This window comes from Gossypium hirsutum, chromosome D13 (assembly GCF_007990345.1).
Source record: "Gossypium hirsutum isolate 1008001.06 chromosome D13, Gossypium_hirsutum_v2.1, whole genome shotgun sequence".
Lineage (NCBI taxonomy): Eukaryota > Viridiplantae > Streptophyta > Magnoliopsida > Malvales > Malvaceae > Gossypium > Gossypium hirsutum.
The window spans coordinates 321,506-393,329 of record NC_053449.1 but is presented as its reverse complement, the minus strand read 5'-3'; the positions used below and the strand labels follow the sequence as shown (position 1 = coordinate 393,329).

General features: G+C 34.1%; 5 protein-coding genes and 3 pseudogenes across 12 annotated transcripts; 5 read left to right on the top strand and 3 right to left on the bottom strand.

Annotated features, from left to right (window-relative positions):
• The first annotated feature begins 8,955 nt into the window (after positions 1-8,955).
• LOC107935490 (WAT1-related protein At5g07050) lies at positions 8,956-12,328 on the top strand. Its single transcript, XM_016868111.2, has 7 exons — positions 8,956-9,253; positions 9,351-9,413; positions 9,505-9,621; positions 10,310-10,562; positions 10,674-10,835; positions 11,224-11,375; positions 11,802-12,328. The coding sequence occupies exons 1-7, from the start codon at positions 9,051-9,053 to the stop codon at positions 12,034-12,036; spliced, it is 1,185 nt and encodes a 394-aa protein (XP_016723600.1). The 5' UTR covers positions 8,956-9,050; the 3' UTR covers positions 12,037-12,328.
• Positions 12,329-18,785: 6,457 nt separating this feature from the next.
• On the bottom strand, positions 18,786-25,679 carry LOC107935504 (polygalacturonase-like; annotated as a pseudogene).
• A 3,580-nt stretch (positions 25,680-29,259) lies between these two features.
• LOC107935524 (polygalacturonase-like) lies at positions 29,260-40,151 on the bottom strand (annotated as a pseudogene).
• A 2,077-nt stretch (positions 40,152-42,228) lies between these two features.
• LOC107935505 (polygalacturonase-like) lies at positions 42,229-43,083 on the bottom strand. The gene is made up of 2 exons (XM_016868122.2): positions 42,607-43,083; positions 42,229-42,447 (listed from the first exon to the last, which is right to left on the bottom strand). Exons 1-2 carry the CDS (start codon positions 43,081-43,083, stop codon positions 42,229-42,231), a joined length of 696 nt encoding a protein of 231 aa, XP_016723611.2.
• A 3,158-nt stretch (positions 43,084-46,241) lies between these two features.
• LOC107935506 (ABC transporter B family member 15-like) lies at positions 46,242-49,949 on the top strand (annotated as a pseudogene).
• Positions 49,950-51,159: 1,210 nt separating this feature from the next.
• On the top strand, positions 51,160-53,253 carry LOC107935483 (nascent polypeptide-associated complex subunit alpha-like protein 1). Its single transcript, XM_016868097.2, has 4 exons — positions 51,160-51,327; positions 51,419-51,503; positions 52,444-52,577; positions 52,652-53,253. The coding sequence occupies exons 1-4, from the start codon at positions 51,259-51,261 to the stop codon at positions 52,988-52,990; spliced, it is 627 nt and encodes a 208-aa protein (XP_016723586.1). The 5' UTR covers positions 51,160-51,258; the 3' UTR covers positions 52,991-53,253.
• A 1,918-nt stretch (positions 53,254-55,171) lies between these two features.
• On the top strand, positions 55,172-57,939 carry LOC107935536 (histone-lysine N-methyltransferase, H3 lysine-9 specific SUVH1). Of its 2 annotated transcripts, none has more exons than XM_016868150.2 (2): positions 55,172-55,312; positions 55,490-57,939. In XM_016868150.2, the coding sequence occupies exon 2, from the start codon at positions 55,683-55,685 to the stop codon at positions 57,684-57,686; it is 2,004 nt and encodes a 667-aa protein (XP_016723639.2). In that variant the 5' UTR covers positions 55,172-55,312; positions 55,490-55,682; the 3' UTR covers positions 57,687-57,939. The 2 variants fall into 2 exon arrangements, with proteins under 2 accessions (XP_016723639.2, XP_040965752.1); XM_041109818.1 differs by having other exon boundaries at positions 55,211-55,312; positions 55,690-57,939.
• On the top strand, positions 55,227-68,526 carry LOC107935537 (membrane-bound O-acyltransferase gup1). Of its 7 annotated transcripts, XR_005923375.1 has the most exons (22): positions 58,237-58,541; positions 60,247-60,461; positions 60,563-60,624; positions 60,719-60,900; positions 60,996-61,044; positions 61,138-61,241; positions 61,358-61,425; positions 62,089-62,159; positions 62,826-62,885; positions 62,976-63,089; positions 63,891-64,015; positions 64,093-64,144; positions 64,728-64,790; positions 64,980-65,089; positions 65,179-65,271; positions 65,358-65,439; positions 65,862-65,939; positions 66,830-66,904; positions 67,033-67,108; positions 67,190-67,239; positions 67,752-67,842; positions 67,987-68,526. XR_005923375.1 is itself a non-coding variant. In XM_041109820.1 (21 exons), the coding sequence occupies exons 2-20, from the start codon at positions 60,329-60,331 to the stop codon at positions 67,791-67,793; spliced, it is 1,611 nt and encodes a 536-aa protein (XP_040965754.1). In that variant the 5' UTR covers positions 55,227-55,312; positions 60,247-60,328; the 3' UTR covers positions 67,794-67,842; positions 67,987-68,526. The 7 variants fall into 7 exon arrangements, 6 of the variants coding, with proteins under 6 accessions (XP_040965754.1, XP_040965753.1, XP_016723643.1 ...); XM_041109820.1 differs by lacking the exons at positions 58,237-58,541; positions 66,830-66,904 and adding an exon at positions 55,227-55,312 and having other exon boundaries at positions 61,361-61,425; XM_041109819.1 differs by lacking the exon at positions 66,830-66,904 and having other exon boundaries at positions 58,239-58,541; positions 61,361-61,425; positions 68,045-68,526.
• Positions 68,527-71,824: the final 3,298 nt, after the last annotated feature.

The following is a 71,824-nucleotide window of genomic DNA, read 5'->3' as shown; positions in this document are numbered from 1 at the left end:
CATATACATATTTTTATTGGTTTTTTAGAGTGGAAAGACTAAAATACCCACGATTAATATTACTCATTTTAATTACGAAAGGGTATTCCCATAATTTTTTAACTGAGTTGGCACTCGGTTAACCCGTGACACAAACTCAGTCGAGGATTTTATTAACTGTATAGATATACATCTAATGGAGATAAAGTGGGCATAATAAAATATATTAAAATATTAAAATAAAGCAATAGTTGAGTGACAAAGTAAATGTTTTATTAATGTCATTCATGTGGATTCGAATATTATCATATGCATCTAATTAATATTATTTATTTTAATTATAGAAGGGTATTCTCGTAATTTTCTAATCGAATTGACATCCGGTTAACTCGTGACACCAACTCAATCCAAAATTTTATTATTAGTATAAATATCAAAATATACATAAAAATAATTAATTTATAAAAATTTAACACGGGAAATAAACATCACTTTTTCCCTTCATTTTCCTTCTATTTATTCTCTTTATCTTTAGTTATTTCCCCTAATTCCCTCTCTTCCACTTGGTGTCCCCACGTCCCAAGTGAAGAACCCACCTGTCACAAATTAGAAACTCAAACAGTAGCCTAATCTTTACTACTTTAATATATAGTTATAGATAAACATCTACATGTCTACTACTTTAATATATAATTATAGATGTTGCATGAAAATGATATGTATTATAAAGAATTAATTTTTGGACTCACTTTAATAAATATTTTGGGAAGAGAGATATATATTATTGGATTTAGTTTAAGTGGATGGGTACTTATATTTAAATGGCATACACGTCATTAGACATACAAATTAAATTGATTTTTTTATTATTTCCGATTGTGACTATCAAATTATATATATGGCTGAGGGCTCAAATTAAATTTATAGAATCTTAGTGGACATATTATCTGAATTTTTATGTAAATGCACATTATTCGATTTTGTTTTATAAAAGGGTGATATTTTTTTTTGAATTACAAGAGGAGCTCTAACCGCAACGCGATTAGCTTGACTTGAACTTAGGTCACACCTCGAGTGATGAACACTCTAATCATCAGGCTAACACATGGGGTTCATTAATATCCAAAGAAGACATAAAATATACTTGGTTGTTTGTTTATCTGAATTCATAAAAGTAAATTTAGTATTTCGAGCATTTATGTACTATTTTGCAGTTATCTATTACCTTATTTAATGAGTTAAAATTCTATAAATGGAGTGAACAAATAAAATTTCATTTAAGCGTTTTGGATTTTGGCTACAAACCTACTACCATTGCTAAGTTAAGCAATGAGGAAGAGAAGTTCTACCATAAAGCAATGAGAATGGATAAAGAAATTGAGCCTTTATTTTTTTGCGATTGACTATCACTAGCAAAATTAAGATCACAATTTTAAAAATTGAAATGGGTTGAGGGAAAAAGCAATAACATATAATCAAGATGGCTAATATTGTAACAAGGTCTTAAGGAGGAAGCGAGATTAAAGAGTGAAAGAAGTACACCCAACATCTATGTTGTAAAATGTGCAGTACACTCATTTATATACCCAAAGATCTCCCATTTTCCTTTCTGATGTGGGATTAATACAGTCTACCTACTTTAAAGTGCTTGGCTTGATATTCTCTCCATCCAAATTTGTGACACCTTCGCCGTGGCTCCTCCATCACGGTTGGTTTATCTTGCCTACCCCATCCATTGAGGCGCTTGGCTAGAAGTTAGATAGTCAAGGGTGGCTTTGATATCACTTGTCATGGGATTATTACTTTTTTCCCCAATAAACTTGTCTAATAGGTTGTGTAGCGCACTCACTTATTTACTCGAAAATCTTCTCTCTTCTTTCCGATGTAAAATTAATACACCGAATTAAACAATTAAAAAATGTTTATTATTGTATTTTCAAAATGATTAAAATATTAAAAATGTGTTTAACAATTAGAATATTGATTCAAGGAATTTAAATTACGTTCACCGAATTCAACAAATGGCTCAATCGTTGAAATGCATTAAGGCCACTAAACTTTCACGTGAGGCAACGAAAATGGCATCTTCACAACCTTGTATAGTGATAGCATACTTTTCTAGTGATAGCAAATTATTGTGTTAGGTGCCTTGGTAGTGGGACAACAAAAACTGAATGTACATGTGGGTCGAGACAAACAAAATATTGAACCTACAATTTCATTTATATACTCATTTCAGCCTTAATGTCCCAACATTTTATTTCTTTTATAATTATATTTTTAAAATTAAGAGAACAAAATTTTATTGAATTGGTGGTTCACATTTTTCTACCCGACCCGTAACGATATCTGACTGACTTGTAACATCAATTCAGTCAAGAGCTTGATATATACTAAATTATGACATACCCACAATGGGTAAAAAAATGTAACAAATATATTTATAAAAAAACATAATAAATAAGGTTTTAGATAAAATGCTAAAGTTAAATATATTAAATACTATAGTGTTGTAGGTTTAAATATTATTATATGCATTTATCTAGATTTTATGTCCAATACAAAACGACAAAAATACCTTCATAGTAATACTTATTATTTAATAAAAGAAATGAGTTTACAGTAATTTCATAACCGAATTGGGACCCAATTGATGGGCGACAACAACTCGATTAACTCTTTTTTAAAGTTTTATAAATACACTACAATATAAATACATTTCAGAGTAACCAATTCGTATCAAACTATTTCAACCCAAACCCATGCTTAGAACTACCCATAGTCCTTCCCCAACCCATTAAGTGCATTGAACCTACATACTTCTACATTGACAATAATATCCATATCAATCGAGTTAAGACTCAATCCGCTCATATAAATATAAAACATGATTGAACCCAAGATATAAATGATGTAGGGCCGAGGAGTAGGATATGGCAGCCTCTTCACTTGTCCAACCCAACGTTGTTGTTGTCCACTCAGTTTCAACTATAGAAATATGGAATTTGAAAATATGCAAACTCTACTGTGTTTATTTTATCCTTTCTTTGGCCCCCTTTTTGTTCTTTTGTCTTTTTCCTTGCCCCTAACTCTTTCTCCCTCAATCTTCCTTTGCATTAAATCCCATAATTCAAAGGAAATAAATGCAATGGTTTTGCTTCATTATCACTCAATCTTCTTCGTTTTCTTAATCTATAGAATTTAGGTTTCGAGTCTAAGACAAAAACAATGGCATCTGACAAAACCAACAAAGAAGCTGTAGCCATAGTCTTATCGGACCAAGAACTTACATGCCTTGGCCAATCATGTGCCAATCTCGAATTTTCATCACTTCCTTTTTATTAACTTAAATGTTGAACAATTTCGAAAAAACACAAATTCCGATACTCCCATTTTGTTGTTAACATTTTTTTATTGTCATCTAAACATATTTCACATAAAAAAATTTGAAGAAAGCCATGCATTGCTTTTAAAATATATATATAGGCAGACAAATCTTAAAATTCCATACCATTTACGACATATCATGTTGGATGAAAAATCAACTATCTAGTCAATAGTGAAGGTTAGATACGAAACTGATGTGTTTTTGCCTAATTTCAAGATCGTGATTCTTCCCTTTTCTTAATTTTGATTTTTCATAATTATAATGTTTTTTAATTAAAAAAAGTAAGATGTTTATATATTAATAATCTATATATATAATAATAGCAGTAATTCAACTTTAGTTTATGCTTGCATCACCAACACTAAACCATGTAAAAATTAAAGTCCACTATTTGCCACGTATATCTCCACTCTCTTTTTCTTTTCAAAGAAAAAGAAAAGAAAAAACTTAACGTCTTTAAATTGCAAAAACCTTTATTTCACGTACATTAAAAAGTAGCTCGATTTGTATTGAAATTATTGTCGATGAAGGAGGACGTGAGTTCTAATGCGCTGAAGCGTATTTTTTTTCTATTTAAGAGTTGGAGAGAGACTTTGGGTAGTTTTAGGCATTATATTAAAAAGAGCTGGTATGATAATAACTTATAACGAAGTTAATGTTAAAAAAGCATAAGGTTAAAATCTGCTATAAGTGCCTATACTCTTTGTAAATTTGGAATTTAATCCTTATACAACTATTTCTATAAATTTTAGCCCCTCTACTATTCAAATTTCAAAATTCAGTTTTAATTCTTAACACTGTAAAAATTATTTTATTAGATTTAGATTCATTACAACATCATTTTTTAATTACATCTTTCCTCTAAATTTAATGATCTATTTATACGATGAAATACAACAATTGATTAGAAGGATTCTAAACTTCAAATTTTTGCCAGAAAAATCGATTTGTTAAAATATCCATTATATGCCTAACCCTCCGCATTTAGCAATTCAAGACAGAAAGTTCTTTAGTTATTGTTTATAATTTCTTAAAAGTATTTTAATATTTTATTCAATTTTTTTTTGTTTCAAGGTTTTTTACTTGATTATTGTAATTTTTCTATTATTTATTATAAAAATCTTTTTGTAAAAATTATTTCTCATAATTTTTTTAGAAGTGTGCCATGAACGAATAGTAAAAGTCATTGTTATCAGGCAACCTGAAATAGTAGAATATGTAAATTCTAAAAGTTATTTTTCGTCGAATAATAGAGGCCAAAATAAATAAGCATGGGAAATTGATATCGAAATGTGAAAATTAAAAAGAAAGTTGGAAGAATGAAATGATTAGTTAGACTAGTTAATACTAATGTAATTGATACTTGTTATATATGCATATATTTTCTTTAGTTTATTTTTAATGAAATGAATTTGAATTATATTAGTACCATCAGATATTCAATACTTAGCATATGGTTTTGTTTACTTCCGTGCGTAGGTTTAGGATGAGGGTTTTTGTAGATTAAAAGTGTTGAAGCATTCATTCTCAACAACTCAACTCGGGAATCATTTTGCTACCTCTTTTGTATGTATGTATATGTGTGTGTGTGTGTGTGTGTGTGTGTGTGTTGTTTGTTTGAGTTGGAACGACGTGTACCTAGATTATTTTGGCATGTTGTTTAAGTGGTCATTTTTCTATATTTGGTATTTGGCCTATAGGGTTTTATAAGATGAACTTTAACCTTTAAGTAATAGATACTTATCCTAGTTTATATAAGTTTGATTATGAAAAATAGTTCGTTAAATGATGATAAATTGATGGTCATGATTTGATGACGTTTGATTGTGTTTATATGTGTTAGATTGATGATATTACGGTGCAAAGTTTAGGTACACTTAAGGTGTCATTTGGTATAGTTTGGACACTTGAAAAATGTGCATTTAGGGCCATTTTACCATTGAGTCTCGAGACAACAAGATCATGTCTCAAGACCATAAGAAAAAAATTGCCTTATATTTTGATCTACTTGCTTAGTGTTTCGAGACTTGGCAAGCTAGTCTCGAGACAATTCTATTTAAGCATCAAGACAAGTGGCCTTCGTCTCGAGACAAGTAAACTTTGAAGCTGAATTAGTTTTGCCATGTTCTAGGTCTCGAGATAAGAACCCCTTGTCTTGAGACATTCAAACATTGAAGCTAAGTAAGAAAACATGAGAGGATGGTCTCAACATTTAGTCTTGAGACATGAAGAACCTTGCCTCGAGACACCACTTCTAGTGTTTCGAGACATGTTGACATCAAAACAAAAATACCTAAAATAAAATGAGATCTATCTCGAGACAAGAAGTCATCTGTCTTGAGACACAACATTGAAATTTGATAGTTAAGTATGTCATAGCTAAAGGCGATGTTGGGTTGTCGAGAGGGAAAGGAAAGGCAAGAGCCAACGAGTGACGCGAGATATCGATTTGTATTTCTATGATTTGGGATCAATTTAATTATTGCATATTCATAATATTTTGCATAATATGGTATCGAGGTGAGTTGACAATGGTTGTTTGAATTGAATTGTTATGATTGAGATTGATTATTAAGATAGAGGACTAAATTGAATAGAATAGAAAGTATCATGACTTAATTGATATATGATATTTGATATGGAATTGAAATGAAACATGTTATTTGATGTGTTAGAATAGTGAAATGGTGATGATTTGAGAATGATAGAATATGAATTGAACTATATGATGAAATTGGAAAATAGGTTACCCTATTAATTGTTCAGGCAGAATCGAATATAGTTAGCATGCCATAGGATAGATTGAGTATGAGTTACTTCGACTGTACGTCGATAAGCGCTGGGCGCATTTTCCTTTGTACGTTCTGATGAGTGTTGGGCACAACTTTTACTTTGGTTATACCGATGAGCGCTGGGTGCAACCTATATACTTTAGACATTCCGATGAGACATTAAATGTCAAATTGGTATGTTGGTTGGGATCCTTGTATTCGTTCGAGTTCGAGTCAGGTTAATAGGGGATATAAATTGTGAATTGGATGTTCGAAATGAATTAATGTTATGAAATTGTATTATAGGTACATATATGCAATATATGATTATCGATAATATGTGAAGGACAATGCGAACTTGTTAAACAAGTCTAAGGGCCAATATGGAAAGATAACAAATGAATTGATTTGATTCTGAAATGAAATGTGGATATGATCAAATGTTGAGAATTGAATAGAAATTCAAACGCTATTTGTATTGATATGTTAGTATAATATGTTCATTTAGCTTGGTTAATCGAGGCATTGTATGGTTAATTCATATGACAAGTTTGGTACACTTGTGGCATATAAATGTTGGTATGTTGATTGAAATTTGGTATGAATTGTATATGAGTTGATTGACATTAGAATGTGAATTGAATTTATACAATTGACTGAAACTTGTATTATATTGACTTGAATTATGGAAATACCACTAAGCTTTATTGTTCAGCATACGATTTATTTTCTCTGTGCGCATGTATAAGTATATCTCAAAGTTTCAGGCGTGATCTAGCATCCAGACAGTGATCCTCGACTCAACAATATTTGTATAACCCCATTTTTGTTTAATATATGACATTTACCTAGGTCGAGTCAGTTTTTGCATATTACATGATCATATCATAATTGAACTGAGATTGATGGATTATAAATGGTCAAATGGTCAAATGGTTGGATTGTGTAAATGAATTTGAGACTTAAATGGTTTATATAAGAAGATGAAGTACTTGTGATCATATATGAATGCTTATGCCTATTTGGAAATGTTTAGATGATGCCATAAGCGTTTAATATGGAATGTAAGGTTATGTAACATAAATGTATATGTAAATGATGTGATATGTTAAAATTGAACAATTGGGAATGACATTTTGACTAAATTAGTGGTTATTGTCAATGAAAATTGCTTTTAGGTTATACAAGTTAATGCCATTTTGGACCTTTTGCAAAACAGACGGTCATGTCGCGATGAGACCTAGTCAGTGAGTTGTGTTGAAATGAGGAACCTCCGAAGTTGCGACATCAACCCGATATTTTGCAAACTATACATTTTTTTCCTAACTCAACCTTAGGTTAGCCAAGGAACTATTGTAAACTCATATAAGACCCGAAAACGCTATAAAACCTATACTAACATAACTCTGAATATGAAAATTATCATACTACTAAAAATTCTAATAGATTATCAATTAAAGTTACAAATAGTTTTGACCAAAAAATACCAATCAAATAAGATAAGTTACAATAACCTGTCATATATGTTTCTTAAGTTGCAATTGAAGCTGCTTCTAGCAATTATAACTAGCACTAACATAGTCAAATTGCTTTTTTTAGATGGAAAAGTTGACCTAACTGTTAAAATTTTAATGACATTAATGTAGCAATCCACATGTACTTTATTGTTAATGTAGACAATTCTTTTTAAAAAAATTATGAATTTTTTTGAACTCTATGGAATTTTTATTAACAACGCATGGACGACCACTAGAATTGCCATGTCATTTTCATCAAAATTTTAATGGTTTGGTTAACTTTTCTATCTAAAAGAAAGTAATTTGATTAAATTTTAAAAGTTGAGAGCTAAAATAATAATTAAAAAAAAGAATTGGGCTAAAATGAAAAGAGGGGATAAATGTTAGGGATTGAATATGCCATTATACCTAAAATTTTTCATGTTTGAATTTTTTTATAATTCAAAGCTTCAATTTTTTTCTTACAAATTAACTCACAACACATCATATTCAGTCGTAATTATAATTTATAAGATAAAAAAAATACATATCCAAATACCAATAACTATAATAAATTATTACAAAGCACGCTAAGAAATGGGGTTAGTCACTATATTATGGTTAATTTTTTTTTGATCATTTAACTAAAAAATTATAATTTGGTCATTGAACTATTCAAAAGTTTTCATTTAAGTCATTGGGTCATTAAAATCCATGCTATATGGCTTTCTCTGTTCGCATTATTTGTACCAATCAAAAGTTTTCTTTCCCCTTCTCTTCTAAATTTTTTTTTCATGAAACAATTTTGGACGTCACAAATCTGCGAATCAAAATTCAAATAGCTTTTTACTTTAATCTACCATACCGATCGTCAGATCGTCGATGGAGCTCGTTGGCGGACCTTTTAAAAAAAAATTTAACAACCTAATGACAAATAAAATCTTTTGAATAATTTAGTGACTCAAATAAAATTTTCAAATAGTTCCGTGGTCAAATTGTAACTTTTTTTAATTAAGGGACCAAAACAAAAACTTACCATTAAATCTAATGGTATAGTTCAACCCAAAAAAAAAAAAACTATTACAAAACACAATCAAATTAAAACTAAAATATATCCGAATTCAAAACTTATGATGTTAAAATTATATTTGAGCATAAAAGGTGGTAATATTTGGCATTACCAAGCTTTACCATATAAAATTTCCTTACTGTAAAATAACATATTGACACCCCCACCCACATATGCTTGAGACATGGGAGTTTCCCCTAAATATACCATTATAAATATGAGTCCAATCCCCCCAACTTCTCCTTTAGGGAGAAACACAAACACTTCCTCAAGCTCTTTCTTTTTCATCTCTCTTCCTTTTACAAACTCTCCCCTATTTACCAATTTCTTTCTTTTTTTCATCAAAAATGGAGAAGCTGAGATGTTGTGGCAACTTGCTTGAGAGCTCCAAGCCTTATTTTGCAATGATTTCATTGCAATTTGGTTATGCAGGCATGAACATCATCACCAAGGTTTCACTTAACAAAGGCATGAGCCACTATGTCTTGGTTGTTTACCGTCATGCTTTTGCAACTGCTGTCATAGCTCCCTTTGCTTTGATTTTCGAAAGGTTTATAAACGCCATTCAAATTCAACATATATGGCAGCTGAGATCAATTCATACAAATATATACTGAATTTTGCTATGTTTTTTCAACATATTTCAGGAGAGGGCAACCAAAGATAACATTCTCAGTGTTTATGCAAATATTTATCTTGGCTCTTTTGGGGTTAGTTTTTATTAGGACTCTTTTTCTTTTTTATTCATAAATTTTGCTTTGTTATCTTAAATTTAAGCAAAGTTTTGTTGTTGCTTTTTAGGCCTGTGATTGACCAGAATTTCTACTATGCTGGGCTGAAATATACATCTCCAACTTTCTCTTGTGCTTTGAGCAATGTGCTTCCTGCAATGACGTTTATCATGGCTGTCATCTTCCGGTAGATATTTACATATGCTCATTAATAATGATAGTGTCTGACGCTCAACAAGTCTGGTATTGTTTCATGTTGGGAGGTTGTCTCCGGACTCTGATATAAATGAACCATAAATGTTTATATGACATAGGTTGGTAAAAATATCATAGAAGCCCCTGTATTAGGAGTCAAATTGCATTTTGCCCCTCTACTCAAAAGTTCTGTAAATTAGTCATTGTACATTAAATTAAAGAGCAAATCAGTCCATTCTATTAACAATTTCATCCATTTGTATTGTTAAAAACTGGCATCGTTGGTGGAATAACATGACAATGACACATAGCATGTCATGTGCACCTCATGCTGATATATAGGAACCGGTTTTAAACAGTAGAAATGGATGAAATTTTTAACAAAATGATCAATTTACTCTTTGATCCAACATGCAGGAACTAATTTACCCATTTTTTGAGTAAAAAGGATAAAATGTGACTCGTAGTATAGGAACCTTCATGATATTTTTACCTCCATAGGTTATGGAATCAAGTCCAATCATTTAGACATTCCTAGATACTTTCACTCTGTAAACCTGTCAAACTTCTCAGCAGAATCATGAGACAAAACTGAAATCATATCCGACGTGTTGATGTCCCTCGCGTTTGTAAGAAAAGTTTTGATTAATGTCTAAGTACATTGAATTTTTTGTATATAGGATGGAGAAGATAGATGTAAAGAAAGTGAGATGCCAAGCAAAGATATTAGGGACGATGGTGACAGTAGCTGGGGCAATGCTTATGACATTGTACAAAGGACCCATTGTTGATCTGTTTTGGAGTAAGAAATATATCCACACTAACCAATCTTATTCTCCTCATACTACTGAAACTACTGACAAAGATTGGTTCAAAGGCTCCATTCTCCTTCTCATTGCCACCTTTGCTTGGGCTTCCCTCTTTGTTTTGCAGGTAATTTTAAACACCAAAATAATTTACCTTTTTAAAACATACCAACAAATTGATTTTCACTTTCATTGTTTTATTTATTTTTGGTGATTTCATCGTATAATTTTTCACTAGGCCAAAGCATTGAAGACATACAAGGATCATCAACTTTCATTAACATCACTAGTGTGCTTTGTGGGCACTCTACAAGCAATTGCAGTGACATTTGTGATGGAACATAAAGCCTCAGTTTGGCAAATTGGTTGGGACATGAACCTCCTTGCTGCTGCCTATGCTGTAATAGATCCCTCCCTTCTTTTCTAATTATTATATATTTATATTTTGATCGAGATAATATCACAAATTAATTTATTACCAATTTAATTGAGAAAAGATAAAAACATACACATAATAAAATTTAAACCCATGTTATTTTAATTTTTCACATTTAACCGAAGCCTATTTTTGTTGTGATGCTTTGTAGTGGTAATGATTTTATATATCCACTAGATATAGTGGAAATTTCTTATTTATCGATATTTTACGTGTTAGCTTAGCAAAAACTGAAGCATTTATTATTTATATAAACTTTTTGCAAATATATATGTATATATAATTTTTTACCCATGTCGTAGGTGGTGTGCATAATCTTTTAAAGTTTAATTTTAATGTGTTTTTCTTGCAGGGGATTGTGACATCAAGCATATCATACTATGTTCAAGGACTGGTGATAAAGAAAAGGGGCCCAGTATTCGCCACTGCTTTCAGCCCTTTGATGATGATCATAGTTGCAATCATGGGGTCTTTCATCCTGGCTGAGAAGATTTTTCTTGGAGGGTAGCTTTCTTTTTTAATTTCTCTTTCACACTCATTTTTTACCATTCACTTCTTTCTGTGCACAATATAAGCATCATGAAAACCTCTGTACAAAAATCGGATTACATTTTGCTCTTTTAACTTAAAAAATAAACAAATTAATCCTTATATGTTAAATCATAGAACAAATCGCTTTTTTCTGTGATTGACGAAAAAACCAGACAGTAACATGTATCATGTCACTTGTATCTCCTGGTATACAATGACTAGTTTTAAATGGTAGAAATGGATAAATTTTTATCAGAAACACTAGTTTGCTCTTGGACTAATTTGTCTCATTTTTAGTAAAAAATACAAAATGTAATCCAACTTATAGTATGAAGACCTCCATGATACTTTCACGACTCTATAATTATCTTTTTGACATAAATTTGTACTTTATTTCAGGGTGATAGGTGCCATATTGATAGTAATAGGACTTTATTCAGTCCTATGGGGAAAGCACAAAGAAAACAAGGAGGCAGAAGAGGAGATTCCAGAGCCAGTTAAAAGTATCCAACCAAATGGCAGCACCATCTTAGTAATCGGAGATATTGAAGCCAATCAAGATGCAAAAGAAAAGCTCTCAATAGTGGCCATCACTATGCCAAAGCAAATGCCAGAATCCCCCATCCAAAAATAATTCAAGTTTAATTCTCACTTTGGGAAAATAAAAGGGATGGGTTTTTTTTTGTCTTTACATCCCCCATTTTGTTTCTATAATTTAATAAAAAACTCAGATACATATGTCACATATGTACCCCTGTCCCCCAACCCTATAGTAGTATTCTAAGCTATGAAGGATCTTGTATGAGATGAAAATACGAGAGAGCACATTTTTAAGAAAAGTTTAGCCTTCAAATATATGTATATAATATTGAGAAATTCAACGGTTGAATTATTAACATATTAATGAATAAGTATCATTGATCAAATATACAATTTTATGTACATCAATTTTAATTTTGTACAATTTTATATATGAATTTTTTATTTGATTTTATTCATTTTTCATAAACCAGTAACGGCATTGTCAATGTAGCACCATTTGACGTTTATACGCTAACAATTATATTAATCCAATATGAAAATAAATGAATGCATTTATTTAAATGTGTAGAATTGAATCGAAATCAATGTTTCATGTGTCCTTATGAAGCATAATATAAGTTTCATATGTATAATTATGCCACATCAAAATTCATGTATCAAATTGCACATAAAGTTCACGTGTAAATTTGATATTTATCTCAAATATTAATTATACAAAAAATTATGAAAATGTGTAAATTAATGTAAGTGGACACTCCTATTATAAGATAATAGAAAGACAAAATAAAATTAATTATATTTTTTTTAATTTTGTAAACCATTAATAATTTAAAAAATTAATTATTGAATTTAGTAATATGAGTGCACATACATTTTTAATTGAATCTTATATCTCTATAATATTAATTCCAATCCCAGAAAATATCATTTTTGTAAATTTTTAGCAACTTTTTTTTATACAATTTTTTAGCATACATGATTCATATAATATGTTAGATTAAATAAATGTTAATCATAGTTATTGGTTGTAATGGTATTTACATCACCTTCCCTACTGAACTAATTGGCTTGCTTGACATGACACCACCGGCATTGAGGATGTCATAATGTCCCAATAATTTTTTGCCTTCTATTTAATATATTTATATCGTGGAAGTATTATTTATGTTATAATTATGTTGAAAATAATTGATTAAGTCTTAATTCGATTAGTATGGACATGATTGTTAATGTAGGAGGACGTAGGTTGGAGCGCGCCAAAATGTATTACCCTTTTATTCATGAGTTGATGAGGGACTTATCCATGATAAACTGTGTGAGGCTATTATCTAAAGTTTTGATTTCTGGGACTTAAATGTTTATTCCAAAATGCATTGAAACCTCATCCATCAATCAATTTAGGTCTATTAGCTCGTCTCATCTCCAAACAAGCTTCGTTCTGGAACGATAGGCCTCTAATAATGTTGTCATTGTTCAAAAAATGATTCACTCATTATGATCTAAAAAGGGTAAACAAGGCTTCATGGCCATGAAGCTTGATCTAGAAAAAAATTTTGACCGACTTGAATGGGACTTCGTCAAGAAAATTCTTGCTTTCTTTAAATTCCCTGATAATTAAATCAAACTCATCTTAAGTTATATTTGTTCAACTTCCATGTTTGTGCTTGATAATGGAGGCAAACTCGCAAGTTTCCAATCATCCCGTGGACTCTGACAAGACAATTTGCTCTCCCATACATCTTTATATTATGCATGGAATACCTCAGTCATTAATTGATCCAACAAGCATGCGCTCAAAAGAAATGATTGCCTTTAAAATGATTTAGATCGGGCCCTTACGTTTTCTTTACGAATGACATTATTCTTTTTGCTCGAGCTGACAAACAACCTACTTCTTCCATTCATCATGTTCTTGATTCCTTTCTATTATGAATCTGTAATTTTTTGGGTGAAAAAATGTAGAAGAAAAGTAAATGGGTAGGTTCATTACACAGCTAAATTTGGCAGAATGTTCTTCCCCATTGTAGGGCAAAATGTTCTCTTTGCCTATCTAGAATTCATAATTCAAAGTACCCAAACGAGTGCTTCGTTCACTTATTGCATCTCAAATGTTATAACTTTTGTACAAACGCCACTTGCAAATATTTCACTGTTTATATTCTACAAATGATTCACACTTAGAAATGCCATAATCTCTCTCTCAATAATATTCTTTTAATGAATTACATGGTACACTATCAATAAGTGGTTGAAAAAAGTGGATGTTAATTTTTTCTTCAAATATTTAGACCAAATTTCGATTTAGAATCAACATTATCTGGAGGGTTTTATCTGAATACCATCTCGTTCATAAAATAGATGACACGTGTGTCAAATATTTGGAGGGTTTAGAGTCAACATTATTTGGAAAAATATTTGTTTTTCAATTTATGGTGTAAGAGTCCATACTGTTCCAATTAATGGAAACACTGAAGCAAACCTTAATCATGTTATAGAATATTAATTATTCAATCAATCTTCTATTAGTTAATTATTTTTATTGTTAATGGATTTGTAAGGATTACTATTACAGATGCTTTATGTTTCCTTTGCCTTTACAAGGTTACTTAAATATGATGCAAATAAAACTAAGAGATAATGAATTATCTAACCCTTTTAATTTTATAAAAAATTCATTTTAGCCCTCCATTTATTTTTTCGTCTTTTTTAGCCCTTATACTTGTATTGTTTATCAAATCACCCTAAAATAGATGAAAACATTAACATTTGTAACTTTGTTGACGTGGCATCAACACGATAGTTCATCCTATGTATTTGCATGTGTGGAAATATCTGGTAGCATTGCTTATGGAGTACTATTGCTGATTTACTCTTATTGATTCGTAGTTCATCCCATGTATTTGCATGTGTGGGGTGTGGGTCACCATTCAATTAAAGATCGCCTTAAGTTCTTGATTATAAAGAATTAATTAGGTTTTCTTGACTATAAATTGGTCCCTAGTTGTCTTTTTGTAATTTTCGAGAATCCCTCTTGCAAAACTGAACGTTGATAATGATAATATAGAATGATCGCAAAGCAATAAGAAAGAAAAATAGAACACACAGATTTTATGTGGAAATCCTTTCAGGAGAAGACTATAGGCAGAGAAGAAGAAGATTCACTAGTGTTGAAAATTGAATGATACAAAAGGAGTTCGACTACATCTATTTAAAGGCTGAAAAACCTTATTCTAATCAAAATTAAATAGAGGAAGTGTAGTTCTATACGGATTCTGTTTGTGCAGCATAGTCCATATTATTTCTTTAACAAAGATTCGGGTTACACAACTCTAACATCTCCATAATTTTATTTTTCGTGAATCCTCTGCCCCCGAATCGGTGAGAAGACCATCAATGAATCTAACCACCCCCTAGCCTTTTGCTAGATGTTCAATCCAAAAGCATCAAATGGAAAATATCTGTTGGTATCATATAGAGGCTTAAGGTCTTTAGAGTTATAGTTGATTGTACCAGGGGCCTAATTTACTTGCACACAATCTGTTACGAAAATATCTGGTTGCATTGCTTACGAAGTTCTATTGTTAATTTACTCTAATTAATTCGTAGTTTATCTTATATATGTGCATGTGTGGTGTGTGAGTCACCAATATTCAATATACTTACTCTACATATGTTCTTGATTATAAATTACAGGCTTCAGTATCAGATGCTGATTGTTACTTTGAATTTACTTGTAGGGATCGCAAGGCTTATACAAGACCGTATCTGAAGGTAATCTAGATGACGCATGGTGATTGATTTCTATTTCCATACCAAGTGCCAGGTTAAACAATATATATATCAACCTGTTAATTTCCATAAATTTTCGGGTTTTTATATAGAATTCCGCACGGACACTATTTACCAATGCTGTAAATAGACTCATTCTCATAAGAGGGAAGACCTAAACGGAAGAGACTACGACTGGGACTAGAAGAAATTAGTTGATCCGCGTACAACTCCACAATAATTGTTTTCGCTATCACGGGTGTCAGCACCAACTGTAGCCCCGGTATCATCAAGTGCAGCACCACAAGCACCAATTTGGGAATTAGCAACTGCAAGCTTCATCATCACTTGTAGGATCACAATGGGGCGAATAGAAGAAGAGAACAACCTCTTGGATGCTATAGAAGAGGTTTGAACTGACTGGAATGCAATCATATGCTCGCCCCAATTTCGAAATTCCCAATGCTCAACCGATTCCCTTCGACAAAAATGGGACAGAATGTGTGAGGCAGCTCAAAAGGATGGTGGCAAGTTTACAAGGGAGAAGAAAGCCGGAATCCTAAAACTCCTTCGCCACTAAACACATTCTGCTAGTGTATAGATTCTGCTACTGCTAGTATTACATTTAGCCAGGGTATACATCTCTAAGTACATTTACGGTGCGTTTATTTGAGGTAAAAATATTTTACCCATTTAGGTTACATTTCTAAATACATTTACACTTTTTTTCAATTTGGTGCCTAAATTTTCTTGTAGAAAAATCTATTGTATTGTTACATTAAAGGCACTTATCTAAATTTAGTACTTAATTTTCCAGTACTTAACTTTTCAATTTATCAAACAACACATTAATTTTAAAATTTCATATGCATGGGTTTTATTTTAAATTTATGTTAATTTTTATATAAATATTAATTGAATTTAAACCAACAATGATGTTTGTGGTATCTAATTTGTTGCTAAAATATATAAGTTTTGGGGGAAGTGATGAATCTCTATTTTTCTTCAAGTGGAGAGTGGAGACTTATCTAAAACTAATGCTCCATAATCAACTTTTACCATCAATCTTATTAGAGAGTTTATACTTTAATTTAATTTTTCTAATTTAAAATAATAAGTTTCAAAAACATATTATTTTTTAGTAAGTTAAAATTTTGAAATTTAGTCCCTATACTTAAAAAGTTAAAAATTAAATCCTTTTACTTTTCTGATTTAAAAATCTCAAGCCAATCATTAACGTTGTTAGCATTTTTTGTCAAAATTTACCAACTTCACATGTTAATTAAACTACCCTCATATGACATTGCATATAATTGAAAAAAAATAAATGTGCGAAATTACAAATAACGATAATGATGAGAATATAGGAGGATTGAATTTTTAACTTTTAAAAGGACTAAATCTCAAATTTTGGATAAGTACAAGGACTGATATCGTATTTTAACCTTTTGCATTGAAAATGAAAATGGTAACATAAAATATCAACTGCAGGTTTCCCATATAGATAGAAGGACGTCATATTGTTTATTTTTTAATTAATTTCTACGGAAATTGTATAAAAAAATTTGATGATTATAGATAGGTGTGATATACATGTTGGATTAGCAATATCAATTATACCTTTTATCCTTTGGCATCTAATGATTACAAAGTTAATGCAAGTGGTGAGCAATTACTTGAGATAATGGATCTGACGCTTACCACAATAAATCAAGTGAGTTTTTTTATTGAAAAAAAAATATCCTTTCCCCTCTTTTTAAATTAATACCAAAGTTTCCGGAATCGGATTAATGATCAAATCGGTCAGATTAGTAGCGAGGCTAAGAGAGTTGATAAAAAAATGATTTAATCCTTTAAAAATTATAAAGATATAGACAATAAAAATGGTGAAATTAAATTTTTACTATCATAAAGATATACAATTTAATCCTCCAAAAAAATTGGCTTTGTCCCTGAGTCAAATCATTAGTTCGTTAATTCGATCAATCTGATCAGTTTAATCAGTCCGTTCTATTATATTAAATAGCTCATAAAAAATCATAAATATTAAAAATATGGTTCAACAACCCTGTTCAATCAATCTTTTTCTTGGTTCAATCGATCAATATCGGTTCCTAAATCAACTGGTTCAATGCCCTTCTCCAAACCGATACTCCGACCAATTTCAGGTCCAGTCCAATCCAATTCAAACAACCTTGATTAAAACTCAAAAGTGTTGGGCAATAGACCCACTTTGAGATCCATCAAACAAAAACTCATAAAGTTTGGTAAAATATATGTCAATCAATATAACGCAAGTTTTACCCTGCTGCGAGCTATGCCACTCGTTGCAATCGACGTTGTAGCAAAGAGATAAAATTGGCACTAACATACTCCATACTGCAATGTAGCAAAACAACTATAATATAGTAAATTCCTTACACCATTATTGGCACTTGAATTCAGTGACGTTTAAAGGATATACACAATTTAACTTGTTCAAGAGTTAAGCTAACCATTCAATATCAACGACCTTACATTTTACTATAGAGATAGTATGAATCATAACTCAAGTATTGAAGAGAGATGGTGTGTCAAGACTACGATATTTGATATTTCTAACTTTATCAATTGAATGAAACAACAAACAAAGTGAAATACATTCTTGAAAATTTTCCTTTCTTCAATTCTGTGTGGATTGTAATAGCACTATTGAATTGTTATCCGGTGATGTGAAGCAAAAATGCTTGAATGATGATTCCACAAAATGACCAACTCAATGAATCAAACGCTCGAGTCAGTGTGGCGTGTTGCATGGGGATGGAAGGGCTTTGCCATTCTCCTGAATCAAACATGGCATTGTTGTTTTTAACCTTGTGCGTTTATGTTTCGTTTGTAATGGGTAACATTTTTATTTTCTAGTAAAATTTTGATGGCTGGGAAACTAAAAGATTTTTCTTTAAAACCAATCAAAGAATTTTTACAACATTTATTTATTATTTATCTAGAAAGAATAAATAATTCATACTCGAGAAATACATGAATTAAAAAGAGAAGGGAAAATTTTGTTTTCCACCAATTGATCTCCAAGATTTATAAGCAATTTTCTGGTCGAACTAAATTCAATGCTTTCCCACGAACATTAGAACAAGATAATTGAGCAGGTTTATTCAAATATGACAAATTAACATTCTGCAATCTTATTCCAGTGCATGGATTCTTTGAACTACAATCAAATTTTATAGCTACTTGTGTGTATGACGTTCCTCGAATACCTTCATATATGATATCTTTAATTTTAATTCCAGATGCCTATAACCATTGAAATATAAACAAGATTAATTTAATCACTTCAAGTGGCATAGACCCAAAATAAATAAACATCAATGACCTTAATTGGTTCAACCATTTTTAACCTAAAAATATTTGGAGTTAATACTATAATTGCAATATATTATACCTGGTTGGGACAATTTAGATTGTGTGGGCAATAGTTCTGGTCAATTACAATAGGATTTTGCACATTTACCATTAAAGAATCCATAAACCGAACCCCTTGAACAAATCCAGTGCTAGGCCTGGCCCATGACTTAATCCTCAACCCATTTTGAGTGCCTAAAAAGATTGTCTTTTTCATTGTAATATTTTGGACTCCTTCCTCTTTCAAATCTTTTGCTAAACTTCCAATACTGCAAAGTGCAAATAAATCGAAATAAACCAATTATATCAATAATAATAATACATAATAAAAAAGATTAATTTTATATCCAAGTACCTAATGCCATGGCCAGGACCGCAAGTGACTTGTTCGACCCATAAATTCTTGGTACCGGGACCAACTGAGATGCAGTCGTCTCCAGTTTTGATTGAGCATTTTATGATATTCACATTCTTGGATAATTGGACATGGATGCCATCGGTGTTAGGGCTATTAGCTGCGGCGATGATCCTAACCCCTTGGACATTCACATTTTCACATCCATTGATCACGATGTGAAACATTTGGCTATTTAAGGACAATAAACTACGGATCCTAATGTTCTTGGAGTTGGTAAAGCTTAACGTCTGCTCTCACAAACAAATCGAAAATAGCAAGTCAATTACATGGATGATAAATGTTGATAAGTCAAATTAAAAAGGGGTTGAAAAGTCAAAAATGGGAGGTGCAAGTGGCACCGAAAGAAAAAAGTGATAGGCAAGTTGTTTAAAGTTGAATGGGATAATTGCAATTTTGGTCCCTAATTTTTTAGGCCATTTGCAAGTTAGTCCCTGAACCTCAACTATAAATAGGCCTAACCATTTCTCATTTCAACCATCCCAACCAATCTTTCTCTCTTAGTTTTCTCTCTTCTCCCATTTGAGAATTCTTAAGGAATTCTATTTGTTTGTAATATTTTGGAGATAGTAAAGTTATCATCTGGTGTTAGTGCCCGAGGACGTAGGTATAATTTACCGAACCTCGTTAAATCTCTTGTGTTCTTTCTTGTCCTATTTTTCTTTCAATATTTGAGGGTATAATAGTAGTATTTAATTGTGCTATTAAATTACTATAGAAGGGATATTCTGTCTAAGGAAAGACTTGGTATTTAAGAGATCCATGTGATCCACCTCTCTTCCCTGGGAATTGAACTTTGTGTGATTTTTTAGTACAATAATTTACACGCTTCCGACCCTATTGGAACAACAAGTGGTATCAAGAGCCGAAGGTTAATCGTAGTATGCTCTGTGGTTGCAGTTTAAACTGATCTTCCACATCAGAAAAGATTTCCTTAGGTATATTGAAAGATTATGGAGAAAATGGTCGGTGTAGGAGCTTCAACATCGTCCATGTGGACAAGACCGACAATTGCAAATGCAAGATTGGCCGTGGAGATCTTTGATGGCACGGGCCATTTTGGTATGTGGCAAAGTGAGGTTCTAGATGCCCTTTTTCAGCAGGGTCTAGACATTACCATTGATGAAGAGAAACCAGATGATGTACAGGAGAAAGATTGGAAGGCGATCAATCGGTTGGCATGTGGCACAATTCGATCATGCCTTTCTCGAGAGCAGAGGTATGCTTTTTCAAAGGAGACTTCTGCAAATAAGTTGTGGGTGGCACTTGAAGAAAAATTTTTGAAGAAAAACAGTCAAAATAAGCTCCACTTGAAGAAAAGACTGTTTCGCTTCACATACGTCCCAAGTACCACAATGAATGATCACATCACCAAATTTAATCAGTTAGTCACTGATTTGCTGAATATGGATGAGACATTCAAAGATGAAGATTTGGCTTTGATGCTGTTGGGATCACTTCCTGAGGAGTTTGAGTTCCTAGAAACTACTCTACTTCATGGCAGGAGTGATATATCTCTGAGCGAAGTCTGTGCGGCCTTATACAGTTATGAACAGAGAAAGAAGGACAAACAGAAAAACTCAATCAGAGATACAGAAGCTTTAGTAGTCCGAGGTCGTTCATACACTCGGAAGAAAACTCAAAAGGGGAGATCAAAGTCAAAGTCCAGACTCGGGAAAGATGAATGTGCTTTTTGTCATGAGAAAGGCCACTGGAAGAAAAATTGTCCAAAGCTGAAGAATAAAGGAAAAGCTGCTGTAGATGCTTGTGTTGCAAAGCATGATACTAGTGACTCTGAACTATCACTGGTTGCATCATCATCGTCGTTCCATTCAGATGAGTGGATATTGGATTCGGGTTGTACCTATCATATGTCCCCTAACCGGGAGTGGTTCTCTGATTTAGTAGAACTAAATGGAGGAGTTGTTTATATGGGCAATGACAATGCCTGTAAAACTGTTGGGATAGGTTCAATCCAATTAAAGAATCAAGATGGATCAACCAGAGTTCTGACTGATGTTCGGTACGTGCCCAGTTTGAAGAAAAATCTCATCTCATTGGGAGCCTTGGAATCCAATGGTTCAGTTGTTACTATGAGAGATGGGATTTTGAAAGTGACATCTGGCGCACTTGTGATATTGAAGGGCATCAGGAAAAATAACTTGTATTACTACCAAGGTAGTACAGTTATTGGAGCAGTCGCTGCAGCTTCCGGTAACAAAGACTTGGACTCAATGCAGTTGTGGCATATGAAGTTGGGACATGCCAGCGAAAAATCCTTACAAATTCTGGCAAAGCAAGGATTGTTGAAAGGTGCAAAGGCTTGCAAATTAAAATTTTGTGAGCACTGTGTTCTGGGAAAGCAAAAGAGAGTGAAATTCGGCACTGCTATCCATAATACAAAAGGTATTTTGGAATATATTCACTCAGATGTGTGGGGGCCTTCCAAAACACCTTCGTTGGGAGGAAAACACTACTTTGTTACTTTTGTTGATGACTTTTCCAGAAGAGTTTGGGTGTATACCATGAAAACTAAAGATGAAGTGCTTAGAGTTTTTCTTAAATGGAAAACTATGATCGAAAACCAGACTGGCAAGAAAATCAAGCGGCTTAGGACGGACAATGGAGGGGAATATAAAAGTGATCCGTTCTTCGATGTGTGCCAAGAGTATGGTATTGTTCGACACTTCACAGTTAGGGATACACCACAACAGAATGGAGTGGCAGAGCGTATGAATCGAACATTGCTGGAGAAAGTTCGATGTATGTTGTCCAATGCTGGGTTGGGCAAGCAATTTTGGGCTGAGGCTGTGACATACGCTGGCCATCTTGTTAATCGTTTGCCATCATCTGCATTAGAAAGAAAAACTCCTATGGAGGTATGGTCTGGAAAACCGGCTACAGATTATGATTCCTTACATGTGTTTGGAACCACTGCATATTACCATGTGAAGGAGTCAAAGTTAGATCCGAGGGCAAAGAAAGCTCTCTTTATGGGAATCACTTCTGGAGTGAAGGGATTTCGTCTTTGGTGCTTAAGCACAAAGAAAATGATCTGTAGCAGAGATGTTACCTTTGATGAATCTGCCACATTGAAAAATGTAGCAGATAAAGATATTCAGACGAGCAATACTCCACAGCAGGTGGAGTGTACTCCAAAACAGGTGGAGTTTGAGCAGATGGGGATTTGCCCAGTTAATAAGTCTAATTCTCCAGCCACAATGGAGGAATTAGAGGTTGAAGAGGTTCTGACCCAAGAACCACTAAGTACACCAGAACCAGTTGCAGTTGCAAGGCCACGGAGAGAAATTCGTAAACCTGCTCAATTTACTGATATGGTGGCCTACGCCCTTCCCGTTGTTGATGATATTCCTATCACTTATCAAGAAGCAATGCAAAGCTTAGAAAGTGATAAATGGAAAAGCGCCATGGATGAAGAAATGCAGTCTCTCCGGAAGAACAATACTTGGGAGTTGGCGCAATTACCGAAAGGTAAAAGGGCAATCGGATGCAAGTGGGTATTCGCAAAGAAAGATGGATCTCCTAGCAAGAAGGATATTCGCTACAAGGCAAGATTGGTAGCTAAAGGCTACGCTCAGAAGGAGGGAATTAACTACAATGATGTATTTTCCCCTGTTGTGAAGCATTCCTCCATTAGAATTTTGTTGGCCTTGGTAGCACAGTTGAATTTGGAGCTAGCTCAACTTGATGTTAAGACGGCTTTCTTGCATGGTGAGTTAGAAGAGGAGATCTATATGACTCAGCCAGAAGGATACACAGATGCTGGTGGTAAAAATTGGGTTTGTAAGCTTAACAAATCGCTATATGGATTGAAGCAATCCCCGAGGCAGTGGTACAAGCGATTTGATAGCTTTATGAGAAGGCAGAAGTACACAAGAAGCAAATATGACAATTGTGTGTATTTACAGAAGCTGCATGACGGATCTTTCATTTATCTACTCTTGTATGTTGATGATATGTTAATCGCTTCGAAGAGCCAAAATGAGATAGATAAGCTGAAGGCTCAGTTGAATCAAGAGTTCGAGATGAAAGATCTAGGTGAGGCCAAGAAGATTCTCGGCATGGAGATAAGTAGAGATAGACAGAGAGGCAAGCTTTGTTTGAATCAGAAGCAATATCTGAAAAAGGTATTACAATGTTTTGGTGTAAATGAAAACACAAAACATGTAAGTACCCCACTTGCTTCTCATTTGAAACTTAGTGCTCAATTATCTCCGAAACTGAAGAAGAAAGAGAATATATGGCGAAAGTCCCATATGCTAATGCAGTTGGGAGTTTGATGTATGCGATGGTGTGTACGAGGCCTGACATTTCACAAGCTGTTGGAGTTGTGAGCAGGTATATGCATGATCCTGGAAAAGGACATTGGCAAGCTGTGAAATGGATTCTACGGTATCTTCGAAAAACCGTAGATGTTGGTTTAATTTTTGAACAGGATAAAGCACTTGGTCAGTTTGTAGTTGGATATGTTGATTCCGACTTTGCTGGTGATTTAGATAAACGCCGTTCAACTACGGGGTATCTGTTTACTCTTGCGAAAGCCCTAGTGAGTTGGAAGTCTACCTTACAGTTTACAATAGCTGTGTCTACTACAGAGGCAGAATATATGGCAGTTACAGAAGCTGTTAAGGAGGCTATTTGGCTTAATGGACTGTTGAAAGACTTAGGAGTTGTTCAAAGTCACATAAGTTTATATTGTGACAGTCAGAGCGCTATTCATTTAGCAAAAAATCAAGTCTATCATTCAAGAACCAAGCATATCGACGTAAGATATCACTTTGTGCGGGAAGTCTTTGAAAAAGGAAAAATTCTACTTCAGAAGATTCCAACAGCAGATAATCCCGCAGATATGATGACCAAGGTGGTAACAACAATCAAGTTTAACCATTGTTTGAACTTGATTAACATCCTGAGAATTTGAGCACCTTTAGGTGTATGGCGCTCGAGAGCGCATTTGGAGGCACTACAAAGATAGCTTTATCGAATTTGGGGAGTTGAAGGAAGTGTGTGAAGATGTGATTATCCTAATCAAATCTTCAAGGTGGAGATTGTTGATAAGTCAAATTAAAAAGGGGTTGAAAAGTCAAAAATGGGAGGTGCAAGTGGCACCGAAAGAAAAAAGTGATAGGCAAGTTGTTTAAAGTTGAATGGGATAATTGCAATTTTGGTCCCTAATTTTTTAGGCCATTTGCAAGTTAGTCCCTGAACCTCAACTATAAATAGGCCTAACCATTTCTCATTTCAACCATCCCAACCAATCTTTCTCTCTTAGTTTTCTCTCTTCTCCCATTTGAGAATTCTTAAGGAATTCTATTTGTTTGTAATATTTTGGAGATAGTAAAGTTATCATCTGGTGTTAGTGCCCGAGGACGTAGGTATAATTTACCGAACCTCGTTAAATCTCTTGTGTTCTTTCTTGTCCTATTTTTCTTTCAATATTTGAGGGTATAATAGTAGTATTTAATTGTGCTATTAAATTACTATAGAAGGGATATTCTGTCTAAGGAAAGACTTGGTATTTAAGAGATCCATGTGATCCACCTCTCTTCCCTGGGAATTGAACTTTGTGTGATTTTTTAGTACAATAATTTACACGCTTCCGACCCTATTGGAACAACAATAAAGACTTAATTTTGAATCATACAGGAACTTAAGTGAAAAATGAAAAGTGAAATATAATAGTACCGTGGCTCCAGAAGGACAGTTGGAATGGGAAGCTTTGCAAGCCCAGAGAGATGGTCCTTTGGCATCAAGTGCACCACCAAGGATTGAAACGCCATTCACTCCTTCAAAGCTCAGCCAATCGGTAGATTTGCCTAGTACTCGATAATCTTGAGGGCGACCAGGGTGCCGTCAATTCTGAAAATGATTTGAGGGCTTTTGCAGCCACCTTGGAAGGCCATAGAACCGAGCAAATACCGGCCTTTTGGAACATATATGATGGTGGAGTCAGCTGAGGCACAGGCTGCTTTCCATGCCATGAGGAAAGCCTTGGTGGAGTCAGTTTTTCCATTAGGCTTAGCCCCAAAGTTTAACACATTGTACTTTGTTAATGCAGACGTTGAATTTATGGCTAACATGAAAAAGAGAATGAGAAGAATAGAATGAGAAGGACGTGAGAGGTTCATCATTTGAGACAGTGATGGAAGTAGAGAGTTAAGGTGTATTGATTGTTAAGAAGGTGATTGATGAATGAGAAGAGTTACAGAGAAAATGGAAATTTAATTGATGAATGAGAAGAGTTACAGAGAAGATAGGTATTTATAGTTTAGCAGATTCAGGATAATTAAAGAGTATAATTATGAAAGTGTAGGATTGAAGAAAGCTGGCATTTTGTGTGTTTGTATGGAATATCCGCTGCTTGTTTGGCTACAACTTAAGCGCCAGTTAATTAATACATTTAATAAGATGCTAATTATAATACATTTGTGATGAATGCACCTTCTTCCTTGTACATGAGACAATCTAATTTTCCTTGTACAAGGTTCTTTTTTCTTCTGACTTCAGGTTTGAGTTTGTTTACTTTGATGTTACTAATGGTTTACTAATGGCTGCTGCTGAACTCTGTTTCTTATTATTAATAATATTTCTTAAAAGAATTTAAATGGAATGAGATTCAAGGCTGGCCGTTAACTTGATACTGAATTAATGTAAAGCCTTTTCTTAATTGTATACACGCTTCCTAATTTTCTACTCTAAACGTACACCTTAGCGCAAGGCCGCAGCCTTCTTAGACAATAACTTGTCTTACTCCAAAGTCGTGACATGGGTTCTTGGAGGTCGTGGCGTGAAATCGCAAGTTTATTTTTTTGAAAGAGAAAGTCACGAGGGTGAGCCGAGGCGAGTGAAAGTAGTAATCTACCCACACAAGAACCACGGTGCCAGGCCGTGGCATCAGCTCGAATCAAGAACTTTTGGGACTTCAGATACAGGGGTGTAACTAAGGGGGTGGGAGGGGCTCTTGTGTGGATAGTTTACTACTTTCACTCGCCCTTAAGCAGTTTTTTACCAAAAACCATAATTAAATAAAACAAATAACAACACGTATGATAAAGAAGAAAACTCCCCCATAATTGTAGCATCAACAGACTCCCCCTTAGTAGTAGCATCAATACACTCCTCCTCAATAAGACGTTTCAACTGGGGTGCGATGGATGTTAACTCATCAACAGCTCTATAGGTGATAATTGTAACTTGTAAAACAACAAGATTATTTACCACAAGATCTTGATGGAGTAGAAATATCGTCATGCTGATTTTCAAAAGTTATTACATCAGTTGTCACTTCATGTTTCACTCTAGCATCAATCAACCATTGATCTTTTCTCACTCATATTTGTTTCTAGTTGTATTGAGGTTGTGTTGCAACTTGTTTTCTAATAATTCCGTAATTCAACATCTTATAAAAATATGGTATGATATTACCAACCATACTACAATAATCACAGATAATATATCTCTTCTTGTACTCCTCCATTCCATGAGATGACCTCTCATTTCTCCTCCATACAAAATTTTTTCTTCTGACCTCGCGCAGTGCCAAGGCAATTGGTTCTGTCACTGCTTGTTTCCACATTTGATCTTTCTAGGTCCGATATGACTAGAAACTCCACAACAATGACAAGTAACTAAATGATTAGAGATTACTTTCTTTTTAACATGAATCAACGTAGGTTTCTTGGTCAATATTATTTGTGGCTTTGACAAAAACTATTTGATTTTTCATCACAATTTTTCCCTTCTTCTCAACACATCCAATGCCACATTTTCTTTCACTCTTTTTTCCAGCAACAAGAATTTCATTAAGTTTACCACTATCGGCATTGATTTTTTCTAGCATGGATTGACTAACTACAAGATCTTCATGTGTAGTTTCCAAAGGGACAGTTTTATCATTAAGTAGAGAATCATTCACCTTCATCTATTCGATTAAATTTTGGTTTCCTTCATGGAGTTTGAAGTTCTAATTTATCAGCTTTGCATTCACTTCGCATACTTCCTTTTTTCCAGCATAGTATTGTAGGTTTGCAGAAACTCAACACTAGTTTGTCCTCTAAACCATCATCTACGTCAAAGGCTACCGAAACATGGGTACTGACTTTAGTAGTGAAGGCCATATAATTGCTCAAGTGTTTTCCATCTGAATCTGAGTTGCTTGAGGCATCCTCATCACTCCAAGTTATGCTGAGAGACTTCATTTTCAAGTTTGCACACTCAGATTGTACATGGCCATACTCTTCACACTCGTAACATTGAATATCTTTCTTCTTTGCTCTAGGATTCTCATCAATGGCCACAACTTTCTCTATTTGATTCTCCTAAAAAAATTTAATTATCATAATAATGTTTACTTAATCAATTATTTTCCATTTATCTTTCGAAATTTCGTATTGAATTTTCAGAGGTTTTATTTTTTAGATGAAATGGGTTTTCCTTATATATATATAAATTTACGCATGAATTTGGAATTATTCATATGAAGTTCTGAAAATGTGTGAAAAATGAGAATAAAGAGAAATGAAGCCAAGTTTAGGGAAGAGTGAAGGGGGCATCTAGCAACTTATGCACCCTTGTGTTTGCATCACATTTGCATCTGACATGACCATTTGCCTCTTTTCCTTCATTGCATTAATAGTGCATAATTGTACATGATCTTTTCGTAAGCACATAGTCATTTTGGTCAGGACATCATAACCACATCCTTCATTGATATCATCATAGCATGTGCATTATATCATGAAGCACTTGTATTGTTTTGGACTTTACATCACGTGTAAATAAGGGAATTCTTCAAGAACAAAAGGAGATAGAATTTGTTAGAAAATGAATGATCGGAGGTGATATTCGAATGTTCAATAGATTGGTTTAAAGTCTTCAGATGGTGATATTCAAAACTTCTTGTGGTGATATCTCAAAACGTTTATATAATTTCAATTACGGCTAAGTTTTCAATGGCAATATTCGAAGTTCTCGGTGGTGATATCCGAAATGTTTAATAAGAAATTTGTTTGGTTTGAAGTCTTCGATGGTGATATTCAAAGCTCCTGAACGTTCAATATGATTTCGATTTCAATCAAGTCTTCGATGACGATATTCGAAACTTTCAATGGTGATAACGGAAATGTTCAATAGAAAATTTGATTGATTTAAAGTCTTCGATGGTAATATTCGAAGCTTCTGGTGGTGATATCTAGACCATTCAATATGATTTCAATTATGACCAAGTCTTCAATGATGATATTTGAAGCTTTTTTATATTGATATCCAAAATGTTAGAATCTCACCTATGGTCAAATCTACTATGGTACTTTTCATGTAGTTACCATATATTTAGTGGGAGATTAAACTGGGTGACAAAGAATTTAGTGGTAACCAACTCTTTCTTATGTCTTTCGTTTTCTGTAAATTTTTATGTAAATTTTTAAAGAGATTTTCACGTATCCTTAATAGAAATAATCCTTCAACCAATTCCATCTCTACTTTGATTGTGACTTATTGAAAGTTTTTTGAGCATACGGATTCTACATCAATCAAGTGCTATGGGTGATTAAATTTTGTTGGTAGAGAAGAATAAATCAAACAATTTTTACATTTATTTATTATATAGAAAGAATAAATAATTTTCACATCGATAAATACATGTATAAAAAAGAGAATGAGAAATTTCGTTTTCCGTTGATTGGTCTCCAAGATTTATAAGCAACTTTCTGGTCAAACTAAATTTATTGCTTTCCCACGAACATGAGAACAAGATGATTGAACAGGTTTATTCAAATATGATAAATTGATATTCTACAATCTTATTCCAGTGCATGGATTCTTCGAACTACAATTGAATTTTATAGCTGCTTGTGTGGATGACGTTCCTCGAATACCTTCATATATGATATCTTTAATTTTAATTCCAGATACCTACAACCATTGAAATATAAACAAGATTAATTTAATCACTTCAAGTGGCATAGACCTAATAATAAAAATCAATGACCTTAATTGGTTCAACCATTTTTAACCTAAAAATATTTTACATTTATATTATAATTGCAATATATTATACCTGATTGGGACAATTTAGATTGTGTGGGCAATAGTTCTAGTCAATTACAATAGGATTTGGCATATTTACCATCAAAGAATCCGTAAACTGAATCCCTTGAACAAATCCTTAGCCCATTTTGAGTGCCTAAAAAGATTGTCGTTTTCACTGTAATATTTTGGACTCCTTCCTCTTTCAAATCTTTTGCTAAACTTTCAATGCTACAAAGTACAAATAAATCGAAATAAACCAGTTATATCAATAATAATAATACATAATAAAAAATTAATTTTATATCCAAGTACCTAATGTCATGGCCAGGACCGCAAGTGACTTGTTCGACCCATAAATTCTTGGTATCGGGACCAATCGAGATGCAATCGTCTCCAGTTTTGATTGAGCATTTTATGATATTCACATTCTTGGATAATTGGACATGGATGTCATCGGCGTCATGGGGCTATTACCTGCCGCAATGATCCTAACCCCTTGGACATTCACATTTTCACATCCATTGATCACGATGTGAAACATTTGGCTATTTAAGGACAATAAACTACGGATCCTAATGTTCTTGGAGTTGGTAACGCTTAACGTCTGCTCTCACAAACAAATCGAAAATAGTAAGTCAATTACATGGATGATAAAGACTTAATTTGAATCTATTGGAACCCACCCATTGTTTGAAAAGTCAAAAAGGGTGGGCACCGAAAGTAGAAAGTAAAATTGGTTGGCAAGTTGGGTTAAAAGTTGGCATGGGATAATTGCAATTTTGGTCCCTAATTGTATAGGGACATTGCAAGTTGATCCTTGAACCTCAACTATAAATAGGCCTAACCATTTCTTACTTTCTTCATCCCACACTTGCCATTCTCTACTTAAGGCAATTGTTCTCTCTCCCTATTTGTAAACTTTCACTTGTATTTTTGGAGTGAAATATATTTGGTAGTGCCCGAGGACGTAGGCAAAATTTGCTGAACCTCGTTAAAATTCTAGTGTTCTTTATTTTTGTTCTGCATATTTTGCAAGTGTCATTGTAGTGATTTATTGTGCTATTAAATTACGATAGAGGGATATTCTGGCTAGGAAAGATCTGGTATGTAAGCGATCCTCGTGATCCACCTCTCTTTCCTGGGAATTGAACTTAGTGTGATTTTTCAGTACAATAATTTTACTCTTTCACACGCTTCTGCGCAACAATTGGTACCAGAGCCAGGTTCGTACTTGGGGAATACGACCGTTTACGGTACTATTCACGTATACGGCACTATTCATGTATACGGTACTATTCATGTATACGGCACTATTCACGTATACGGTACTGTTCACGTATACAGTAGTTGGGATTGAGGAGAAAAATGGCAGCAGCATCGTCATCAGCAAGGACTACTGTGACAAATGCAAAATTTGAAGTAGAGAAATTTGACGGTACCAATAATTTTGGTATGTGGCAGTGTGAGATCCTGGATGTCTTATGTCAGCAAGAGCTGGATATAGCCCTTGAAGAAAAACCTGACAAGATGGATGACAAGGAGTGGGCCAAGATCAATAGACAGGCGTGTGGTACAATCCGCCTATGTTTGGCCAAAGAGCAGAAGTACTCCGTCATGAGGGAGACATCAGCGAAGAAGCTGTGGGATACATTGGAAGAAAAGTTTCTAACGAAAAGTCTTGAAAATAGGCTTTATATGAAAAAGAAACTTTTTTGGTTCACGTATGCACCCGGTATGTCGATGAATGACCATGTGAACTCATTCAATAAAATTTTAGCAGACTTGCTAAATTTGGATGAGAAATTTGAAGATGAAGACAAGGCATTATTGTTGTTGAATTCCCTTCCTGATGAATATGATCATCTTACCACCACATTGCTTCATGGGAAAGATTCAATCACATTTGATGCAGTCTGTAGTGCGTTGTATAGATCTGAGACTCGAAAGAAAGATAAAAGAGATCACAGAGATACAACTGCAGAAGTCTTAACAGTAAGAGGTCGTTCACACAGCAGCAAACCTGGTAGAAGGGGTAAGTCCAAAGGGAGACCCGCCAAAGATGAATGTGCCTTTTGTCGTGAGAAAGGGCATTGGAAAAAGAATTGTCCTAAGTTACAAAAGGGCAAGTCTATTTCTAATGCATGTGTAGCGGAGCATGATGAGGAGTCAGACTTTAGCTTGGTTGGCATGGCAATGGCATGTCAAACGGATGAGTGGATATTGGATTCGGGATGTACTTACCATATGTGTCCTAATAAGGACTGGTTTTCTAGTCTTGAAGAACTAGAAGGTGGAGTTGTTTTTATGGGCAATGATAGTGCCTGTAAGACAATGGGTGTAGGTACAATCAAATTGAAGAACCATGACGGCTCAATCCAAGTTCTGACAGATGTTCGCTATGTACCCAGCTTGAAGAAAAATCTCATCTCATTAGGGGCCCTAGAATCTAAAGGGCTCACAATCACTTTGAGAGATGGATTACTAAAGGTAGTAGCTGGGGTATTGACGGTTATGAAAGGCACTAGAAGAAATAACTTGTACTATTTAAATGGAAGTACAGTTATTGGATCAACATCAACAGCTTCTGCGAAAGATGCAGATTCAGAGGCTACCAGGTTATGGCATAGGCGATTGGGACATGCTGGTGAAAAAGCTTTGCAGACTTTGGCGAAGCAAGGCTTGTTGAAAGGTGCAAATTCTTGCAAATTGGAATTCTGTGAACATTGTGTTCTGGGCAAGCAGACGAGGGTAAAATTTGGTTCAGCAATTCACAATACGAAAGGAATTCTGGACTATGTTCACAGTGATGTGTGGGGACCTACCAAAGTGGCTTCTTTGGGAGGTATGCACTATTTTGTCACTTTTCTTGATGATTATTCAAGAAAAGTATGGGTGTATCTAATGAAAAGAAAAAATGAAGTTTTGGATGCATTTCTGAAGTGGAAGAAGATGGTGGAGACTCAGACAGGTCGAAAGGTCAAACGACTTCGATCAGATAATGGTACTGAGTACAAAAATGATCCATTTCTACAAGTATGTCAAGATGAGGGCATTGTGCGACACTTCACTGTTCGAGATACACCACAGCAGAATGGGGTGGCAGAACGCATGAATCGGACTATACTGGAGAAAGTTCGATGTATGTTGTCCAATGCTAGATTGGGCAAGGAATTTTGGGCTGAGGCAGTTACATATGCGTGCCATCTAATTAACCGATTGCCATCAGCTGCAATAAATGGAAAAACTCCTATGGAGATGTGGACTGGTAAACCTGCTACTGATTATGATTCTTTACATGTTTTTGGTTCCACTGCATATTATCATGTAAAAGAATCTAAGTTAGACCCAAGAGCAAAGAAAGCATTATTCATGGGTATAACTGGTGGTGTAAAAGGATACCGTCTCTGGTGTCCTGATACAAGGAAGATTGTTTTCAGTAGAGATGTAACTTTTGATGAATCAACCATGATGAAGAACGAGGATTCACAAAAGGATGACAAAACCAGTAGTACTTTGCAGCAGGTGGAGTTTGAAAAGGTTAATGATGATCCAGCTAATATTGAAAGAACAAATGATGAAGAAGTTTCGACCCAAGAACTTCTACAGCAACAAGATTCAATTGCATATAGGAGGCCAAGAAGAGAGATTCGTAAGCCTGCTCGCTTTGACGATATGGTGGCCTATGCACTTCCAATTGCAGATGATGATGTTCCTTCCACTTACACAGAAGCAATAAGTAACTCTGATGGTGTAAAGTGGAAGCAAGCTATAAATGAAGAAATGCAGTCTCTTCATAAAAATAGGACTTGGGAGTTGGTGAGACTGCCCAAGGGAAAGAAGGCAATTGGATGCAAATGGGTATATGCAAAGAAGGAAGGATTTCCTGGTAAAAATGAAATTCGATACAAGGCTAGATTGGTAGCAAAGGGTTACGCTCAGAAAGAAGGAATAGACTACAATGAAGTGTTTTCTCCAGTTGTGAAGCATTCGTCTATTCGAATTTTGCTAGCCTTGGTTGCGCAATACGATCTTGAACTAGTTCAGCTTGATGTGAAGACAGCATTTTTACACGGTGATTTGGAAGAGGAAATCTATATGACTCAGCCTGATGGATTCAATGTTGCTGATAAAGAAAATTGGGTTTGCAAACTGACAAAGTCGCTTTATGGATTGAAACAATCTCCGAGGCAGTGGTACAAGCGATTTGATCAGTTCATGAAAGGGCAAAGGTACACAAGAAGTAAATTTGATCATTGCGTATATTTTCAGAAGCTACAAGAAGGAACTTTCATATACTTGCTCTTATATGTTGATGATATGCTAATAGCATCTAAGAGCAAAGTTGAGATTGAGAGATTGAAGACTCAACTCAATCTCGAGTTTGAGATGAAAGATCTAGGTGAAGCTAAGAAGATTCTTGGCATGGAAATATGTAGAGATAGAGCTCATGGCAGAGTTAGCTTGTCTCAGAAGCAGTATTTGAAGAAAGTACTACAGCAGTTTGGCATGAACGAGCAGACCAAACCTATGTTTGGCCAAAGAGCAGAAGTACTCCGTCATGAGGGAGACATCAGCGAAGAAGCTGTGGGATACATTGGAAGAAAAGTTTCTAACGAAAAGTCTTGAAAATAGGCTTTATATGAAAAAGAAACTTTTTCGGTTCACGTATGCACCCGGTATGTCGATGAATGACCATGTGAACTCATTCAATAAAATTTTAGCAGACTTGCTAAATTTGGATGAGAAATTTGAAGATGAAGACAAGGCATTATTGTTGTTGAATTCCCTTCCTGATGAATATGATCATCTTACCACCACATTGCTTCATGGGAAAGATTCAATCACATTTGATGCAGTCTGTAGTGCGTTGTATAGATCTGAGACTCGAAAGAAAGATAAAAGAGATCACAGAGATACAACTGCAGAAGTCTTAACAGTAAGAGGTCGTTCACACAGCAGCAAACCTGGTAGAAGGGGTAAGTCCAAAGGGAGACCCGCCAAAGATGAATGTGCCTTTTGTCGTGAGAAAGGGCATTGGAAAAAGAATTGTCCTAAGTTACAAAAGGGCAAGTCTATTTCTAATGCATGTGTAGCGGAGCATGATGAGGAGTCAGACTTTAGCTTGGTTGGCATGGCAATGGCATGTCAAACGGATGAGTGGATATTGGATTCGGGATGTACTTACCATATGTGTCCTAATAAGGACTGGTTTTCTAGTCTTGAAGAACTAGAAGGTGGAGTTGTTTTTATGGGCAATGATAGTGCCTGTAAGACAATGGGTGTAGGTACAATCAAATTGAAGAACCATGACGGCTCAATCCAAGTTCTGACAGATGTTCGCTATGTACCCAGCTTGAAGAAAAATCTCATCTCATTAGGGGCCCTAGAATCTAAAGGGCTCACAATCACTTTGAGAGATGGATTACTAAAGGTAGTAGCTGGGGTATTGACGGTGATGAAAGGCACTAGAAGAAATAACTTGTACTATTTAAATGGAAGTACAGTTATTGGATCAACATCAACAGCTTCTGCGAAAGATGCAGATTCAGAGGCTACTAGGTTATGGCATAGGCGATTGGGACATGCTGGTGAAAAAGCTTTGCAGACTTTGGCGAAGCAAGGCTTGTTGAAAGGTGCAAATTCTTGCAAATTGGAATTCTGTGAACATTGTGTTTTGGGCAAGCAGACGAGGGTAAAATTTGGTTCAGCAATTCACAATACGAAAGGAATTCTGGACTATGTTCACAGTGATGTGTGGGGACCTACCAAAGTGGCTTCTTTGGGAGGTATGCACTATTTTGTCACTTTTCTTGATGATTATTCAAGAAAAGTATGGGTGTATCTAATGAAAAGAAAAAATGAAGTTTTGGATGCATTTCTGAAGTGGAAGAAGATGGTGGAGACTCAGACAGGTCGAAAGGTCAAACGACTTCGATCAGATAATGGTACTGAGTACAAAAATGATCCATTTCTACAAGTATGTCAAGATGAGGGCATTGTGCGACACTTCACTATTCGAGATACACCACAGCAGAATGGGGTGGCAGAACGCATGAATCGGACTATACTGGAGAAAGTTCGATGTATGTTGTCCAATGCTGGATTGGGCAAGGAATTTTGGGCTGAGGCAGTTACATATGCGTGCCATCTAATTAACCGATTGCCATCAGCTGCAATAAATGGAAAAACTCCTATGGAGATGTGGACTGGTAAACCTGCTACTGATTATGATTCTTTACATGTTTTTGGTTCCACTGCATATTATCATGTAAAAGAATCTAAGTTAGACCCAAGAGCAAAGAAAGCATTATTCATGGGTATAACTGGTGGTGTAAAAGGATACCGTCTCTGGTGTCCTGATACAAGGAAGATTGTTTTTAGTAGAGATGTAACTTTTGATGAATCAACCATGATGAAGAACGAGGATTCACAAAAGGATGACAAAACCAGTAGTACTTTGCAGCAGGTGGAGTTTGAAAAGGTTAATGATGATCCAGCTAATATTGAAAGAACAAATGATGAAGAAGTTTCGACCCAAGAACTTCTACAGCAACAAGATTCAATTGCATATAGGAGGCCAAGAAGAGAGATTCGTAAGCCTGCTCGCTTTGACGATATGGTGGCCTATGCACTTCCAATTGCAGATGATGATGTTCCTTCCACTTACACAGAAGCAATAAGTAACTCTGATGGTGTAAAGTGGAAGCAAGCTATAAATGAAGAAATGCAGTCTCTTCATAAAAATAGGACTTGGGAGTTGGTGAGACTGCCCAAGGGAAAGAAGGCAATTGGATGCAAATGGGTATATGCAAAGAAGGAAGGATTTCCTGGTAAAAATGAAATTCGATACAAGGCTAGATTGGTAGCAAAGGGTTACGCTCAGAAAGAAGGAATAGACTACAATGAAGTGTTTTCTCCAGTTGTGAAGCATTCGTCTATTCGAATTTTGCTAGCCTTGGTTGCGCAATACGATCTTGAACTAGTTCAGCTTGATGTGAAGACAGCATTTTTACACGGTGATTTGGAAGAGGAAATCTATATGACTCAGCCTGATGGATTCAATGTTGCTGATAAAAAAAATTGGGTTTGCAAACTGACAAAGTCGCTTTATGGATTGAAACAATCTCCGAGGCAGTGGTACAAGCGATTTGATCAGTTCATGAAAGGGCAAAGGTACACAAGAAGTAAATTTGATCATTGCGTATATTTTCAGAAGCTACAAGAAGGAACTTTCATATACTTGCTCTTATATGTTGATGATATGCTAATAGCATCTAAGAGCAAAGTTGAGATTGAGAGATTGAAGACTCAACTCAATCTCGAGTTTGAGATGAAAGATCTAGGTGAAGCTAAGAAGATTCTTGGCATGGAAATATGTAGAGATAGAGCTCATGGCAGAGTTAGCTTGTCTCAGAAGCAGTATTTGAAGAAAGTACTACAGCAGTTTGGCATGAACGAGCAGACCAAACCTGTAAGTACCCTGTTGGCTTCTCATTTCAAGCTTTCTGCACAACTATCTCCTTCGACGAATACAGAACGAGAATACATGTTGCAAGTTCCGTATTCTAATGCAGTGGGTAGCTTGATGTATGCAATGGTGTGTACAAGACCCGACATTTCACAGGCAGTTAGTATAGTGAGCAGGTATATGCATAATCCTGGAAAAGGACATTGGCAAGCTATGAAATGGATTCTACGGTATATTCAGAAGACCGTGGATGTTGGATTACTGTTCAAGCAGGATAATACACTTGGTAAAGGTGTTATTGGGTACGTTGATTCTGACTATGCCGGTGATTTGGACAAGTGAAGATCAACCACCGGTTATGTGTTTACACTTGCTGGAGGACCAATAAGTTGGAAGTCTACACTACAGTCTACAGTTGCATTGTCAACCACAGAAGCCGAGTACATGGCTGTAACAGAGGCTGTAAAGGAGGCTATTTGGTTACAAGGTATGGCTAAAACCTTGGGGTTGGTTCAGGAGCATATTAACGTGTATTGTGATAGTCAAAGTGCTATTCATTTAGCAAAGAATCAAGTCTATCATGCACGTACAAAACATATCGACGTACGATTCCATTTTGTGCGGGAAATTATTGAAGAGGGGAAAATTTGTCTTCAGAAGATCAAGACTGCAAATAATCCCGCAGATATGATGACCAAGGTGGTAACAGCAACCAAGTTCGAACATTGTTTGAACTTGATTAATATCCTGCAAGTTTAACAGTTGAAGAAGGCACTATCAAGTATTGTTGTCAAAGGCAGAAAGAATTGTGTGAAGATAAGATTATCCTAATCAAATCTTCAAGGTGGAGATTATTGGAACCCACCCATTGTTTGAAAAGTCAAAAAGGGTGGGCACCGAAAGTAGAAAGTAAAATTGGTTGGCAAGTTGGGTTAAAAGTTGGCATGGGATAATTGCAATTTTGGTCCCTAATTGTATAGGGACATTGCAAGTTGATCCTTGAACCTCAACTATAAATAGGCCTAACCATTTCTTACTTTCTTCATCCCACACTTGCCATTCTCTACTTAAGGCAATTATTCTCTCTCCCTATTTGTAAACTTTCACTTGTATTTTTTGAGTGAAATATATTTGGTAGTGCCCGAGGACGTAGGCAAAATTTGCTGAACCTCGTTAAAATTCTAGTGTTCTTTATTTTTGTTCTGCATATTTTGCAAGTGTCATTGTAGTGATTTATTGTGCTATTAAATTACGATAGAGGGATATTCTGGCTAGGAAAGATCTGGTATGTAAGCGATCCTCGTGATCCACCTCTCTTTCCTGGGAATTGAACTTAGTGTGATTTTTCAGTACAATAATTGTACTCTTTCACACGCTTCCGCGCAACAGAATCATACAGGAATTTAAGTGAAAAATGAAAAGTGAAATATAATAGTACCGTGGCTCCAGAAGGACAGTTGGAATGGGAAGCTTTGCAAGCCCAGAGAGATGGTCATTTGGCATCAAGGGCACCACCAAGGATTGAAATGCCATTCACTCCTTCAAAGCTCAGCCAATCGGTAGATTTGCCTAGTACTCTATAATCCTGAGGGGCTACCAGGGTGCCGTTGATTATATCATAGTGATTTGAGGGCTTTTGCAGCCACCTTGGAAGGCCATAGAACCCAGTAAATACCGGCCTTTGGGTATAGATATCATAGTGGAGTCAGCTGAGCTACAGGTTGCTTCCCATGCCATGAGGAAAGCCTTGGTGGAGGAGTCAGTTTTTCCATTAGACTTAGCCCCAAAGTTAAACACATTGTACTTTGTTGTTGCAGACGTTGAATTTACGGCTAACATGAAAAAGAGAATGAGAAAAAAGGCATGAGAAGGACGTGTGAGGCTCATCATTTGAGACAGAGTGATGGAAGTAGTGAAACAAGGTGAAACTGAAAGCGAGTTAAGCTGTATTGTTTGATAAGTAGGTGATTGATGAATGAGAAGAGTTACAGAGAAAATAGATATTTATAGTTTAGCAGATTTAGGATAATTAAGTTTAAGAGCAGAAAAGAGTATCTGTGTATAATTGTGGAAGTGTAGGATTAAAGAAAGCTGGCGTTTTGTGCGTTTGGAGTACAACCACCATTCAAATCTAAGTTATTCTTGAAGAGAAAAACACTTAATCAATAGGCCAAAATTTAAAATTTGGAGTACAAGATGTTTTATTTCTTTCAATTTTTTGTTTGACTCACAATGGCTAATTGTCTAATTGTTCTCCTAGGTAATTTACAAACTAAAGAATAAAGTAATCACTGTCTTAAAAACGACTGATGTGACATTAAATCAAATCAACGACTGACGTGACATTAAATCAACTAAAATTTTGTTGGTTAAGAAGAATAAATCAAACATTTATATTAAATCAACTAGTTTTGATCTAATCGGTGTTGGGGCTATTACCTGCCGCGATGATCCTAACCCCTTGGACATTCACATTTTCACATCCATTGATCACGATGTGAAACATTTGGCTATTTAAAGACAATAAGCTACGGATCCTGATGTTCTTGGAATTGGTAAAGCTTAACGTCTGCTCTCACACACAAATCAAAACTAGTAAGTCAATTACATCCACGATAAAGGCTTAATTAGAATCATATAGGAAGTGAAAAATGAATACTACCGTAGCTCCGGAAGGACAGTTGGAGTGGGAAGCTTTGCAAGCCCAGAGAGATGGCCCTTTGGCATCAAGTGCACCACCAAGGATTGAAACGCCATTCACTCCTTCAAAACTCAGCCAATCGGTAGATTTGCCTAGTACTCGATAATCTTGAGGGGCGACCAGGGTGCCGTCAATTCTGAAAATGATTTGAGGGCTTTTGCAGCCACCTTGGAAGGCCATAGAACCGAGCAAATATCGCCCTTTTGGTACATATATGATGGTGGAGTCAGCTGAGGCACAGGCTGCTTTCCATGCCATGAGGAAAGCCTTGGTGGAGTCAGTTTTTCCATTAGGCTTAGCCCCAAAGTTTAACACATTGTACTTTGTTAATGCAGACGTTGAATTTATGGCTAACATGAAAAAGAGAATGAGAAGAATGGAATGAGAAGGACGTGTGAGATTCATCATTTGAGACAGCTTTGCTCTAAAGAAAATTGAGACAAGGATGGACTAATATATAGATCAGAAAATTGAGTGAATGAATGAAGCTGAAACTGAAACTGAAACCGGGTTAAACTGTAGTAAGAAAGTCGATTGATGAATGAGAAGAATTTATGAGAAATGGATATTTATAGGTTAGCAGATTCAGGATAATTAAAGAGTATAAATGTATAATAGTGAAAGTGTAGGATTAAAGAAAGGTGCCGTTTTTGTGTGTGTGTATGAAATACAGTGTGCTATTCGCAGCTTGCTTGGCTACAACTTAAGCTGCATTTAACTAATTAGATGCTAATAATACATTTGGTGTTGAATGTAAGAAGGAATGCCATCACCTTCTTGCTTGCACATGAGACAATCTAATTGTTCTTTTATTTATCCCAAAGATACATTTCATCAAACTCCCGCAGTCATATAAGCTTATATTGTATTTGGCAATGATTGCTGTTGAACTCAGTTTCCTGTTAATCTGGCATAGCAATGGGGAGTTCTTTTAAAGCTACCAAAACCCTGAATTTATGGTAGTTTATACAATCATTGCTCCTATTTTACAAAATCAAAAGGGAGTTTATTTAAAGCCACCATTATCCATATCTATATTATTAGAAGTAGGAGATGCATCTCAAACCGCATCACTTCGAACCAAGTCAAAACATCTATATTTATACTTATATTAATGTTTTACTGATATTCATGTCACCAATCAACTTGACATCAACTCAATTCAATTGTAAAATTATTAAAATACGTACCTTCTCTTATACAAATTATGTTATATTTTAATTTTTTTATATATAATAAATCAATAAAATTTAAACCCGAAACATCATCCATGATAAACATTTAACCTTACAATTATAATTAAAATATCAGTTAAATATTTAATAAAAATGGAATGAGATTAAAGACGAGCCGTTTAACTTAATGTTGAATTAATGTAAAGCCTTGTTTTATTTTTGAAGGAACGTAAAGCCTTTTCTAATTTATATGTATGCAAGTGGTTTCTCTCTCACACACACATATACACAATTATATGTATGCATTCTTATCAAGTTTCTTACTAATTCAATTATTTGTCCTAATTCGTATTTTTGTAGACTTCCAAATGTTTTGAGTTTACAATTTACTTATAATTAATTTTTTTGGGATCTGTTTCGACTTTATAAAATAATTGAATAAAGTGTAATTATTAGAATAGTAATTATACTTTCTTATAATTACAAAAAATTGTATCTTCCTAGACGTATTTGATTGATAGAGTAGAAGTACATCGTAAGTCTCTATGTCATGTTTGGTAGTATAAATTGTAATTACACAGTTATATGATTTATATTTAAAAAAAAATATTAGTATGATAAAAAATAATTTCTAAGCAAGTAACAAAAATTAAAATTAAATCATCATATCTATTACCAATAAAACTAAGAAGAAAAACACACATCATATGTAATTTTATTCAATTGTTCTAGTGCATATTTGTTGGGTTATTTTCTTTTTAATATTTAACATATACTCATTATCATTTGAATTTGAATATGGATCATTAATATTATCAAGATCTAGTTCTTCCATGTACTCTTCGAAATATATGGATGATTTTAATTAGAGTAAGATCTATAATTGTGTCTTTATTCTAATAGTTAGAGCAAGTTAGCAGAGTTCAATTAAGAGTGGGAATGAGTGATCTAATTAAAACAAATCGCGTATTTGAGTTTGTTAATTAGAATTGAGTTTTTCTAATTCGTAAGGATGTTGGCAAGTTAAATTTTAGGAATGTCTCTTAAGATTATTCTACTTGCAAGAGCTAATTGTCGAGTTATTCTCGCAATTAATTTACAAACTAAGGAATGATGTAATGACGTGTCCCAAAAATGACGGTTGTAACATTAAATCAAATTAAATTTTGTTGGTAGAGAAGAATAAATCAAACAATTTTTACATTTATTTATTATTATATAGAAAGAATAAATAATTCATACTCGAGAAATACATGTATAAAAAAGAGAAGGGGAAATTTTGTTTTCCACCAATTGATCTCCAAGATTTATAAGCAGCTTTCTGGTCGAACTAAATTCAATGCTTTCCCACGAACATTGGAACAAGATGATTGAGCAGGTTTATTCAAATATGACAAATTGACATTCTGCAATCTTATCCCAGTGCATGGATTCTTCGGGCTACAATCAAATTTTATAGCTACTTGTGTGGATGACGTTCCTCGAATACCTTCATATATGATATCTTTAATTTTAATTCCGGATACCTATCATCATTGAAATATAAGTAAGATTAGTTCAACCACTTCAAGTGACATGTACCAAAAATAAATAAAAAAATCAAGGGCATTTCCATTTGCTATTGATTTAACAATTTTTAACCTAAAAATATTTGGAACTAATACTATAATTGCAATATATTATACCTGATTGGGACAATTTAGATTGTGTGGGCAATAATTTTGATCAATTACAATAGGATTTTGCACATTTCTCATCAAAGAATCCAAAAACCGAACCCCTTGAACAAATCCAGTACTAGGCCTAGCCCATGACTTGATCCTCAGCCCATTTTGAGTTTCCATAAAAGTTGTCTTTCTTATAGTGACATTTTGGACCCCTTCCTCTTTCAAATCTTTTGCTAAACTTCCAATGCTGCCACCTTTGAAGGCCATAGAACCGAGCAAATACCGGCCTTTGGGTACATATATCATAGTGGAGTCAGCTGAGCTACAGGCTGCTTCCCATGCCATGAGGAAAGCCTTGGTGGAGTCAGTTTTTCCATTAGGCTTAGCCCCAAAGCTTAACACATTGTACTTGGTTGTTGCAGACGTTGAATTTATGGCTAACATGACAAAGAGAATCAGAATAATTCCATGAAAAGGGCGAGTGAGCTTCATCATTTGAGACAGCTTTGCTCTAAAGAAAATTGAGACAAGGATGGACTTATATATAGATCAGAAAATTGAGTGAATGAATGAAGCTGAAACTGAGACCGAGTTAAGCTGTATTGTTTGGTAAGAAAGTCGATTGATGAATGAGAAGAATTTATGAGAAAATGGATATTTATAGTTTTAAGAAGGTGATTGATGAAAGAGAAGAGTCTCATGAAAATGGATATTTATAGTTTTGCAGATTCAGGATTAAAGAGAATTGTTGACACCATTTTTTGATGAAAAACGGGGTCGACTTGGATTTTGAAAATAAAAACGAAAAAACGGGAGTCGTCACCAATCCTTTTTAATAGGTGTGATTGGATCACCTTGAAAGTGGTTGTTTTTAATAAACGATTTGATTTTATTAAAACAACAAGTTTGGTCTACGAAATTAAAAAAAATGGGTTCGGGAGTCGGTTACGTACGAGGAAGGATTAGCACCCTCGATACGCCCAAAATTGGTACCTAGTTGATTACTTAATATCTTAGTGTCGAAAAACTGAAAACTTTAAAGAAATTTAAAAATACGATCCTTGTATTAAAAAAAGTTGAAAATTTTGAAAAAGCGAGCACGTTCCACGTTAATCGAGAAAGAAAGCATCATATCCAGTAAGTTAGGACACAATGTCTCGAATTTCCGATACGCGAATGAATGCCAAAATTTATTTATTTAAAAGATATTTTATTATCTCGGGTTTAGGAAATGGATCATGCCCAGTAAGTTAGGACACAATCTTTTCTTAATTCCCGAGATCATTTAAAAACTTAAGTTCGAAAAGATTCGTGTATTTAGATTTATTGTGAAAATCGAAACCTAGTGAGTTAGGGTACGATCTTCTCGAATCTAAACACGAAGTGCCATTTTTTAAAACAAATTTAGTTATATCGAGTGAAATAAAAACATGAAGTCGTAGTAACATGTGAAAGCAAATTACGTTGTTATGTATGGCAAAACTACGATAAATACCAAAAACGATACGAGCAATAGCAACAATATAAAATAAATAAAAAGTCAAATCTATAACATACTAAAATAACCAAGTATATAAACGAATAAAGTTAAACATTCATTCAAAATAATAATGGAAATGAAATAAATAAATAAATAATAAAAACAAACAAAGAAAATATATAAAACTATAAAAATATAAAACATATACATGAGTGTATATACATAAAATTATGAAAATATGAAAAATATATGCATGTACGTATTTTAAAACTATCATATAATATATATATATATATATAAGTAAGCATATACATATATACGTATATAACTATCATAAAATATAAAAGTATAGGTACATATATATAAGAATCATAAAATATAAAGAATATATATACAAAATATATGTTTTAGTAGTATAAAGGATATATAAATATATTTACGCAAATAAATGAGGATATATGTAAGTACGTATGTATAAAAGTTTAAAATGCAAATGTAAATACATACATGTATATCTTTTATAAAATATATAAAAAAAACTATATGTGCACGTAAATATTAAATATATACATAAGGGTATATATAATAAAGCAATTATATAATAGTAGCAATGATAATAATAATAATAATAATAATAATAATAATAATAATAATAATAATAATAATAATAAAGTTGCTAAAATATGGACTAAATCAAAATAAAAACGAAAGTATTGGGTGAAATCGAAATAAAAAAATGAAAAAAGGATTAAATTGTGACGTGCGCCGCAAGAGGGAGGACCGAATAGGGAAATAACCCCTGTCGATTAAACGACGCCGTTCCAACGAAATCAAAGCGCATGGTCTAGGGATCAAACTGAAACAGAAACAAAATTCGATGCCGAAATTGCAAAAAATAAAAAAAACTGTATTGAATACGCCACAAATGAGGGAGGACCTATGGTGCAAATATCCCCCTAAGGCAGAACACGCGGATCCTTCCCCCTGGGCTGGGTCACTGCGCGGGTCAAGGGATCTCAAAACGGCACCGTTTCACTTTTAGTATAAATGTTAGAAAAAAAACTAAAAAAAAAACAAATCAGATTCATTTTTTTTAAAAAAAAGGCTGAGAGAGAACTCTCCCTCTCTCTCATTCTTTCAGGCCCGGCGCCGGTCATCGGCCGAACTAGGCCTCCGGCGATTCTCCGCCCTAGCGTCGCCGCGTATGGTGGCCGGAGACTCCAAAATCAGATCTTTTTTGATCCTTTTCGAAGTTAAGTGCATCTTAAGCATGGATCGAAGGGCTAAATCCGAAAAAGGAGGTCCGAAACTTGAAGAACGAGGAGAGACCGCTCGTCCTTCCCCTTTCGATGTAGCACAGGTAACGCCCTATTCCTATTTTGTTTCGTTAAAAGAGTTGTAGAAAATAAACAAAAAATAAAAAATAAAATAGAAGATTTAAAATAAAAAACCGCAAGATCTGAGAAAATAATTTGAAATCAACCTTTTTTCTTTTGCTTTTTAATCTTCTTATTATTCACTGGTTGTTGTTAATTCATTCTAAAAAAAATACAGACATGGTGTTTGGCTTTTATAGCCGATCCATTTCTATTTTCTCTATTATTTGCTACTTTGCGTGTTTCCCCCTTGTTTGCAGAGTGATTTGATGCTGATGGGTTAGGTGGTAGAGTTGGTGGTTGCTAGAGGCGACGGCAACAGAGAGGAAATGACAGCGGCGGCGTGGAAGTCAAAAGGGCAGGTGGTGCGGCTGAAGGCAGTAGGCTAGGGTTCTGTTTTCTGATTTGCACTTTGGACCATTTGGGCCATTAGGGTTTAGTTTTAGTGGGTTTAGATTTTGGGTCTAGGTTTGGGCTGATAGGTAAGGTCTAGGTGGTATTGGGTTAGTGTTGGGTTTGGTTATTGGGTAATGGGCCTCGATTAAAAAAAATTGGGCTTGTACAAGAATAATTGTGGAAGTGTAGGATTAAAGAAAGCAGCTGTTTTGTGTGTTTGTATGAAATACAGTGTGCTACGTGGAGCTTGCTTGGCTACAACTTAAGCGGCAATTAATTAATTAATTAGGAATAATACATTTTGTGTTGCATGCAAGTACAAGATTCATTCAGCTTCTTTCTTGTACATGACACAATCTAATTTTTGTTTTATTTATTCATCCAATTGCCGCAGTCACATCATGGTACAGATGGTTAGTGTTTATAGACAATCTCTTTTCATAGAAGCATGTTTAGAAACTTATTGATAAAAAGATAAAAGGAACCCCAAAAATAGATTTAGATAATATGGCAGGGGAAATTTTGGATAACATTTTAGGGGAAGTTGAATTCAAGCAAGTCAAGTTTGCATACTCTTATAGGCCAAAGAGCATAGTTTTCAACATTTTTTGTCTCAAAATTCCTGCAAGAAAGACTATGGCCTTGGTGGGAAGTAGTGGATTAGGAAAATCAACTATGATATCATTGTGGGAAAGGTTTTGTGACCCACTTGGAGGGGAAATACTTGTTGATGGTGTTTCTATTAATAAATTGCAACTCAAATAGTCAAGGTCACAAATGAGGTTGGTTAGTCAGAAGCCCACATTGTTTGCAACAACCATTAAAGAGAACATACTATTTGGAAAGAAAGATGGTAGAATGGAAGAGGTTATTGAAGTTACTAAAGCTTCCTATGCTCATAATTTCATTTCCCAATTGCCTCAAGGATATTACACACAGGTTTGCTTGCTTATCTTTTGTATTTTATTACGTTTTATCAGGTAAAAGTATTGTAAAGGCTTCTGTACTAATAGTTAGATTGCATTTTGCTCCATCTATTAATTAGTTCTTATATGTTAGATTAAAGAGTAAATTGATCTACCTGTTAAAAGTTTCATCCAATTCTACTCTTAAAAATTAGTTTTTGTTCGCCAACATGAGATACACATGGCATATCATGTGTCATAGCTTAATTATTCTGTCAACTACACTAATTTTTAACAGTACAAAGGCAGGCATGAAATTTTCAACATAAATGACTAATTTACTCTTTAATCTAACATATAGGGACTAATTTACCTATTTTATTTAATATAGGAAACGAAATACAATCTAACTCCTAATATATAAATTTTCATGTATTCTTACCAATTTTATCAACATATCCATTATAATGCACACACTAATTATACAAGCATAACACCAAAAGAAGAATTCAACAAGAACTAATGTAGAATATTCACTATGATGTTAGCTATCCTAGATAGAAATCAACAAATTGCTTAACTAATTTTTCCTAAGTGTTGTGATTAAATTTAAACACATATCTTACTACTAATTTTAATCTCTTTATTACAGTATTCAACTTCACTACTAAAATATTTAATCTCACCACCATTATTATTTTCAATCTCATCCGAATCTTCTATATTTTTTATTATCTTGACTAAGTCTATGGATCATATCTAAAGATAATTTGTAGACAGATTGCCGCAAGAGGGGTTCAAATGTCTGGTGGACAGAAACAACGAATTGCTATAGCAAGAGCCATGATTAAAGCACCCAAAATCCTTCTATTAGATGAGGCAACAAGTGCATTAGACTCAGAATCTGAAAGTATTGTACAAGAAGCTCTTATAATGCCTCTGTTGGACGTACAACTATTATCGTTGCACATCGTCTTTCCGCCATTAAACATGCAGATTTAATTGCTGTTGTCCAAGAGGGCCAAGTCAAGGAAATTGAGTCACATGATGAGTTAATGGTCAACAAATAGACCAAGTACTAGAAAAAGGAAATAATGATTTATCTATGGATGACTTAGCTTATACAACAAACATGGAAAACAATATTACAACAAGTTCATGACTAGATCATGCTTCACTAGTTGGAGAAATGAATGTTGAGGATAAAAAAGATGTTTACACCATCTTTGAAGAAATTGTTGGCCTTCACTTTACTTGAGTGGAAACGAGTTACTTTGGGATGCTTAAGTGCAATTTTATTTGGTGTAGTGAAGCCACTTTAACCAGAAAGCATTAAAACACCTTAACTGGAAAAAAAATATGTGTTTAAGCTGCTCAAAGTCTACGTCCTCCTAATTGTTGCAACAATAATAATATTAATTGCTCTAATTAGCTAAATTCTAGGTACTTGACTATTGAATTATATGACTCTACTATTTTATTATATGGTTAAGGTATTCTTCATGTCCATTTTATGGTCCATGAAAACTAATCATTTTAAGGTTCATGATTACTACTCTCAACAATGACGTCCCCAGAGTTTGAACTTGAATTCTCTTTCTAAAAATGCAATGTGCCTTACAACTACACACCCACATTATTCCATCATACTGTGATTTGATTTGCTTTTAGTTCTAGTTTAATGTAGTGGTTTTCTTTCATCAGTTAGTTAAAAAATGCTTCTAGTTCCTATATTCTTCATATATTTGAAATTTAATCTCTCTATTTTTTATTTTCAAGAATTTAGTCTCTTTATTTGTTATATTTCAAAATTCAAGTCAAATTGTCAATCCCGTTAAAATTTTTTAATTAAATTCACTAGAGTAATATTTCGAAATTAAAAGAAAAATACTTATTTGTAGCCATGTCACGGAAAAATTTGTATTGTAATAAATCTGAATTTATCAAAAATATTTTAAGGGTGTTAAGAATTGGACCTAAAATTTGAAAAGTAGAGAGACAATACTCTTTGAAATAAATGTAGAAAAATTAAATTCCAAATATACAAAGAATATATAGATGACTTGATTGTTGGTATTCCAAATGGTTTGCCATCTGAATATGGAAACATAATCCCAAGAGTGTTGTATGTTTCCAGGTGAGGTCATTAGTTGGTATGCAGTGCCTCTTGTTGTGCGAACTATCTCGGGTGTAATTGTAGCTTGTGCTATGGGCCTATTCATTGCATGGAGACTCGCCATTGTCATGATTGTTCTCCAACTACTCATCATCCTCAGCATCTATACTTAAATTACTATACTTAAAAGAATGTTCGAGAAAGCCATCATAGCACAACAAGATAGCAGCAAACTTGCTGCAGAGGCAGTTTCCAACCATCGAACAATTACTGCCTTCTCATCTCAAGACCAAATTTTGAAAATGCTGCAAAAAGCACACGAAGGTCCAAGAAAAGAGATTGTTAGACAATCTTGGCTTGCAGGTCTTGGACTTGGATCAGCTCAATTGCTTACTGCTTGTATTATGGCTTTTGATTTTTGGTACGGTGGAGAACTCATATGTCAAGGATATATCACTACCAAAGCCTTCATTGAAACATTGCTCATTTTGGTTAGCACCGGCACTTTCATTGCTCAAGCTGCAAGCATGACATCAGACTCGGCCAAGAGCGTCGAGGTTGTTGGATATTTGTTTACGATATTAGACCGCTGCAAAAGGATTGAACCTGATGAATCTAATGGTTACCTTGCTGAGGAAGTTCCAACACTATTTTCTAAGGGAAAACATACCATACGGAGCATCGGGTAAAACCGATGAGTTCGAAATCATTGAAGCAGCCAAAGCTGCAAACACACATGATTTCATTGCAGATACCTAGTAGATGGTTATAATCCCTGTTGCGGAGACAGAGATGTGCAACTAGCTGGAGACCAAAAACAAAGGATCGCCATAGCCCGAGCCATATTGAGGAATCCGACAATGTTATTATTAGACGAAGCAACCAGTGCACTTGACAGTGTATCTGAGAAAGTGGTGCAAGAGGCATTAGATCAAGTGGTGGAGCGAAGACCCAGTGTAACACATAGGCTAAGCACAATTCAAGATTGTGATCTTATTGCTGTGTTAGACAAAGGGAGTTACCTTTGTCAGCCAAGGAGACTACAGGGAGCTTACTACGCTTTGATTAATCTTAAGCTATTTGTTTAACGTCGAAGGTTCGTGGCTTTACAATATTTGAAAGGCCTCATTGACCGTAGGTATATAATTTCTTCTCTTTTTTTTTTTTTAATTTTTTACCAGTGATGATTATATTTTTTATCAATAAAATTTTATAAACAGATCACAATGGGATTTATAAATTTTTCTTCATTCCTAAAGAGATAATTGAGCATTTTTTGAAATCATGGGGATAAGTATATTTTATGCTAACCATAAAGAGATAAATATATTTTATTTTTGATAAACCCCAAACAACAAACACGATTAATGCGACTCAGACTCAGGTTATACTTAGAACAATGAACACCCTTAATCATCAAACCATCGTATAAATTATTCTCACAGCCTTGACCATGAAGAGATAAGTATCTTTTACCCTTTTATCATAAATTATTTTCATTTTATTTTTATAAATTACTTAATCTATATCATGTAAAAATTATAGAATCTTAAATTTTAAAAAATCTGTTAAATTGTTTATACTTAAACTTTTAATAAAATAAAATTGCATAAAATTGTTAAATATTATTTTAGAAAAACATATTTTAAAGTAATATGTTATATAATGTATTAGAAGTTGGATTGCATTTTCTTCCTTTACTTAAAAAAATGAGCAAATTAGTCCTTATACGTTAAATTAAAGAGTAAATTAGTCATTTTGATAAAAATTCTATCAATTTCTACTATTAAAAAAAAGGCGAACCTGTAAAATTGAGAAATTTTCATTTCTCCATTGAATTTAAAAAAATTCTAATTAGGCCCCTTCAAATTTTTGAAAATTCTCATTATACCTCTTAAAAAAAATAATTAAGCTCTCTTAAAACTTTTACAAATTATCATTAATCCCACAAAAAATTAAAAATTTTAATTAGACCCCCAATTTGTTTTTTAATTCTAATTAAATTCCTCATTTTTTTAAAAATTTTAATAGTCCTCACAAATTTAATCCCAATATCCGACACTAGTTAAAAATTAGTTTTTGTACATTAGTATGAGGTATTCGTAGTACGTCACATGTTATTTTCTGGTTATTTTTTTAATCACGCTAATTTTTAACAATACAAATGAATAAAATTTTATGAGAAAAATGAATTTACTATTTGATGTAAATTACCGAAATTAATTTAAGAAAGCTTCATTTTACTACTACAAGGGTCAAAGTTGTAATTTAATAGAACAACGCCGCTCCTTAATTTATTAAAGAAGCTTCATTTGTAGGGTTTTAGCCTTTACGGTTTTATTCTTCTTATTATAGCCTCACGTTTTGTGTTTTCTTCTTCTTTTCTCTGAACCAAAAATGGCTGCCCAGACCGACAAAGAAATCGAAGAGATCCTCGCCGCTCATCTCGAACAACAAAAAGTCGATGTAACTTTTTTATCCTTTTCTCTACTCCTTTTTATTTCCTAAAAATATTTGTTTCTTCCTTTCCATTGATTTTTATGTTTTGGTTTCACAGTCGGAACAAACTGTAGTTGAAGTTGACGTTGATGAAGACGACGATGAAGATGAGGACGATGACAAGGATGAAGATGATGCCGAAGGTGAATATTCGTTTTCTGTAATTTCTTAAAATTTTAGATTTGGATTGAAATATTTTAAATAGTGGTTTAGTATTTGGTTAAATTGTGCTTGCTTAGTTTAAAAAATAAATAAATTGATATGCATGGATAAGCGAACTGGATCCATAGTCAGTAGCTACTAGGGCTTGATTTTGGGATTATGCTTCTACTTGACTTCCTAGTCTAGTTGATCTCAGAGTATTTCAACTAGTGGGTTTAGCTCTTTTCATGTGTTTTAATATTGTGGTTAGTTTCATGCTATGTTACTTGGATTTGGGTTAGTATCCGATATTGGCTGTCATGTGTCGGATATCTGATATGGGTACCGTTAGATTTTTAGGGATCTTGAAGATCATATCTCCATATCCATGTGTCGGATGATGAATGAGTCCGAACAGCATAGGTTTCATAAGTCTTGAATGTTCCTCAAACTTCAGATCAAGCTTATACTGTTTTAGCTTGGATTGATCAATTATGTTCCTGCAGTTCAATCATGTTAGTGCTACTAATGCGAATCATAACTTGTAAACCTCTAAAGTCTAGTTGCCCCTCCCCCAGATGGAGGAGTTTTTCCTATGGGTTGAAAAATAATGTGCTCTGTGCTAGTTTTTAAATTGTCATACCATCTTGTGTTTATCAATGAAAAGATTAAATTGCCAATGCATAAAGTTCTTTATTTGTTCTTTCTATGCTGCAAAATGTTTTAAGCAGTCAAAAGAGTTTTTCTGGCTTGTGAAATACATTTGATATTTACTAATGCAATACAAGTTCTATTGATCACTGTGTTCAAAGTTTCTTGTTAATTGCAGAACTGCACTTTATATAAAAGAGTGATCCATTGATGGTTGTTAATATTTCTTCACTTCTATTCGTATTAAGATTGAGATCCGTATTTCTTTTTCCCTATTGTATGTACTATCAGGACACCATGATGGAGAAGGAGCAGGTAGGTCAAAACAAAGCAGAAGCGAAAAGAAAAGTCGCAAAGCAATGTTGAAACTTGGGATGAAACCAATTCCGGGTGTTAGCCGAGTCACCGTCAAGAAGAGCAAGAATGTCAGTCCCCTTTCCTTATTGTTAACCATTCATTACTTCCCTGCCTCGATAACTGATTAACTGTTGAATTTCAGATATTATTTATCATTTCAAAACCGGATGTCTTCAAGAGCCCCACATCAGATACCTATGTTATTTTCGGAGAAGCTAAGATCGAGGACTTGAGCTCGCAATTGCAGACTCAGGCTGCTGAGCAATTTAAGGCTCCTGATCTCAGTCACGTAATCTCCAAACCTGAACCCGAGCCATCAACATCGGCTCAGGACGATGAAGAAGTAGATGAGACTGGAGTCGAACCAAAGGACATTGAGTTGGTAATGACACAAGCCGGAGTCTCGAGGTCGAAAGCTGTCAAGGCACTCAAAGCTGCAGATGGGGATATTGTTGCTGCTATAATGGAGCTAACAACCTAAGGATGATGTTCACTAGTGGTATATATGGGATGGATGAGGTTGTGTGCTTCAGGTTGGATATATTTTTCTAATATTACCTTATTATTTTTCAAATTTCTTTTAGAATGATTCTCATTTTTTCCTTCTTGTTTCTATTTTAGTTGGTATAGAGAGCATTTGATACCGTATCGAGTTTTGGTTGGTTTGAAACATTTTTCACCTCAATTTTTTTGCAACTTGAACACTTTTAGTTTGCAATTTCAATAGATTCATTTCTCATTTAATTGACTGGATTTTGCTTTTTATCCCAGCCTTAGTATTTGTAGTTTTGATTTAATAAAGCTTCTGAGATCTGCAGAATTAGTTTTAAATTAAGATGATTGAGTATTGACCCAAATCATCTCAGTAGCTGCATCTGCAATGCTCTTAAACTCTGGCCTACTGAAAAACCGAAAGTAGATCGACACTACTTCCCCAATCAACACCGGAAATGTTCCGAGTGCAACAAAAAGACCATGGTTCACATCACAATACCCTTGAGAAATCTCAGGATGCGCTTCACTGCAACAAGGGGAATACATACAGAGACTCCAAAGATTACTAAGGTCAGGACAAACATGGAGGAAGAGGTTAATTTGTCCTTCAAGGAAGCCAAGCTGGCTTGGGACCGAAGAAGCCCTCAAAATTCTTTGGAGTACACCAATTTGTTTGTTGGAATTTTACTCACTCTAGCTAGCACGTATGAGTTGGTACGGCCTTCACCCGAAACCACCCTACCAACTTTGAAAATTGAAACTTCCCCTGGAAATGCGTCCAAAACATCCTCTAAGGAACTTTCGCAGCATCGAGGTCTTAACCTTCATGAAACAAATGCGTGTCCATTTTTGCGGAGATCGACAGGGCCCTTTGACCTTAAACAAATGCATGTCCATTTTTTATTTATTATTTTCTTTAAGATTCTTTTAAAATTTTAATCGAATTGATTAGACTGACAAACTAGTGATTTTACCTGTTCGGCCACCAAATTGATTTAAAGAACATTTTCCTTATGGTAAAATTTTTAAAATTTTCCTATTTACATATTAATTCATATTTTAGTCATTAAACTGTTAATTGTCGTTAATGGTGTAACAATAAGCTGACATGGCACGTTAAATAATCATTTCAAATAAAAATTTTAGATTAATTTATACAATCTGTTTGTATATTTTTTTGCTTTAAGTAATTTAAAATTTTCCTTTCACGTTCTTTTAACTTTCATTTTTTTCTTTATTTTCCATTCTCTTTTACTTCTCCTTATGTTCTCCTCCCTTCTAGAGGTGCTCATTGGCCGGGCGGCCTGGCCCGGCCCGACGGCCCGCCTGAAATATGGGAGGGTTTGGGTAAAAATATAGGCCTGAAATATGAGCTTGGGCAAAAAAACGAGGCCTGATTAAAAAACGGGCCAGGCCTCAGGCACCACTTTTTTGGCCTGGGCCCGGGCCGGCCCGGCCCGAATACAATAAATTTTTTTATTTTTTATTTATTTTTTAAATTTTAAAATACTTTTAAAATACTTTTTTTAAATTTTTTTAATTTTAAAATATTTTTAAAATACTTTTAATTTTTTTTAATTTTAAAATATTTTTAAAATAAATTTTTTATTTTTTTTTAATTTTTAAAATAAATTTTTTGGTATTTATTTAAAAAACGGGCCGGGCCGGGCCGGGCCCGGGCTTATGAATTTTTTCTCGGGCCGGGCTTGGGCAAAATTCTAGGCCCATGTTTCGGGCCGAGCCGAAATTTTTTCCGGGCCCGGATCGAAACCGGCCCGGCCCAGCCCATGAGCACCTCTAACTCCCTTCTCTATTTTTTTAACGTAGTTTTTCTATATTTTTCATTTGTTAAAAGTAAAAATATAGGGATCAATTATAAAATTTAACCTAAAATTTTTGTTTGAAATGATAATTTAATGTGTCACATCATCTTGTCATTACACCGTTAAAGACAATTAACGGCTCAGTGACTAAAATGTTACAATACGGTAACGTAAATGATTAAAACGTAACATTTCAAATATGAGTAATTAAAATATAATTTGAGAGAAATAAAAGTTGCTATTTTAACAAATTACCCTAGTCCAAAATGCCAGGCTGGCAAAGAGACCATGAGTGGGGCGCTGGCAATAGCAAAAAAGAAAGCGTCTACAGTAATTTACTCTTTTTTTAAAAAAAAATTATTTCCTAAAATTGAAAGCCAAAAGCCAGTATTTTTAGATCTGGCCAAAAAAAAAAACTACAAAGAAAAAAAAATATTCGTTCAACGAACCGGTCCATCTCTCCGTGGTTTTCTGCCTTCCGACAGGTAAATCATCTTACTTTTCTTTTGCCTTTCTTTCCAACATTTTAGTTTCTTTCAGACTGTAAACCCTAGATCTCTTTGTTTCTATATTTGTGTTTTAGAGAAAAATAAATAAATGAATTTTACTTTTTTAATTTTTTCACTAAAAGTTTGATTATTGTATAATTTGGTTTCATTTAGGGCATTATTTTTGTGCATAAACAAGTAAAGATGGATAAAAGCTGAAGTGGGTATTTGCTAGTTTTGAAGAAAAAAGGGGAAATTTTTCGGGGGGTTCAAAGGCCTAATTTTCATGTAATTTTGGTTCATATAAGAGCTTGGTTTTGTGGGTAAACAAGTTTAAGGAGGTTAAAAAGGCTTGTTTTTTGTTTGTATGGAAGGAGGGGTAGCCGGAAAGAGTGTACCGCCGAATTCATTTGATAAATCTAAAGTTTTGGATGTAAAACCACTACGTTCTTTGCTTCCGGTATTCCCGGAGGCACCGAATGGTCCGCCTTTTGTATGTGCACCTCCTAATGGTCCTTTCCCGACTGGGTTTTCACCGTTTTTTCCATTTAGTGGACCACAAGGATCACCGTTGACGCCTGGTCTTAACCAAAATCTCTTCAATTCAACTGCTATGCCGATTCGTTCGTTTAGAGCCGAACCACCACCAGCTTCTAATGGTGAAAATGTGCAAAGCAGTAATAAACGCAAATCTGTTGGCCCGAGTTTCGTCAAAAAGAAAGTGAAGAGAAGCAACGATTCGGAGCTTGCACTGGCTGCACTTACTAATTTTAAACCTGGAATCAGTGCAGCTGAAAAAGATGATGGTAACCGGGAACTTGTTGAAAATGTGCTTATGAGATTCGAAGCACTTAGGAGAAAGCTTAGCCAAATGGAAGATGCAAAGGAATCACATTCTGATATTTTCAAGCGCGCTAACTTAAAAGCTGGCAACATTATGTTCACGAAAGGGGTACGGACTAATGGAAAGAAGCGAATTGGGGCTGTTCCTGGTGTTGAAATCGGTGACATTTTCTTCTTCCGAATGGAGTTGATTTTAATCGGGTTGCATTCTCAATCCATGGCTGGAATTGACTTCATGCCTATGAAGGCTGATATTGAGGGAGAGCGAGTGGCTATAAGCATTGTTTCGTCTGGAGGGTATGAAGACAATGCTGAAGATCCTGATGTTTTGGTATACACCGGTCAAGGTGGGAATGCTAGTGCCGATAAAGAAGCATCTGATCAGAAGCTTGTGAGGGGCAATATTGCTTTGGAAAGGAGCTTGCACCGAGCCAATGAAGTAAGAGTTATTCGGGGTTTCAAGGATGCTACTCACCAAACTTCTAAGGTTTATGTATACGACGGGCTTTACAAGGTCCAAGAGTCGTGGATGGAGAAAGGGAAAACGGGTTGTAACATGTTCAAGTATAAATTAGTAAGGCTTCCCGGGCAAACGGGTGCATTTTCGACATGGAAATCCATTCGGAAATGGAAAGAAGATCCGTCTTCAAGAGATGGACTTATTCTTCCAGACCTCACTTCAGGTGCTGAAAGCATACCTGTTTCACTTGTAAATGAGGTCGATGATGAAAAGGGACCTGCTTATTTCACATATGTCTCGACTGTTAAATATCCAAAATCGTTCAAATTAGTACAACCTTCATACGGATGCAATTGCCGTGATGCATGTCAAGCAGGAAATTCAAACTGTTCCTGTATTCAAAAAAACGGAGGCGATTTCCCTTACATTACCACTGGGATTCTAGCTTGTCGAATGCCTATGATATTTGAATGTGGTTCCTCATGCCCTTGTTTTCGTAACTGCAAAAACCGGGTTTTACAAACTGGTTTTAAAGTTCACTTTGAAGTTTTTAAGACACGAGACAAGGGTTGGGGTCTACGGTCATGGGACCCTATTCGTGCAGGTACGTTTATTTGTGAATACGCAGGTGAAGTTATTGAAAAAATTAAGGAAAAAGCAGACGGGGACGATGGTGAAAACAATGATTACGTTTTCGATACGAATCGAGTGTATGAATCCTTCAAATGGAATCATGAAACTGAGTCAGCAGAGGAAAGATCTGACACTAGTGAAAAGTTCGATATTCCGTCTCCTCTAATCATAAGTTCGAAGAACAGTGGAAACATAGCTCGATTTATGAATCATAGTTGCTCCCCGAATGTTTTTTGGCAACCGATCATGTATGAACATAACAATGAAGCTTTTCTCCATATTGCTTTCTTTGCTAAGAAACACATTCCTCCAATGACCGAGTTGACATACGATTACGGTATTCCACGGTCGGATGAGACCGAAAGTAACAACATGGAGCACGGAAAAAAGAAGTGCTTATGTGGATCGCCGAAATGCAGAGGTTACTTTTATTGAGGTTACAAAAAAGCTGTATTATGTAGACAAGCAAAGACTTTTTGGGTTTTTGAATATCTAATCATGTAATTCTATATGCTTTTTCATCTCTAGTTTTTGTAGCTCAGAACTGACAACATATGTGAACCAAGCATGATGATGTTTTGTTGCTGTTGTTGTTCTCTGGTTTGTAGGAAGTTAGGTTTTGGTGTCAGGTTCACTTTGTTTTCTTGTTTCACAATTTCACAATAGTGTATTAGCAGTTGGATTTAAATTTTGAATATCTAAAATGTAGGACTATATTTTTAAAAATAAAAATATAATAACTAAATTTTAAATTTACAAAGAGTATAAGGACTTATGATGAATTTTAACTTATGTTTTTCTCCAAAATTATTTATGGGATTAATTTTCAATGGAATCCAAAATGCAAAGAGTTTAACTTTATCGAGAATCAATTGACTTGTGAATCAATATAAACTAATTGAATTTGGTAAAAAATTCGGGATTTTATAATTTTTTTAAATAATTGTTAAAATTTTTTTAATAAAATTTCAATAATATTTGATAGGATGAATCATTGATCCGGTTAGAAAACCGAAAGGAGAATAATTTCAAAGTTGTTTCTGTTTCCAAACATCCATCTCTCTCTGGCATGATCACAATCCAAAGCTCTCCCATTCCCTTCTATTTCCCTTACTGCTTGTATTTCGAGCTTCGATCTCTTTCTTTTTCCCCCTTCTCTCGTTAACCCTAACTCACTTGTTCCCAACCCTCTTCCCCATTCTTTCCAAATATAAAAATCCTCTCACTCCCAACTCCGATTAACCACCGGTTTTTTCGTACCGAAGTTATTGATCAATTAAGTTTCTTAAGGTAAGGATCGTTTCCTCTTTTGTTTTTTAATGTCATTTTTATATTTTTTGTTGAAAAAAAAATTGAATGTGAATGCACTTAGCATGTCTATTTTAGGGTTACTTGGCTCTTATCATGAAAATTTAATTTAGGGTTTTAGATTGGAAGTTTTATAGGTTAGTAATTTTATTTGTGGGTTCGTAGTGTTGACGTTTGACTGGTGGGTATTATTGGGTTTAGGGTTGATTCCCTATATACTTTTATGGAAGGAATTTTGTGGCTACTTCAAGCTGATAGTATATGTGGGTTACGTGAAGAAATCCATTCAGAGGGATTTGGACAATTGCAATGCTAAGTTTTAAATGATTGATAGATTTTGTTTCTTTTTTTTTTTTAAGGATGATAATTCTTTTGTCGTTGTTGATATGTGGGTAAATTGGCTTCAGATCGATGGGGGGTTTTTGGATAATTCTTTATTTTCATGAGCTTCTGTCTGTCCTAAATATCTTGCCTCTTATTCTTCTTTTTTTAATTGAACTTTTTTGTTTCGATTTCACATTAAGAAAAACTGCGGGTTTGCTAATGCTTATTGGATTGATGATGCAGATAGTCTTTTTTTAGATATAAATTTGGTTAAAGAGTATAGGGATTGCTTTAGTTTTATGAAATACAAGCATTAAAATGAGAGATTTAATTGCATTCATGTATTTATTTTTTTCATTGGATTGGAGCAGTTTTGATGTTTTATGTTTATTAAGCCTATGTGATAATAAATTTGTAACTTTAATTGTTTCATTGGTGCACTTATTTGTATTTGAGAGCTTTATTTGGTCATAGTCATAGAGAATTTCAGCCAGCTTTATTATGTTGTTTTAGTTAACATTACTAGAATTTGGAATGGAATGTAACGGTCTTTCCCCACTAATTATTTTCATTGTTCTCTCTTTTGAGAATCATCAGGAACTTTGGTTAGGCTAATTGTTATCTGATAAAATTTGGTTTTTCTATGGTATGATATGTATTGTTGATTTCTATTGATTTGATGAATCTCTTTTTTTTCTTGATGGTTATTGTAAGTCAAGAAGTGAAAGGTGCAAATGGAACATACACTTTAGTTAGAAGTAGCTATGATATACATGTGAGTTTACTCATTCGATCAAAGATATTAAGGAGCTATAAATATCTCATAATTTTGAACATTATGAGGTTGGATGCTTTGGTGGTTGTTTGAAGGTACACTAAGTTCTCTTGCCATTAAAAAATTGAATGTGTATTCTAGCAAAAGCTTACCCTATGCAAGTTTCTGGTTATCTATATTTTCAGATGCTTTAAAATACATACGAGTTCAATTATTGTGTTTTTAAACCTTTTCCATTTAAACAATAACCATCCTATTTCCTGATTCCCTCTTACAAATAAATCCTTCTTATGCCAGTTCATTCTAAATTGAGCTTTGAAACTTTAGGCAATCAAATGCTTTGGTTGCAAAGGGATTTGACAGTGTTTAGGTTTTCAAATTGGGATTTCTGTTAAGGGATCTAGGGTTCTTAGGAATTGAGGGAAAGAGGTTTCACACTTTGGGGGATTTTTTTTGTTAGATCAATTTGAGTGGATGCCATGATTGGGTTTTTTCTCCCGATGGATTCGGGTTGGCCAATCAATAAATTTAGGGTTTTTTTCCCCAAAGATTTTTGAATCTAACGTTCTTTTTCTCAAATTATTACAGGTGAACCAAACAAGGGTTTTACTTTCTTTATCTTTTGGTTCATTGGAGAAGAGAAAAATCTTATTCTTGGGTGACTAGGAATATGAATACGAGCAAAAATAATAGTAAGAGTAAATTCAAGCAGAAGCAAAACAAAGTTGAGCTGCTTCTTCTAATACTTTATGTAATTGGCTTCTACATCTTTTGCATCCACCGCTCTCTTCACCTTTCTCGGGGTACTTGTTGTCTTTCTTCTTTCTTTCTCAATTTTCTTTTGGGTCTTTTTTCATACACTGGAGTGCTATATTTTGTAAATTCAATTGCTTATTTGCTGCAGATCATTTCTCCAAACTCCGTGGCTTGCGTATCGGATGGCTTTTCTCTCCTCCTCGCCTCAATGTACGGAATCTTATATAAGTTTTTCACTACTTGTTTTAATAAATATTCAGTTCCTGGTTTGCCCTAATTTCTCCTGTATTTCTATTAAATGTAGGATGCTTCTGATGACCAATGGAGAAATTTCCGAACAAACTTACCCATTCTTAGCCTTGTTTTTGGAATATTTACCTTGCTTGCTAATATCTTCAGGAAATTATTCCATTTGAGAGCCAGAGGGATGTCCTTTTTTTGGCTTTTCCTTTCTCTCATTTACATTTCTTATCTTCACGGAGCTTGGTTAGTTTTAGCTTTTCAAGTTTGCTACTTAAACCACTTGTCTTCTTTTCTTGCTTTGGTGGCTTATGTTCACCTTGTCCCCATTGTTTTCACAGCATCCTTTTTATCTTTTTAATTGCTTCATCAAACTTTCTCCTAGTAAAGGTTTAATTCCTTCCACTCTTTCATTTCTTATGAACTGTTCGCTACATTCTAGCTTGTTTTTTTAATACCATTACTAGATTTCTGTTTCTGCAGATATTTGCACGTGCAAAGTACTTCACGTTTCTACTTTGGATTTTCAACCTAGGTTTTCTTTTTTGCAACCGTATTTATCAAGGATACTCATTCTCTATATTTGGGTGAGTAGTCTAAGCTGCAAGATGTTTACTTAGTAGGGAATGATATATAACATATATGTATATGGTATGCTAATCTTGCTTAGTGTAATTGCCTTTTTATAAATTTTGGTTGCAAGCAGGGAATACTGGGAGTATTTGGACAATTTTCGAGGCACATTTAGATGGCACATTTGCTTTAACTTAGGTATGTCCTTGCATTTCTGGTCTTATTTATGTTACAATTCAGTAGCAAACGAAAACCTTCTAAGCTAATGTACAAATCAAATGATAGAACATTGGTATACAAACCAACATTGGTATCCAATAGCAGAAGAGAAATAGTTTTGTAGTGAATGGTGTATAGATAAACCATAAGTTAGTAAGCACTTGTGCCTGGAATGGTCCATCTTGCATGCTGTTATTGCTCTTTGGTTGAACTGAACAGGTTCTTTAGGTGATCATAAATTCATTATATAATGTCATGAATTACTTTTTATTTCTGTCGAGCATTCACTACAATTTAAGGCCTCATAAAGTAGCTTTGATATTTAAAAGTTGAACAAGGAGGACATTTACTTAAAATGAATCTCTCTTACTGCAGCTTGTAGATTTACAAACAAAGGCCAACTTGAGAATATATGTGTATAAAGCAATGTACTTATTGTCTCTATCCTGATTCTAATACTGAGAATTCTGAATAAAAAAGACTGTTTATTACAAAATTGTTTGGGTTTCTCTAAGTTCTATCTTCTTTAATGAAAGAATGATATTCGTTCATTAACTTTCAACTCTTTGGCTAGTATTTATCAGTTCACACACATCTTATGGAAGGTTTTATAATTATTTTTTTTGTCTTTTTATTTGGAAGTTGTTTTGCGCATGATAAGTTTTGGCTATGATTACCATTGGGCACATCAAGAATCTCGTTTTGATCAAGAGGTAGTTTCTGCTATTTATTTTTCTCCCTCTTCCCCCCTCCCCCTTCTTTTGCTGTGGCTTCCTTTTTCTAGTTCAGATTATCATTGTAATTGTCCTCTTATGTCCACGTTATGCATGATTCCTTGGTTTCTTCTAATTAATATGAATTTGACTATGAGGTGTGTTATCGTATCTGTTAGGCTAATGGACAAAGTTGCTAGACAGTGGAGAATCACATTTTAAGTTGTCTAGGAATTGTAGTTTCACCTTCAGAACTTGTTAGTCTTGTACGAGGACATTAGTTTTTCTTTGCTTCCTTTCTGCATTTCTTGTGCATCCTTTAAACTGGTTGCAGTCTTTCCAATTAAGTTTAGCATCACACTTGTCTCTTTCATTTGCCATTAGGTGAATCTTCAAACTCTGGTTTCAAGAGTGTAAACAGTGTTCCCGACCTTCACATAGTACTTTCTTGAAGAACAACTTTGCCAAGAATTTTAAGATATCCTGCATTGTGGATCTATCCATTGAAAGAACTCTCTATGTTTCCTTTTCCCTTAGAAACTTTTCTGATTTCTAGGTTTACACTTTGCATGTTTGCTTGAGAGTTTATATTTACACAGAAAATCTGTATATCTTGTCTGACTTGAATATAAGGTTTTCAGATATTTTCTGTTTCTGTAATTGCAGAAGCATATCCAAAGATGCCATGTTTGTAAATCAGGAAAAAACTGTTATCAAATTCTACAGGTTACTTGCTAACTAGATTGGATCCCTACTCTTGTTACTATTGCCTGAAAGTATTACTTCATTTTCTCATAAAATGCATGTCCTGTGCAGGAGAGAAATGCCCATATCAATGATTATTCCTTTACAACATACCTCAGTTATCTGGTGTTTGCACCGCTTTACATTGCAGGGCCAATCATAAGTTTTAATTCATTTGCCTCCCAGGTTTGTCACTTCATGATGAATAATATTGCTTCTTCTTCTCCTTCTCTTCATACACAGAATCACCCTTGCTCATGAATGATGAGAGTGTCGTTAGAAATTAGATACCTTCTATAGTTGAAGTGAAACCACAGTCTGCTGTTTTACCATTTTTTTGATGGAAATGCAAGTTATTTAATAAACAAACTGGAGAAACAATATAGTTATATACTCTGGGCTATTACTAAATAAAGGATTTAATTGGATGAATCCTTGAAGGTTGAATGTGAAAGTAGAAACCATTTAGCTATTCCTGCACTTGTGCATGAGCTATTGAACTCATGCACCCTCATCCCTCAAGTCAGAAATAGAAACTTGAAATTTTTTCCATATGATGTGTCTGATCTACCCAAATTTACTACTTTAAATTCTCAGTTGTATTTGGGAACTTGGATTTGAAATAGAGGATTTCTATTTCATACATATTGTAAATTGTGTTATACAATTCAGAAAAACACAACCTTCACGATTATTTCAAATTCATGGATTCATTAGTCTCTACTTAGGTGGAATTGGAAATTGACATACCTAAACTAAAGAAGGGAATTCAAAGTGTTCTTCTTAACCATCCTCGTAACATTATAATGAACCAAATCCCATCTGTCAAATCTATTTTTCCCAAACATTTACTGTACCTCTCACTCTCTGTCTCAAATTATGTTGCTTATGTATGTGTATTCTAAGACTGTATATTTCTAGTAAAACATACTGATCTGTGATATGTGGTGTAGTTTCATTAGGTTTTCTTGTTATGATGTTTTGCAGCTAGATGTGCCACAAAATCATTACTCAATCAAAGAGGTGATTTGGTATGGGTTACGCTGGGTATTTGGTCTGTGTCTCATGGAACTAATGACTCATCTGTTTTATTTTAATGCCTTTGCTACTAGGTGAGTTGCTTACACTTTAGTTTACAGAAACTTTTAGAGCCTACTGTAAGCTAAAATTTTCTTTTTGCAATGACCAGTGCTTCATGGAAAATGTTATCTCCTATGGACATATTCATCATTGGATATGGGGTAAGGAGTTAATATTTAGTTATTTGAATCTGTTTTAGAATTCCTTAAAATATGACGTGTTACATATTTACAATTTAAGGAAATGGCAGAGCCTTAGATTTAGTGTAATATGTGAAAAGAGATACAGTTTCCATTTTCCCTAGGACAGAAGAGAAGTGACTGTCTAAAAATTGGATGGTATCTGTGTAAATATGAGTGAAAAAGAAATTGGTCTGGGAAGTATTTTCCATCGAGATCATTTGTTTGCTTTTCAAAGAAAGGAAATAAAGAAAATCCAAATTATCTTTTTGTTCTTGTATAATTGGTACCATTTTTGAACCGGTCCTGATGGAAAGGGCTCATTGAGGGTGGTTAATATCTTGACTGTTCATTGATCCTCAAGCACCCAATGTTTAAGGAAATATTTTCTTTTTTTAACCAATATTGAGAAGTGATGTATAGTTAAAACAAAGATATTAGTGGAGCTAGCTAACACCATTCCTAAATTGTTAAAAACAAAAGTTTGTATATTCCACAAGATTTTCAATTTTAAATGCATAAATTATTAAAATTAAGTCTAATGCTATTCATTATATTGTTACAGGTCATAAATTTCATGTGGTTAAAGTTTTTCCTTATCTGGCGCTTTTTTCGGTTTTGTTCCCTGGTATGTTCACTCTAAGGATGATGGTCTGATTGGTACTTTTTTCTCCCTTTATATGCTACCTTGTTTAGTTCCTTCTTAGATGGTTTAATCCTTGGTTCACATAACTCCTTTTGTAATAATTTGTGCCAAGATTATAGCATGGTATTTTGACCCATATTAACAAATTCATTTACACTGTTATAATTGTAGATAGCTGGAATTGAGGCCCCTGAAAACATGCCAAAGTGTGTCAATAATTGTCATGACTTGGAAAGTTTTTGGAAAAGTTGGCATGCATCCTTCAACAAGTGGATTGTGAGGTTTTCATTTGTCGACACTTTCTCTACTGCTCACTTTTCTGCATTTTTATGTTTTGCATGCTGACTTACAATATGGTATAATTTTTTAGGTACATGTATATTCCTCTTGGCGGATCTCAAAGAAAGCTACTCAACATATGGGTTATATTCACATTTGTTGCTGTATGGCATGATTTAGAATGGTATGACAAGCTATTGGGTTGTTCTTTGCTTTGTTCTTAACGAGTAGCCTATTCCTTATGTAAATGCTGATTGCCTTCGGTCATAGGAAACTTCTTTCATGGGCATGGCTCACATGTTTATTCTTTGTTCCTGAATTGTTGGTGAAGTCAGCAACAAATGCATTCCAGGTTAAGTCAATGTTCTCTATCAATTATTAATTTTACATGTTTTTTATGACTTTTTGAACCTTGTTAGTTAGCCTTAAGGCACCTTGATCCAGCTGACATCTTTGTCTGGGAAATAGTCTTTTGTTGTGAACTGCTGGCCTCTCATCATGCATGCAAGTAAAAAAGAGGTTGTATAAAGCATAAATGACTGATCTTGTGAGTTTTCAGTTATAGTGGCTTACATAACGAGGACTTGAAATGTATTTAAAATATGGCTCAATTGCTTTATCTAGATCCTAAATCAAATTAGGCATTGAGATGACAGCCCTATATTTGAGGAGTGCTGTTATAAAATAAGGCAATGAAAATTTTCTTCTTTAACAAGCTTCATGATTTTCTTAGTTCAATTTGTCGTGTTTCTTTTTTCTTTTTCTTTTTCTCAGGCCAAGGGTGCTTTGGACGGATTTATTTTTCGCGAACTTAGAGCAGCTGGTGGTACCATCACAATCACATGTCTCATGGTCAGTCTTAGTGTGTGCATGAAAAACCTAATATTGCAACTTCTTATAGACTCCAGATTTTTTCATGCAAGCATTTTATCTACATCTGATATTGTGTTGTGTTCTACTGTTTTATGGTCATGGAGTTTTTTTTTAGTTATAGAATTTAGGCTCAAGTCATTATTTAGCCCCTGAACAATACCTATTTTCCCACATGGTACTTAAAACTTTTTTTGTCCCACTTTGATACCTAAACTATCATTTTTGTTTTAGTTTACCCCAAAATAAAAAAAGTTGCCGATAAGAATGTGACACATGGCATACTCTTATTGGACACTAGTAATTTTTGGGGTAAAATGGGACGAAAATGATAGTTCAGGTAATATAAAATGGGACAAAAAAGAGTTTAAATACCAAAGTGGGAAAAAGGTATAGTTTAGGGGCTAAATTGTGATCTTAAGCCTAGAATTTATTATAGTTGCTAGCCTTCTCTTCAATGCATCTTTTGCTAAAGAGCTGAATCAATGAATTTTCGTGGGAGTTTTTTTTATTAAGGGATGTTTACCAGCAAAGACAAGCCTATTTTGAAAATTTTACCTGTCAAATTGATGATCATGAGTTTGTTGGATTATTTAATGTTTTTTATGCCTGTTATTAAGGTTCCATATGGTTTATGTTTTTCCTATCTACTTGTCATTTTCTTTACTTTATGCTGTTTTAAAATTCCTTTGAAGCGGATGCTAAAGATAAAGAACTCTATTATAGTTTGATTTTCAATGGAAAAATAATTGAACTGTAGCACAATTATTACATAATTAGTCTATATAACATGAAATTGTGCATTTTCTCATCTAAAAATAAATAAATATTCCATATATGATCCTTTTAAAAAACATATTTTGCTTTTGCAGCCAAAAGCAATTTCTTCTTACTCGCTTCCAAACACAATGTAAATGATAAAAGCGCCAACCAGATGGAACCTTGTTGTACGGAATGCAAGCAAAACTTTTAATGAAATAGATGTCTTTTTGCAACTGCAGTTTAGAACAAAGTATCTGCTTCCCATGGGAAATAGTCTTTGCATCTGCACTTTACCAAGCTTTTCTTGGTGCAGGTTGCTAACCTTGTTGGCTATGTTATTGGTCCGTCAGGCTTTAGTTGGTTGATTTCTCAGTTCCTAAGCAAAGAAGGTAACGGAATACCTTTCACCCTGTTTTATGCGTCTCATATACCTTGTAGCTGTCTGATTAATGCTTTACCCTTTTTTTCAGGACTTAATGTCTTTGGTTTTATGCTGCTGACATTTTATGTGGGAACTAAGGTAAACGGCATAAGACACCTTTACTTTACACTGCATCTGGTAGGGAGGACAGAGGAGAAAGGAAAGGGGAAAAAAAAAAAAGATAATCCAAAGGTTGAAGGACAAAATAGAACAAGTTTTATCTTAACTATTAGTCAGGCGAATCTAGATTTTTTTTTTTTGGAGGGGGGGTTCAAATTTGAATTATAAATTTTTAATATGTCAAATATCGATTTTATCATGTATTAATTTATGATTTTATAATGTTTAAAAGGAGTAAATAGAATTTCTTTTTTCATTTTTTGGGGGGCCAAAGTGTAATTTTCCCCTATATTAATTTATAATTCGATCATTTATAGGGGGGAGGCTGGAATTGAAATTTTCCTCCTCCCCCCTATCCGCCCCTGCTATTAGTTTAAAAAATTTTGTCCTCAATCTTTCTCCATCCTCCCTGCCAAACGAAGGATTAATTATTTTCTTGATGCCTGTCTGGCTAGCACTAATTTTTACCTAAAAAAAACCTTTACATGCAGCTTATGTTTCATATAAGTGATGCCAAGCAAAGTATGCAATGAAGTTCTTTTCTGGTGTGCATGATGCATCCATATTTGGTGCCTTGATCTGGTAAGCATCACAATACTATACTATATCCATAATGTTCATTCATACTGGGAAGAAATTGCTGGAGATTATGATAGAGATTCATGCTACATATAATTTTGCTCATTTGAGCTATCTATGGTGTAAAACTTTTGTATACTGTCTCAGGATCAAAAACTTTTGTATGAAAGGCCAAATGATACTTCTGCACACTGATACCCTGCAGGCTGCTCTGCTGCTTGAACTGTAATGTGACAATAACAGTTTCAGCAAGAGTCTATTTTACAAAAACAACAATCATCCTTGGAATGGTGCAATGAGACTACCTAGCAGTAAGCATCAATTTTCAGGTAGTTGACACTGCCCTTCATTTACTTCTAATTTCAGTTATCATAGGCAATTAAATGAAAGTGGGATCTTTTACATTTATGTAAAGCGTCCATCCTATTCTTGGATTTGCAATGGCCAATAAGCCAAACGGTTTTAAGTAGTTGGCACTTAGAACAACTCAAGCAACATCCATGTTTAAGATGATAGAGCTGTAAGGTATTTGGCATTCATATATGTTTAAAGTCTTGCAATAGGGTATTGTACCATTGGATTTTAGATGAAAGTGACGTTTTTGTATGATGTTAGTGTGAACAAGTAATGTAGTAGAGCACATGTGTGATTTTTCTTTCTATACTATATGAAAATTTGTGTTTTCTATATTAGTGAAGTTAATGATTTAAAAGTGCAGATGATTGATGAGCATGGTATCATGTGGTATGGAATTGAGTAATTTTAATGTCTGAATAAGTAAAATTGAAGTGAGTGAATGAAAATCAAGTATTTGGTTCATAGGAATGCTATTGGACGGAATAGCCTCCCAAATATCATTCCCAGAATACCCATAAAACTAAAAATTATAATAAAAAATGTACCAACAAAAGCAAGCAAAATGGGAAAGAGATTAAATGGATGGGATGCTGTGGACTTCCTGTAGAGTTACAAAAATTATAGTGAATTTTATAGAAAATAAAACTATAAGATGGAATTCTGTGGGTAAGAACAGCGCCACAGAGCTATCAAAAACTGATTGGATGGTGCAATGTTCATACGTGTATATATATGCACGGAGAGGACCGCGGTTGATCGTCTAACCAAACTACCATTGAATCAGACCTGCTGCTGCTGCTGCTGCTGCTGCTGCAATTTTAGGCATATTGCAACTGTGCAAGTAGATGCTTGGGTTCCTTTAAGACCTGCAGTGGATTAGAATTTTCCTTTTGGCTTTTAGCCTCCTTTTTCTTTATCCAAACAAAAATTGAACAATGTTATTTCTAATTCTGGGTTTAGCTAGAAAAAGGTGGGTAGAGATTTAGAAAGAAATGGAGAGAGAAATAAGCTAAACAAATTTGTTTGTTAGTTTAATAAATTAATAAAAATATTTTAAATTAAATTAAATATTATATTTTTGTAGAACTATTGAATGACATGTGGTCTAAACGTTACTAAATAATATATAATTATTTTTAAATTTATATTCTAAAATATTAATGCATCTTTTACATTTGTATAGTTATTGTTTTGATAATGATAATTTCATATTTTATTAATAGATATAATATATTTAAAAAAATGTTAAAACATACTATTTTTAATGTAAGGATATTCCATACTATCAGTCTATATAACCGAACAATTTTATAGCATGAGAACTCCCCCGTGAGGGCATGGAAATTTTTTTAAAACTTTATAAAATGTAAAATGATAAAAATATAAACTATTAAAATAATAAAATTATATTTTTATTATCTTAAAAATATAAAACTTAATTTTACTTTCCCTTTAAAATAAATTTTTTTGACTTCCACCTGGGTGAGAGTGGAGCTAAAATATCTTAAAGCATGGGCCTCGTACATGGATGGAATTTGCTGTGTCCATTGTCTCTTTAGGGTAATAGACTTGAATCCTACGTATTTCCTTTTCTGTCTAACCCTACTCATATATCTGAGCAACAAGGCAGTAAAAAGGTTTTGAGAATGACAGGTGGGCCATACTTCAATCCAACTTGGAATTTTGTTCTTCATTTATTTATTTTTAAGTTTGTTTGTGCTCGTTTATTTAAAAAGTATATGTTTGTGCACGTATTTATTCGTTTAAGTTCAACGAATATGCTTGTGAAGATGTTCATGAATAGCAAACAAATAAACGAAAAACAGACATATATCATATTTTTTGATATAAAATAATTATTTACAAATATTAACAATTTTATTATAAATAAATAAAATAAGCACAAAGATAATAATACTTTTTTTGGCTTCAAACAATAATACTTTTTATTAATATACAATAAACGAATTTTAAATGACTTATTAGACAATCTTTATATAAACATAGATAAACTGAAATAACTTAGTTCGTATTTGATTTGTTTGATAAATAAGTTCGAAATATTGTTCATGTTCGTTTACTAAATAAACGAACATGAACCAATAAACGTTCTGTTTATTTGCAACTCTAAAGATAAAGAAAATCGAAAATGATTGTAATAAATTTCTTATTAATTGTTGGATTCTAAATATAAAGATAAAATGGAAAGATTATGGTAGTTGGTTAGCAATAGAGGTGTTCATGGGCCGGGCGGCTCGGCCTAGCCCGACGGCCCTCCTAAAATATGGGAGGGTTAGGGTAAAAATATAGGTCCGAAATATGGATTTGGCAAAAAAATGAGGCCCGTTTAGAAAACAGGTCGCGCCTTGGGCACCACTTTTTTGGCCCGAGCCCCGGCCCGGCCCGAATATATAATAAATATATATTTTTTAAAAAATTAAAAAAAATTTAAAATACTTTTTATTTTTTAAAATAATTTTTTGGTGTTTATTAAAAAATGGGCCGGGCCGAGCTGGGCTCGGGCTTAGAATTTTTTCTCGGACCGGGCCTAGATAAAATTTTAGGCCCATATTTCGGGCCGAAATTTTTTCTGGGCCGGCCCGGCCATGAAGACCTAGCAATTTAGCATACCAAAACTCAATCCTTTATAAAAGTTAAGAAAGCAAGCATTTATAGTTTAGGTGATGGTTGTTCTGAAGAGATTTAAATTCCAATTGTTGGTTATGAAAGAAGCATTTAACTGACAACTTTATCTTATACAGAGATTTATCTAAATTTGTTTCACTTTCCCACATCAAACAGTCTTACAGATTCATTATATATATATATATGATACATTCTTATAATAAAGTTTAAGGTTGAATTTATTTATAATGGAAAGGACCCTGTTGACACAACATCGATAATTTAGGGATATAATTAGAATATTTTAAAGTTTAGAGCCTAATTTAGAGTAAAGATTATAGTACTTTAAAGGTGTATGTTAACTCGTGCTTAAATATTAACGCATGTTAAGCCTTCATGCATAGGATGCATACAATAAACCCGATATACTGAATTATAGGATATTTGAGGATAACTTGCAGCTGCTTATTAAAAAGACGTTTATTGAATAAGAGCTTCACTACGTATTCCACTGAAGTGCCTCTAAAAATATTCTCATGTGTCAGTTAATGTAGCTGATCCCTGGATTTGAAGAGCTGGCCCTCCTTGTATGATAAGTACCATACTTTGATTTCTTCAAAAACAGATCCCAAGAATGGATGCTTATGGTGGGTGGTATTGGGTATGACATGAGACATACAAACCCTAAGTTCTGTTGATTCATATTAACTACAAATCCTCAGTGAAGGCAATTAATCAAGGCTAATATAAAGAATCGGAAGATTAACATGGTAGTCAACAAGTACTCATGGCTTTTAGCTCATATGGGATATACGATAAAAGGATCGAATGAGTGTCATAGATTGAAAGGCCTAATAGATCACGATGGGTTAATATTTTTTAACCAAATGTAATTATATTTTTTACCAACGTATCAATAAAGTCGTAGAGATTAAGGTACAAATACCAAAAATTGGTGTTGTAAACCCTATGGCTACTAATTCCACTTAGGTACCCCTACTTA

Coding starts and splice junctions, on each gene's coding strand:
- LOC107935505 (XM_016868122.2), bottom strand. CDS start 43,083: ATGATGAAGCTCACTCGCCCTTTTCATGGAATTATTCTGATTCTCTTT. Junction 42,448..42,606: donor ATCTAAATTGTCCCAATCAG/GTATAATATATT, acceptor CAATGATGATAG/GTATCCGGAATTAAAATTAA.
- LOC107935490 (XM_016868111.2), top strand. CDS start 9,051: ATGGAGAAGCTGAGATGTTGTGGCAACTTGCTTGAGAGCTCCAAGCCT. Junction 9,414..9,504: donor TTTATCTTGGCTCTTTTGGG/GTTAGTTTTTAT, acceptor GTTGCTTTTTAG/GCCTGTGATTGACCAGAATT. Junction 11,376..11,801: donor GAGAAGATTTTTCTTGGAGG/GTAGCTTTCTTT, acceptor ACTTTATTTCAG/GGTGATAGGTGCCATATTGA.
- LOC107935537 (XM_016868153.2), top strand. CDS start 60,329: ATGAATACGAGCAAAAATAATAGTAAGAGTAAATTCAAGCAGAAGCAA. Junction 63,090..63,890: donor TTAATTCATTTGCCTCCCAG/GTTTGTCACTTC, acceptor GATGTTTTGCAG/CTAGATGTGCCACAAAATCA. Junction 65,940..67,032: donor TCACAATCACATGTCTCATG/GTCAGTCTTAGT, acceptor TTCTTGGTGCAG/GTTGCTAACCTTGTTGGCTA.
- LOC107935483 (XM_016868097.2), top strand. CDS start 51,259: ATGGCTGCCCAGACCGACAAAGAAATCGAAGAGATCCTCGCCGCTCAT. Junction 51,328..51,418: donor TCGAACAACAAAAAGTCGAT/GTAACTTTTTTA, acceptor TTGGTTTCACAG/TCGGAACAAACTGTAGTTGA. Junction 52,578..52,651: donor CCGTCAAGAAGAGCAAGAAT/GTCAGTCCCCTT, acceptor GTTGAATTTCAG/ATATTATTTATCATTTCAAA.
- LOC107935536 (XM_016868150.2), top strand. CDS start 55,683: ATGGAAGGAGGGGTAGCCGGAAAGAGTGTACCGCCGAATTCATTTGAT.